This window comes from Pteropus medius, unplaced genomic scaffold (genome assembly GCF_902729225.1).
Source record: "Pteropus medius unplaced genomic scaffold, Ma_sr-lr_union100, whole genome shotgun sequence".
In the NCBI taxonomy this organism is placed as follows: Eukaryota; Metazoa; Chordata; class Mammalia; order Chiroptera; family Pteropodidae; genus Pteropus; species Pteropus medius.
In genome coordinates, this window is record NW_024349799.1 from 899,578 (window position 1) to 971,666 (window position 72,089).

Below are 72,089 nucleotides of genomic sequence, written 5' to 3' on the forward strand. Positions count from 1 at the left end.
GGCATTTAGATCCAACCTACCTGAAGTACCATGATCTTTTCTGTTTCACAGGCCAATAAAATCCTTTTTTTGTTGTTGTTTAAGCCAGTTTCGGTCCCTTGCAATAGGAAAACTGCTGACTTAGACATTTTAAAGATATTCTGCTAGATTGAATAGGGATTAAAAAATTTTAAAAAACACTGCTTGAAAACAATGTTGCAGGCCTCTTCTGCAATTCTGCAGCAGTACTTCTTTTGTCTCTGTCATGACATTCACTACACTCTGTGTTGTAGTCACTCTACGCTTCATTCCCCTTATATTAGACTAATCTCTCCTTAAGACCGATTTTTGGGTTTTATTTTCTATGTTCCAAAATCCAAAGATTCGAAGGTTGTTTTCTCTCCCTCCTTCCTTACCTCCCCCTTTTTTTGTCTTCCTTTCTCTGTTTCTGTGTCTGTCTCTCTTTATCTTCCCTCGCCTGTGATACCTGGCATGTGGTAAGCACTCAATACATATTTATGGAAAGAATGAGTAAATACTAGGCATTCAACAAATGCTTACTGAATGTATGCACATATAATAGAATTGCTGTTTTTGCTGTCAGTTCAGGAGCAGTAGCCTGCTTAAGGGGTAGGGGTGGAGGGGACACAGAGGAGCAGAGAGGATGGTGGAAGGAGGACAGAGGCAGGAGAACAATGCTTAATAGCGGCAGCCCAGAATGTAAGCAAAGCCAATCTTTTACTTTCCAGGCTTTGATTATTGGAAAATGTGTTCTATGCTTTCCTTAGGGTTTGAGGTGAAATTTTTTTTTTTATCTTTTATGTTGATCTACTTGAACTGTGGGGGTTAAATTGCTATTAAGGTCTTAAAATGTTATATAAGGTCTCAGAATGTTGTATATGGTTGAAACAAGAATAAAGATATGAAGAATAGAAGGAAAAGAAACAAAATATTAGTCTTTATTAAATATTTCCATGATTTATCCGTGAAAAAGAGCATAAGTTGTAGTCACCAGAGACTCAAGCAGTAAGATAAACTTGGAGGCTACAGTTTGGGCAATTCATTCTGTCCTATATCTATTACTAAGAATATTTTCATATACTATTTATGTGTTTTCCTTCACATATTCTTTCCTGTTTGCTATATAGTATCCCAGTTGTGTGTTTTGTTTTGTTTTTGTTTTTGTTTGCTGCAGCTTGACAACAAAAGACTTTTAAGTAGAACTGTATATTTTCTACAAAATTAATCTTGGTTGACTTTTCTATTACTTGTATTTTTTTAAATCCTCTTTTCCTTATTTGCTTATAAACATGGATGTTTTTAGTTTTTCCTCTGTAAAGAAAAATTCAAGATATTCTATTACATTGATGGAGTCACTAAAAAATCTGCAATAGCTGAAAAATATTAGTGAAATTCTGCATGAAACAAATTGAAATTGTTTTTAAAAACTTTCCCCTATAAAATAATTTCATTCAAAGGGCTCCTGCTTGTTTGCAGAATTGTTTTTCTCCTACATTCTTACCCGTAGCAATAGCCCTTTGCAAAATACGATTAAATGTTTCATTAGCATAGAAAAATTTTTTAATTTGGCAAAGAGAGCTGTTAGATTTTTGCCAAAATTATGGTTTTTTTTTTTAGAAAAAAAACAATACTCAATAGTAGCTTATGTGAACTTTTATTTAAGTTTACAAAAATTTATTCAATTCCCACATGCATGACTTGTAGGTTTGTATCTCAAAGTTACTAAGCTTGTTTTGAGGAAGTATTATGATATAGTGGGAAAATAAATGAATTATTTAAGAGATTTAGGTTCTAGTTCCTCTTAGCACCAGTTTTCTCTTTAGTAAAATCAGGATAAGGTCTGCCCCTCCGAGTTTTGTAAAATTCAGGAATTAATACAGTGTTTTCGGTCATGATCTTTAGAATTAGATAGATACGAATTAAACATTCAGTTTCAGGACTTACTAGCTCTGTGATCTCTGGCATATAGTTTAATCTCTCTGAGCCTCATTTTCCTCATATATAAACCACATTGGTACTTTCGATAATTTGATGAGAAATGCTGTTGAAAGTTGCTTCTATAATGACTAACACTTAATGTTTCAGTCCTTCACAGACTTTTAATAGAGCAATTTGAGTAATTGTTTAAAGACTTACTCCCGCACTAGACTGTAAACTCTTTGAGGATAGAGATCATATAGATTTTGTTTAAAGATATATTTCAGTCTTGCAATGTTCCCTTTACAAAATGCCCTCAATAAGTATTTTCTGAGTGGAAGAATGAATGTCAATTCCCTTCCCTTTCTCTTGCACAGGCACTCAATAAATCTTTGGTTACTTGTATGTTTTAGAATATAAAAAATGTAACATGTCATTAATAATAATTATATGGCTGGCATACCTGAAGAAAAAAGGAAACACTATAGCAAAACAAACTGGCATATATGTAATTTATAGCCTGCCCAGCTTGCTGACTGATTTTCTCTTCCAAATGACTTAAATACTGAAATTCTTTGAAAGTATAAGCTCTTCACACTAGAGACATACTTATTATGAAAAGAAAAACCCAGAAATTTTTCTTCAAAATAGTGCTTGTGAAAACTAGAATTCAAACTTATGTTTAAATCATGAACATCCCTAGAAAAGTAGGTCATCATTAAGCTCCCAAATGTAGACATGTTACATTACTATTTTTATAAGATCAGATTTTTTCAAATTTCAGAGATTTAAAAAAAATAATAGTAGATTAATTTTTTAATTTATTAATTAAATTTATTGGGGTGACATTGGTTAATAAAATTATATAGGTTTCAAGCATACGATTGCATAATTTATCATTCGTGTATCACATTGTGTGTTCACCACCCAAAGTCATGACCAGAACTCCCTCAGAGTGCTTCCTCTCAAGTCCTGAAATTGCAAATCTTCAAGGACATGAAATGTAGCTAATTTACCTGCCTTAATTGACCCAAAGTGGAGGTTTTATTTTATTTTTTAAATAATTTTTTAATTACAGTTGGTGTATGATATTATATTAGTTTCAGGTGTACATTATGGTGATCAGACATTTATATAACTTACTAAGTGATCACCCTGATAAAACTAGGCCCGTTTGATGCCATACATAGTTATTACAATATTATTGACTATATTCCTTATACATCTCCATAACTATTTTGTAACTACCAATTTGTACTTCATAATCCCTTCCCTTTTTTCATCCACCCTCCCCAATAGCCCTCCCATCTGGCAACCATCAAAATGTTCTGTATCTATGACTCTGTTTTTATTTTGTTTGTTTGTTTTGTTATTTAGATTCCACATGTAAGTGAAATCTTACGGCATTTGTCTTTGTCTGACTCACTCCACTCAGCACAGTACCTTCTAGGTCCGTTTGTCTTGTTGCAGATGGCAAAAGTTCGTTCTTTTTATAGCTGAGAAATGTTCCATTGTATATATGTACCACCTTTTCTATATCCATTCATCCATTGATGGACATCCAGGTAGACTCCTTATCTTGACTATTCTAAATAATGCTGCAGTGAACATATAGATTTTCATGTTCCTCTAAAGTAGTGTTTTGGGTTTCTTTGGATAAATACCCAGAAGTGGGGTAACTGGGTCCTTTTTTGCCTCTTGTTTGTTTGTTTATTATTTCTGCCTACAGCACCAAGTCTTTGTAGGTGGTCTCCCATCCAAGTACTAACCAGGCCCGACCCTGCTTAGCTTCCGAGATCAGACATCGGGCTTGTTCAGGGAGGCATGACTGTAGACCATAGACTGTGGCTCCACTGGGGCGCGGACCCAAGACCTTCTGCGTGTAAAGCAGCCGTGCTAACTGCTACACTATGGAACCATGTTCATCCTTTGTCTCTTGTTATAGCCTTTGTTTGAAAGTCTGTTGTGTCTAGTATAAGTATTGCTACACCACCCTTTTTTGTTTCCTTTTTCATGAAACATCTTTTTCCATCCCTCTACTTTCAGTCTGTGCGCCTTTCGATCTGAAGTGAGCCTCCTCTAGGTAGCATATGAAAGGGTCTTATTTTCTTATCCATTCAACCACCTTATCTTTTGATTGGAGAATTTAATCCTTTTATATTTAAAGTAATAGTTGCTAGATATGTAGTTATTGTTATTTTATTGTTCATCTTTTTAATCTTTTTTTCTTTTTTCTTCTTCTTAAAGAAGTCCCTCAAACATTTCCTATAATACTGACTTGGTGGTGATGAACTCTTCTAGCTTTTTCTTGTCTGAGAAGCTCTTTATCTGTCATTCAATTATAAATGATAGCTTTGCTGAGTAGAGTAGTCTTGGTTGTAGGTCCTTGCTTTTCATCACTATAAATATTTTATGCCAAGACCTTCTTGCCTGCCATGTTTCTGTTGAGAAATCAGCTGACAGTCTTAAGAGAGCTCTCTTGTAGGTAACTAACTGCTTTTCTCTTGCTGCTTTTAAGAGTCTCTCTTTGTCTTTAACCTTTGGCATTTTAATGATGATGTGTCTTGGTGTGGGTCTCTTTGGGTTCATCTTGTTTGAGACTCTCTATTCTTCCTGGGTTCATATGTCTATTTCCTTCACTTGGTTAGAGAAGTTTTCTGTCATTATTTGAAATAGATTTTCAATTCCTTGCTGTCTCTCTTCTCCTTCTGGTACCCCTATGATGTGAACATTGGTACACTTGACGTTGTCCCAGTGGCCCCTTAAACTATCCTCATTTTTTTGGATTCTTTTTTCTCGTTGTTTTTCTGATTGGTGTTTTCTGCTACCTTACCTTCTAAAACACTGTTTCAGTCCTCTGCTTCATCTAATCTACTGTTGATTCCTCCTAAGGTAGTCTTCATTTCAGTTATTGTAGTTTCCTTTCTTTGTTAAAGTTCTCACTGAACTCATCTACTCTTCCCTAAGTTCATTGAGCATCCTCATAACCAGTGTTTTTGAACCTTGCATCTGGTAGATTGCTTGTCTCTATTTTGTTTAGTTCTTTTTCTGGAACTTTGTTTTGATTTTTCATTCAGGACATGTTTCTTTATCTCCCCATTTTGGCTACCTCTCTGCATTTGTTTCTATATATTAGGTAAAGCTTCTATGTCTCCCAGTCTTAGTAGAGTGGCCTTATATAGTAGCTTTCCTGTGGGACCCAGTAGCACAGTCTCCCTGGTCACCTGATGCAGGTGCTTCAAGTGTGTCCATTGTGTGGGTTGTGTGTGCCCTCCTGTATGTGTAGTTGAGCCTTGGCTGCCGTTTGCTCATCAATGGGAGGGATTGACTCTTAGACCGATTAGTTGTGAGGACTGGCTGGTGACTACAGTGGAGGAGCTGCTGTGCAGAATTTGCTTTAGCAGAGCTATGGGGCCTGCCCAGTCTGCCCTTTGGGTGTGTTGTCCTCAAATGTGGCCCCAGGCTGGCCATGGGGCATGCCTCCACCTATGCCCTGCCTGTGGCCACCTGGCGTGATCACCAAGCAATCCACAGATGGCTGCTACCCATGCTGGCCTTGCAGGTGCCTCAAGAGGTCATCGCTAGTGCTGGGCTTGAGGTATGGGGCACACCGAAGCCAGAAACTGCTTGCTTAAGTTTTGTGAACCTTTGAGAGATTTTAGGACAGTCCACAGTGTACACCAAGACAGGCCATTTGCATTGAAAATCCACCTGAAGTGGCTTGAGTGAGCCTGCAACTTGGGTGGGGCAGGGTCTCAGGGCAGAGTGACCAGTGTTAGCCAGCTTAATGGATCCTCAGATATGGTGGCTGCTTGCATTTGCACATAGGGACTAGGGAGGGCTCAACAAAAGAACAATGCCCTCTGCCAGCTCTTCTGTCTAGGAGAAAGCTGCCCCTCCAGTCCTTGCTCTAAAGCCAGATAACTCAGTTCCTCCCTGTATGTCCCTGGCAACTTTTGAGCTACTACCTCCACACTGGAGCTCAGAATGAGTAAGTCCATCAGTAATCCTGCATGTGCAGGCCCCTTTACAGGAATGTCTGTGACTTTAGCGGCCCTCCGGCTCACTCAGCCATAATCTCTGCTGGTTTTACAGCCCGAAATTGTGGGGACTTCTCTTCCTGGCCCTGGAACCTTGAGTTGGGAAGCCCAGTGTGGGGCCAGGACCTCTTGCTCCTCGGGGCGGGGAGGGGAGGGGATGGGGAGGACCTCCACAGTCGAGATATCCCTCCTGATTCTCTACCACCACATGTTGGTATAGGACCTGCATCTCTGCCCCTTCTACCAGTCTCATAGTAGCCTCTTCTCTGTGTCCTCAGTTGTATAACTTCTGTTCTGTGAGACTTCAAGCAACTCCCAATTGTGGCTGTTCTGTAGTTGTAATTTTGACATGGTTGTGAGAGGAGGCAAGCACAGCGTTTACCTACTTCGCCATCTTGACTGGAAGCCAGATTAATTTTTTAATAGAATTTAGTTTTGTAGATCAGTTTTAGGTTCACAGGGAAATTGAGAGAAAGGTACAGAGATTTTTCTGTAACTCCCTGCCCCCACACACAGCCTTCTCCAGTATCAACACCCCGCAGCCAGAACTGATGAATGTACATTGACATATAATTGTGACCCAAAGACCATAGTTTATGTTGGAGTTCATTTTACGTGATATAAATTTTATGGATTTGGACAAATGTATAATATGTGTCCACTATTATAATACCATAGAGAATATTTTAATTGCCCTAAAAATCCTCTATGCTCTACCTATTCATCCCGCTGCCTAACAAATGGCAACCACTGATCTTTTTCACTGAATAGACTTATTTTTTAAAACAACTTTAAATTAACAGGACAATTGAGCCAATACTATGGAGAGTTCCCATAAGCCCAACTCCCACATAGTTTCCCCCTATTATTAACATCTTATGTTAGTTAGTATAATATATTTATTATAGTTAATGAACCAATAATGATCTTATTAACTAAACTCCATAGTTTATTCATATTTTCTTTAAAAAAAAAATCTATCCTTTTTCTGTTCCATGATCTTATCCAGGATATCTTATTACATTTAATTATCATTTTTCCTTAGGCTCTTCTTGGCCATGATAATTTCTCATATTTTCTTTGGTTTCAATGGCCTTGAGAGTTCTGAGGAGAATTGGCCAGGTTTATTGAAGGATATCCCTCTATTGAAATTTGTATGATGTTTTTCTCATCATTAGACTAAGGTAGGTTTGAGGGAGAAGATCACAAAGGTAAAGTGTCATTGATGTTGACCTTGATCACCTGACTGAAGTATTGCTTGTGAAGTTTCTCCAAAGTAAAGCTTTTTGGGTTAGTCAGTTGGTTGGTTGGTTGGGGTGTTTTGTTTGTTTGTTTGTTTGTTTTGCCTTTTTCATACTGTACTGTTTGGACAGAAATCACTATATGCAGCCATTATTGCTTAGTTGCCTGAATTTTATTATATAAGCTTGTACATTTACTTCTATTACATTAGACATTGTATCTTAGTTTCATTCCTTGTGAATGGGAAGGTTGAAATTCCAACTGTGTTGCAATGGTAAGAGCAGAATGCTTACCAAGTGAATCCTAATGAAATATAAATAGCAAAGACCTGAAGTTAGCAGTTAGAAAATTAAGAACTTCTTTTAGTGATCAAGAGATAAATCAGTAATTCTCAAAGCTTTGGGTCTCAGGATTAAAATTATTGAGGGCTCCCAAAGAGTTTTTGATAACCTATTATGTTATTAAAAATTAAAGCTGAAGAAACTATAAAATTCTGATGAAAGAAATCAAAGCTATAAATAAATTGACAGATATTTTGTGTTCATGTAATGGAGCATTCAAAATTTTTTTTTAAGATGTCAAATCTTCCCATCTTGGTCTATAGACTCAACACAATGCCAAACAAAATCCCAGTAAGCTATTTTGTAGATATCAACACAGTGATTCTAAAGTTTATATGGAAAGGCAAAAGATCCAGAGGAGCCGACACACACTGAAGAAGAACAAAGTTGCTACAACCTGATTTCAGCTTTTACTGTACAACTATATTAATCAAGACAGCATGGTATTAGTGAAAAAATAGACACAACAATCAATGGAACAGAAGAGAGAGCCCAGAGTTAGACCTACACAAATAACAGTCAATTGGTGTTTGACAAAGGAAAAACGGCAGTTCAGTGGAGAAAGGATAACCTTTTCAACAAATGATGCTGAACAAGTGGACATCCACATGCAAAAAAAATAACCTAGACACAGACCTTACACTTTTCACAAAAGTTAACTCAAACTGGAGCATATAGAAAGGTAAAATGCAAAACTATAAAACTTTAAAAGAAAAATTAGGAGAAAATCTAGGTGAGCTTTCATTTAGTGATGAGTTTTTAGTTATAGTACCAAAAGCTGAATCCATGAAAGAAAAAATTGCTGAGTTGGATTTTATTAAAATTTCTGTTCCGTGAAAGATACTGTCAAGAACATCACAATACAAGCCATAAAACTGGGAGGAAAATCTTTACAAACACATGTCTGAAAAAGGATTTGTTTAAAATAGACAAAGACTTTTAAGACTAAACAATGAGAAAACAAGTGTCCTAGTTAAAAATGGGCAAAAGACTGAACAGACACCTTACCAAAGAAGATATACAGGGAGACCAGGTGTAGATGATAGAAGCTTCATTCATCCCCTCCTGCGACCACATCAAAGTTGTGATGGAAACATGGGGCAAAGAGTAAGCAGAGTTACCTGGGGTCCAGATAAATAGAAGCCCTACAACTAGGGAGATAAATAAGAAATCATCCTGCAACGGGTTGGAGGTAGGAGGGGGCGAGGATGCAAGGCTGCCTGGTCCCAAGTGGCTGAGTGGGACAGAAGTTATGACAACTTCAGCCAGCAGCTACAGACTTTTTTTTTAAAGGGGCTGTATCTGTAACCAGACTTTCGTGGTGATGGACTTGGTTGCTCTGAGCACCAGTGCTGGGTCGGCTGCTCAGGGGGCACCAGGGACTTACAGGGAGACTCTGAGTTGTTAGAGTGAGAGCCGGAGGTGAGGCTTTCTCCTGGACAGAAGTGCTGGAGGCATCTATTGTTTTTCTGTTGAGCCCTCTCCACTCCCATTGTGCTGACACAATGCTTCCATAGCTGAGACATCATCTGGATAACAGAAGTCACTCAGCCCCGGGCTAAACTTGGCCTGCAGCTGAACCCCTCTCAGGACTGTGCCACTGGACACCTACTACACAAAGCCACGCTAAAAGACCGGGAGACTTAGGAGCTTTGCTTAGCAGATAGAAACAGACACAGAAAGACAGCCCAAATGGGAAGACAAAGAAGTAGAAACCATATGAGAGAACAGAACAGAGATCCAGGAAAAATGGAATCAAGCAATCTAACAGATGCAGAGTTCGAAACACTGGTTATAAAGATGCTCAGTGAACTTAGGGGAAGTATAGAAGAACTCAGTGAGAACTTTAACAAAGAGATAAAAAACATAAAAATGGAACTTAGAAAAGGGAACCAGTCTGAAATGAAGAACACATTATCTGAGATGAAGAGTATATTAGAGGGAATCAACAGAGTGGATAAAGAAGAGGATCGAACCACCAATATAGAGGATGGAGAAGCCAAGGACACCCAATCAGAAAGACAAGAAAAAAGAAACAAAGGATATAATAATAATTTAAAGAGTCTATGGAACAAAATTAAAGGTAACAGCAATCTGTGTCATAGGGGTACCTGAGGAAAAGAGAGAACAAGAAGTTGAAAATCTATTTGAAGAAATAATGATGGAAAACTTCCCTAACCTCATGAAGGAAACAGACATACAAACCCAAGAAAACTCAGAGAGTCCCAAGAAAGATGAACCCAAAGAGGCCCACACCAAGACACATCATAATTAAAATGCCATAGGTTAAATACAAAGAGAGAATCTTAAAAGCAGCAAGAGAAAAGCAGGTAGTTACTTACAAGGCAGTACCCATAAGATTGGCAGCTGAATTCTCAAAAGAAGCTATGCAGGACAGAAGGGTTTGGCACAAAATATTCAAAGTGATGAAAACCTAGGATCTGCAAAGCTATCATTAAGAGTCGAAGGACAGATAAAGAGCTGCCCAGACCAAAAAAAAAAAAAAGCTAAAGGAATTTATCACCACCAAGCTAATATTACAGGAAATGTTGGAGGGACTTTTTAAGAAGGAAAAATATGTATAAAAAATATGAATAAAGACTGATAATACTACATATCTATCAACAAGTACCTCAAATAGAAAAGAATTAAGTTCTCCAACTAAAAGATAACGTGGCTGAATGGATAAAAAAAACAAGACCCCTTTATATGCAGCCTACAAGAGATTCACTTCTATTGAAAGACACACACAGACTAAAAGGAAAGGGATGGAAAAAGGTATTGCCTTGATGGACGTTGAGGGTGTTGTGCTTAATAAAGTCAGATAGAGAAAGACAAATACCACATGATTTCATGTACATGTGGAATCTAAAGAAAAAATTAATAACAACAACAACAACGGATACAAACATAGATACAGGGAATATTTTGAGGGCTACTAGACAGGAGGTGTTGGAGGGGGACAGTGAAAACGGGCAAAGGGTTTAGGAGTACAAATGGATAGTTACAAAATCATCATGGAGATATAAAGTGTAGCATAAGGAAAATAGTCAACAATGTTGTAAAAAAATGTAAGGGGGGTGACTACTTTGTGAGTTTATAGATATCTAATCACTATGCTGTACAACTGAAACTAAGATAGTATTAGATGCCAACTATAATTGAAAAAACACCTTGAATTGTACAATGTAAATATGAAAAAAGAAGATATACAGATGGCAAATAAGCATATGAAAAGATCCTTAATATCATTTGTTGTTAGAGAATCACAAATTAAAACAACAGTGAGCTACTACAGCGTGCGTATTAGAATGACTGGAATTCAAAACACTGGCAACACCAAATGCTAGAGGGAATGCAGAGCACAGGAACTTTTATTCATTGCTGATGGGAATGTAAAACAGTACAGCCCATTTTGGAAGACAGTTTGGTAATTTCTTACAAGGTTCAACATGGTGTTACCATATGATCCAGCAATTGCACTTCAAGATATTTACCCAATTGGTTTGAAAATATGTCCTCACCAAAATCTGCATACAAATATTTACAGTATATTTATTCATAACTCCAAAAACTGGAAGAACCAAGATGTCCTTCAATGGGTGAATGAATAAACAAACTATGGTACATTAATACAATGTAATATTATTCATCAATGAAGAGAATTCATGCCACAGAAACACAAGGATGAATCTTAAATTCTTATTACTAAATGAAAGAAGCTCGTCTGAAGAAAGGTACATAGTCTATGATTCTAATTATATGACATTCTGGAAAAGGCAATATTATAGCAACGGTAGAAATCAGTGGTTGCCAGCGCCTTGGTGGGAAGAAGAGAGGTTGAAAAAGTGAAGCATAGGATATTTTTTAGGGTGGTGAAATTATACTATATAATATTGTAATTGTGGGTACTTAACTCTAAGCATTTATCAGTACTAGTAGAACTATATAGCACAAAGAGTGAAACTTAATATAAGCAAATTAAAAGAACTCATGTAGGAGGTCATAGGATCCTAGGTTGGAACACAGAATATGACAAAATAATCTAGCTGTATTACAAAGTATAAAACAACTTCACTGAAGAAGGTTGGGGGAAAGGTACTCATTTGGAAATGAGTGACATCTACAATACTAAAGGCTAAAAAAATTGTACATAAACATTGTACTCTATTTGTTAAAGTTGTTTCCTACAGGATTATGGGTTAACAATTGATACTGCTATACATGTATACTGGAATTAAATAATTAAGTAAATGGAAGGCAGATGAGGGGACCCAAGTTTCTCATTGTTAGAGTGGAAGTTTTTCAGATAAGCACAGGGAGGAGGGTAGAATGATCCATCTGGTAGTGGGTTTGAGTTGGACACATCAGTATGAACTCATGTTTAGCTTAGTATAGATACAGATAGTTACACATAGAAATATTTATGGATATGTGTATATAAATGGATTAGTAAACAAGAATATATTTCCTTGCTCTGTCAGCTGAGAGGGCTTAGAAGTAATGATAACCTAGTAGCAGCAAGCACACCTAGCACCCAGATTTGCCAATAAAAAGAACCAAGGTTCTTTAGAATAATGATTGGTTCAAGGACTGTGGTATTTTGTAGTGCAAGATATTGGGAAGTGCTACACACACACACACACACACACACACACACACACACACAAGTATGTCAACTGAAAGAGCACCCAATGCTCAAAGCCGGAACAATGTGAATATCACAATAAATAAAGCGGTTATTATATTATAACCCAAAATATAACAAAAATATCCATGAGTCCGTAGTGATAAATGAGAGAAGAGACAAATCTCCCATGCAAAAAAATTCTACCCAAGAAGATGGAGAATACTTCCCTACTTCTTAGGTGTGGTCTGTGCATAACAAGTTCCTTCCAAAGAGTACAGTATGGGAGAGGCAGGAGGAATAACTTTAGAGTGGAGAAATAATAAACATTACCTCAGCCAGGTGATCAAGGTTAATGTCAACAGTAAGAAGTCGTGTTGATAGTGCATACCCTCGATATAATGTAATACAAATGTCACTTCACCTCTGTGGTCTTCTTCCCCCAAACCTATAACTTCAGTCTAATCATGAGAAAAATATTAGACAAATCCCAATTGACCAGTACTCCTCAAAATTTTCCATATTTATTTTTTAAAAACAAAAAATGTTTAGTGAGAAAAGTATCATTGTTTTATATTTTTTGCAAACCTCTTTAACGTTCGGCTTAATAGAAGACAGCTGAATTCTTGTGATGCACTATGTTCTTTTGATTGAAGCATGTAAAAAAATCTGGCCTCATATAGATATGTAATTGGAAAAAGAGAATATGTTAATAGTTTTTCAGATAATTGTATACACTTTACTAAAACTAAACTAAACTGAAACTCAACAAGTGGTAGCTTCTTAAAGATTGGTTGCAATGTGTTATATGAAAGAATGGCATTTTGTATTATATTAAAATCTTGCACTTTAAGTGGTCCTTTTACCTATGCATAATTTTATAACCTGGATTTGCCATTTGAGTTATACAGATATTCCAAATGTTAACACATTTTATTAAACAATATAAGTATTTTTTAAGTCACATACATCAGAAAATCTTTTAAATGTTAGAAAGTTGTCATGCTCACCATTGTAGATAGATGTTTTCCAAATTCCTAATTTTCAACTTGAAGCTTAAATTTTATCCTTGACAAATACTGTCGATTGTTTTAAAAAGTGATAGGCTCATTTTGTTCATTTAATTTTTTGTAAAAATATTTTCCAAATATCCAAGTCTGAATAACTATAGTTTTTCAGTTCTTTCAGGTAAAAATGCTATTCCTTGACTCAAGTTGCTAAGTCAGCTCACGACTCAATTGCACAAGTGTTTTGCCTTAAGATCACCATTGTATTTCAGTATACAGCATTAGTATGCCACTTCCAATTTTGCCCAGAAAATATTAAAAAGATGTGTACTCAATGCTTGGGATTTCATAAAGAATAATTGTTACTAATTCATCAGGGACATTCACAAATGAAGCTGGCAGTGAAGACTATAATGAGGTTAACACAGTTTGGTGCCACTGCCTTCATGCTAATGTACCAACTATTTTAGCTATCATTGCTTTTGTACCATCGGTTCCAATGACAATACATTTTGTAATTTCTTTCTACTGTAATTTCATAGATTATGATTTAACTTTTAGAGAAAACAGGTAACATTAATCCACAAGTCAAGAAGCATTAGAAGAAATATTAGATAGGTTAAGGACAGAGAGAGCTGAAAATCATATACAATGAGTACAGAACTTCTTAAGTAAAGTATGTTTTTAAGGAGATTTGTCGAAGCAAAGGCTGCTGACATTAGCATAAGGAAATGAATCAAATTCAAAGAGAAGCTAGATAAGAAAACTATATCCTATATCCTCCCTGTCATGCTCCAAATTTAATCCATTACTGAGTTTTGTCAATTTTGTTGATTTTGCCTCCCAATTACTGCAAATTTGTCCATTTCTTTTAACCACATAGCCTCCACCCTGTCCAAGCCATTATCTTACCTCGTCATCTCATTTTTTCCCTTCCCTTGTTTTTATCCTAATCCATTTTCTACTAAGCAACTAGTGATCTTTTTAAAAGATCTGATCTTAATGTAACAGTATCTTTAACCTAATTCTATCATCTCTTCCAACAAAATTTCCAATGGCAACCCATGAATTTAGGATTTAAAAAAAAATCAAATTTCATTACCATAATGTACTAGGCCCTGTGAGATGTAGCCTTTGCCTATCTCACAAACCGCACCTTGTGCCATTTTCACTCTTGAATACTAATGACCATTGATAGAGGTCTCTTAATTCCTCAAACATGAACATACTCACTCTCAGTTTATAACATTGCACCTTCCCAAACATGAACATACTCACTCTCAGTTTATAACATTGCACCTTCCCGTCTGAACTAGGCAACTCCTACCCATCTCTCAAGTCTTAGCTGAAATATTATTTCTTTAGAAAGGCCTTAACCCGACATCTCCTCTCTAGCTTAATCAGGTCTGTGTGTCATACTCTCATAACGCCAGCAGAAAGCATACCTCAATTTGTATAATTATTTAATATTTATCTCTCTACTTTGCTGTAAGCTCTGTACAAAAATAGACTGTGTCTGTTTTGTTCACCAATTAATCTCTTAAAACCAGGATAGTACCTGACATATAATATGCATTCAATAAATAGTATATGAATGAATATAAAAGGAGATTTTAAGGAATTATGATGGGAGAGTTTAGAATATTCATTGTTTCCATTTGAAAAACACATGCATTTTATTTTATTTTTTATTAAGTTTATTGGTGTAACATTGGTTGATACAATTATATAATTTTCAGGTTACATTATAATTTGACATCTATATATTCTATTGTGTGTTTACCACCCAAAGTCCAGTTTCCTTCAGCTACCATATATTCGATCCCCTTTACCCACTTCACCCTCCCTATGCCACCTATATTTGACCCCCTTTACCCCATCTACCTTCTCCCTCCTCCCCCATCCCCTACCCTCTGGTAACCACTAGTCCATTGTCCATGTCCATGAATCTCTGTTTGTTCGTCCTGTTCACTTGTTGCTTTTAGGTTTATATCCCACATATAAGTGATATCATGTGATTTTCAACTTTTTCTGTCTGGCTTATTTCGCTTAGCATGATTATCTTGAGGTCTATCCATGTTTGTCACAAATGCCAGTATTTCATCTCTTCTTATGGCTGAATAATATTCCATTGTATATATGTAACACAGCTTCTTTAGCCAATCATTTATTGTAGGACACTTCAGTTGCTTCCATGTCCTGGCCACTGTGAATAATGCTGCTATGAACATCAGTGTGCAAATATCTTTTTGGATATGAGTTTTCAAGTCTTTGGAGTAAATACCCAATAGAGGGATAGCTGGATCATATGGTAGATCAATTCTTAATTTTTTGAGGAACCTCCATACTGTTTTCCATAGCGGCTGTACCAATTCACAGTCCCACCAGCAGTGTATGAGGGTTCCTTTTCCTCTACATCATCTCCAACATTTCTTATTACTTGTCCTGTTGATTATAGCTACTCTAACACAAATGGAAATGGTATCTCATTGTGGTTTTGATTTGCATTTTCCTAATAGCTAGTGATGTTGAGCATCTTTTCATCTATTTCTTGGCCATTTGTATGTCCTCTGGGGAGAAATGTCTGTTTAGGTCCTCTGCCCATTTTTTGATTGGGTCATTTGGTTTTTTTTGTTGTTATTGAGTCATATGACTTCTTTGTATATTTTAGATATTAGGCCCTTATCGGAGGTGTTGCTTGCAAATATATTTTCCCATTCGAATGGTTGTCTCTTTACCTTGTCGATGATTTCTTTTGCTGAGCAGAAGCTTTAGTTTGATGTAGTCCCATTCATTTATTTTTGCTTTTACTTCTCTTGCCTTTGAGGTCAAATTCATAAAATCCTCTTTAAGTCCAAGATCCTTGAGTTTAGTTCCTATGTTTTCTTCTATGCATTTTATTGATTCCAGTCTTATATTCGGGTCCTTAATCCATTTTGAGTTAATTTTGGTGTGTAGTGATAGACAACAGTCTAGTTTCATTCTTTTGCAGGTGGCTTTCCAATTTTCTCTGCACCATTTATTGAAGATCCTTTCTTTTCTCCACTATATGTTTTAGGCTTTTTTTGTTGAAAATTATTTGCACATATAAATATGGGTTTATTCTGGACTCTCGATTCTGTTCCACTGGTCCGTGTGTCTGTTTTGCTGCCAATACCATGCCGTTTTAATTACTTTCGCTTTGTAGTATAATTTGAAGTTGGGCAGAATGATGCCTCCAGCCTCATTCTTTTTTCTCAGGATGGCTTTGGCAATTCAGGTCTTTTGTGCTTCCATACAAATCCGATGATTTTTTGTTCTATTTCTTTAAAAAATGCCAATGGGATTTTGATGGGGATTGCATTAAATCTGTATAATGCTTTAGGTGATATGGTCATTTCAGTTATGCTGATTCTTCCAATCCAAGAACACAGAATACCTTTTCATTTCTTTGTATCTTTTTCAATTTCTTTTAATAGGGTCTTGTAGTTTTCATTATATAGGTCCTTCACATGTTTTCTTAGATTTATTCTTAGATATTTTATTCTTTTTGGTGCAACTGCAAAAGAATTATTTTTTCTACTTCTTTTTCTGACACTTCATTAGTAGAGTATACGAATGCTATGGATTTTTGAATGTTGATTTTTTATTCAGAAACTTTTTTGTATTTGCTTATTGTTTCTAATACTGTTCTTGTGGAGTCATTAGGGTTTTCTATATAGAGAATCACGTCATCCGCAAATAGTGACAGTTTGACTTCTTCGTTTCCTCTTTGGATGCCTTTTATATCTTTCTCTTGTCCGATTGCACTTGCTAGGACCTCCAATGTTATATTGAATAAGAGTGGCGATTATTGACAGCCTTGCCTTGTTCCTGATCTTGGAAGGTTTTTAGTTTTTCACCATTAAGTATAATGTTGGCAGAGGGTTTGTCTTATATGGCCTTTATTATGTTAAGATACTTTCCTTCTATACTGATTTTGTGAAGTGTTTTGATTATAAATGGGTGCTGTATCTTGTCAAAGGCTTTTTCTGCATCTATTGATATGCTCATATGATTCTTATTTTTTAATTTATTTAATAATAATGTAATATATATTACATTAATCAATTTGCGTATGTTGAACCATCCCTGTGTCCCTGGGATGAAGCCCACTTGATCGTGGTGTATAATCTTTTTAATATGTTGCTGTATTCTATTCACTAGTATCTTATTTAGGATTTTTCCATTTGTGTTCATGAGAGATATTGGTCTGTAGTTTTCTTTTTTTGTGTAATCTTTACCAGATTTTGGTATCAGAGTAATGTTAGCCTCCTAAACTGAGTTGGGAAGTATTGTCTCCTCTTTGATTTCTTTGAAAGAGTTTGAAGAGAATAGGTATTAAATCTTCTTTGAATGTTTGGTAGAATTCACTGGTGAAGCCATCTGGTCCCGGACTTTTACTTTTCAATTTCCATAATGCTGATCGGTCTATTTAGATTTTGTAGTTTTTCTTGATTCAGTCTAGAATTTTGTATTTTTCTAAGTACTAGTTTATTTCTTCTAGGTTATTAAATTTGGTGTTATAGACTTTTTCATAGTATTCTTGTATGATACTTTGTATTTCTGCAGTGTCAGTCATAATTTCCCCTCTTTCTTCCCTGATTTTGTTTATTTGTCTCCTTTCTCTTTTTTCTTTAGTGAGTCTAGTCAGGGGTTTGTCAATTTTATTAACCTCAGAGAACCAGCTCTTTGTTGCATTTATTTTTTCTATCGTTTTTTTTGTTTGTTTGTTTCAATTTCATTTATTTCTGCTCTAATTTTGATGATTTCTTTCCTTCTGCTGACGTTAGGCCTCATTTATTCTTCCTTTTCTAGTTTTCTAAGATGAAGCATTAGGTTATTTATTTGGGCTCGTTCTTGTTTTTGGAGATAGGCCTGTAATGATATGAAATTTTCTCTTATGATCGCTTTTGCTGTGTCCCAGAAGTTTTGATATGTTGTACTATCATTATCATTCATTTCTCTATATCTCTTGATCTCTCTCTTTATTTCTTTCCTGACCCAGTTGTTCTTCAGTAGCACATTGTTTAATCTCCATGTATTTGTGGTTCTTCCTGCTTTCTTTTTGTGGTTGATCTCTAGTTTCAAAGCATTATGATTAGAGAATATGGTTGGTGTGATTTCAACCCTTTTATATTTGTTGAGGCTATTTCTGTGTCCCAGTATGTGGTCGATTCTTGAGAATATTCCATGTGCTCTAGAGAAGAATGTATAAGCTCTTGTTTTGGGTTAGAAGGCTTTGTAAATGTTAATTATGTCCAGTTGGTCTCATGTGTCATTTAAGGATGTTATTTTTTATTGATTTTCTGTTTGGATGATCTATCTGTTCATATCCAACAATGGGGTATTTAGGTCCCCTACTGCAATAGTGTTTGGTCTGTTTCTCCCTTTAGTTCTGTTAGTAATTGCTTTACATATTTCAGGGCTCCCTGATTGGGAGCATAGATATTAATAAGTGTTATGTCTTCTTGTTGCATGATTCCCTTTATCATTATGAAGTATCCCTCAATAGCTTTCTTTACTTTTTTGATTTTGAAATCTATTTCATCTGATATTAGTACTGCTACTCCTGCCATTTGCTTGAAATATCATTTTCCACCCTTTCACTTTAAGTCTATATTTGTTTTTGGAGCTGAGATGTGTCTCCTGGAGGTAGTATATGGTTGGGTTTTGTGTTTTGATGCATTCTGCAACTCTGTACCTTTTTATTGGTGAGTTCAGTCCATTTACATTTAGGGTGATTATTGAAATATGAGGTCTTCTTATAGCCATTTTATCTTTTGCTTTCTGGTAGCTCGATGTTTCCATTGCTTCCTTGTCCTTGTGTTTCTGTTTTCTTTATTTTGTTTGGCTTTTGTGGGTTTTCCCTCTGGTCCTTGTTTATGTTATATACTTTGGTTCTAAATCTTTGGTGTGTGGTTACCATTACGAATATGTAAAGGATAGTTATACATATAGTCATCCCTTTTCTTCTGCGCATGCCTTATCTCCATTCCCCTTTGCGAATTTGGATCTTTGAATCCTCCCCTTTTCGATCATTGTTATCTCAATTTGTCCCTATGTATGCTGAATGTTCATTACTATCTCGCTATAATGTCCTTTTATTAGTAAGGGTTGCACTCCTCTGCTTCTATGTGCCTGATAGTCACCTTACTCCTAATTACATTTTTTTTTTGAGTCATTTTATTTTAGGTGAGCTGTCTCCTTTCAGTATTTCTTGTAGTGCAGATCTCATAATGAAGAATTCCGTCAATTTTTGTAGTCTGGAAAAGTCTTAATTTCTGTTTCATATCTAAAGGAGAGCTTAGCTGGATACATTATTCTAGGCTGGAAGTTCCTTTCACTTAATAGTTTCAATATTTGATTCCATTTCTTTCTGGCTTGTAAGGTTTGCGCTGAGAAGGATGATCTCATGGGTTTTCCTTTATAAGTTACAGTTTTCTTCTCCCTGGCTGCCCTGAGAATTCTGTCTTTGTCGTTGATTTTTGATAATTTTAATACAATGTTTCTTGGTGAAGGCTTTTTTAGGTTGAGGTAATTGAGTGTTCTGTTGACTTCTTGAATTCCAAGCTCCAGCTCATTCCTTAGATTTGGGAAATTCTCATCAACTATTTGTCTGAAAATGCTTTCTAGTCCCTGCTCCTTTTCCTTGCCTTCAATAATGCCCATTATTCTTACGTTTCTTTCCTGATAGTCTTGAATTTCTCTTTCATTATTTTTCATTCTTCAGTTCCTCTCTTCTTCCTTCTGATTTATTTCTAGATTTCTGTCTTCGATATCACTGATCCTTTCCTTCATTTTGGTGACTCTATTTCCCAATCTTGCTAATTCATTTTTCAACTCTTGCAGTGTGTTTTTTACTTCCAGAAGTTCTATTTGGTTCTTTTTGAAGGTTTCAGTCTCCTTGCTCTTCTCATCTAGGTGTTTTTTCAATTCCTGAAAAACTCGTTTTGGAACTCACTGAGTTTTTTCAGACGTACCATCCTGAATTCTCTGTCATTTAAGTTGCATATTTCTATGTCTGTAAGCTTATTTTCTGAAGATTTTTCTCTTTCTTTCTGAGATGCCTTGTTGCCTTGGTTGTTCATGGTGTTTAATGGACTATTTCTCTGCCTGGGCATTAATGGAAGTATATTCTGCTGTTTTTCCAGAAAGAAGATTTATTATATAAAGGTCTCTCTTTAGCCTGCTGCAAAGAAGGTGCTTTTCTTTTGGTTTCCAGTATATGGCATCTAAGCCTCTTAGATCCCTGCCTTAGATAAATCCTTAATAATGCCTTTATAGAATGCCTTTATTTTCTTGTAGATATTTAATCACGCTTGCTACCCTCAATTTTCAGTTCTTGTGAGTGTTAGTGACAGTTTGGTAGCGTTTGCTCAGATTCCCCTGGGGCTCCTTGGTGATCGGTCTTGGAGGTTATGGGGGGAGGGGCCCTCTTGGTATTTGGAGCCTGCGGCTCAGCCTTGGTTTTGCAACTATGGCCAGTAAAAATTAACTGTTGTTTTTTTGCCATCCCCCTTCTCTGCCTTCTGCCCTGATAACTAGGCCCTGCCACTGGCCGGCTGCGTGGAAGCAGTTTCAGTCAGGGCTGTTCAGGGAACTTGCTGCTTCTTTACCCCTCCCCTTTCTCTTGCAGGGAGTTCTGGAGGCTGCTAGAGGCAGCTTCTTTATTTCTCCCTGTCCACCACCCAACACCCAGAGTTCTGAGCTGTGGTAGTTCTTATGTGCAAATCCCACTCTCAGACACACTGGTGTGCAGTTTGGGTGTTTTTTGTTCAATTTTAGTGTTCAGCTTATTGTTATTTCAAGGGAAGAGATCTGAGGATGTCTCCCATTTCGCCGTGTTTCCGAAAAACACATGCATTTTAAAGAAAAAAATCATTGCCTGCTTTTGTCAGAACTCTTTCAGCTGAAGGTAACAAACACCCAATCAAAACAGCTTCAATATAAGAAGAATTTATTAGTTCATGTAACTGAAAGTCTAAAGATTATCACTAAACTTGTATGGAGCCAGGTGCTTAAATAATGTCATCAGGATTCTTTCTAGTTCAGCTTTGCTTTTCCTTTGTATTGGTTCCCATCTCTACTTACCCCTTTCCCTCAGTCTCGTGTAGAAGGAGAAATGGCCCTAGCAAACCTAGGCTCCCAGGCTTAATAGAACTTTTAATTTCAAAAGATGAGAATGCCTTCCTGATAGTGCCAAGAAAAGTTCTGGCAGTGCCCATTGTGGCCTAGGTTGGTCCATATGTGAAGCTGTCTGTGAAGCTGGATAATATAATATTACATTAGTCGCTTGAACCATATTGCCTGGATGGAGCAGAGGAGGATCTCCAAAGGAAAGTCAGGGAGCTGTCACCTCAAAAAGGGGATGGATACTGGGGAGGCCAAAACAAGATATCCACTATATTAAATATACAGAAACATTATCTGAAGAAGAACCCTACAGATTAAAAATAAAATTGCATGTAAAATATTTACCCTTGAGAAGGATTTTAGAGAAAAGGATATTTCTCCACTTAAAAAAAATTAGATATTGACTGCAGAACAGCACATAATTTGAGCCATGAGATAGTGAAATAACAATAACATAAATATACTAGCAGAACTGTTATCCAATTCATAGTTGAACTACTCCCATAACTAATTTCTGAAAGTAGAGAATTAATACAAAGATGGGTCCTGTACCAGTCAACAGGCTATTTCAAGCAGCTTTAGGTTAATTCTTAAATAATTGAAATCATGGTCTCATATAATTGGAATAATTCTTAATATGGTCTCATCTAGTTGTCATGTAGGTCACTAAAGGCCCTTTAGTTTGAATGATTAAAATGTTTACCCTGATTGTGAGAACTACTTATTAGTCACAGCCACTGGTATCCTGCCTTTGTTTTTCCAGCTACCAGCATTACTGGGTCAATCAGTAAAGACAAGATTTGTTGATTTTACAGTTAATGTCTCAGCTCCACCTTGTGGTGTCAGATGGAATTAAGTTTGCTTGCCTTGGGAGGCAAGATCTGCTGAGTTAACAATTGAGCACAACAAAATAATGATCAAAATGAGAGTAAAAATAGACTTCTAGCTGCCTTCCTATATGTACTTTGTTCCAAACAAAGATTGAAATAAAAATTATATAAGCGGAAGTTTCAATATTTTCTTCCTGCTCCCCGGGATATACTCCATGGATTACATATGTCCCACTTTGGAGATTATTGACCTAGAGAAATCTTGCTACAAGTGCCCCCAAAGATACATACAATAATACTAATTGAGGCAACTATTTTTAATAATGAAAAATTTGGAAGCAAACAATTTCCATTAGCAGAAAAATGGGTAAAAAATTAATATTTATTCAGTGGAATACATATATTCAATGGGATATCTTATAGTGGGTTAAAACAACTAGATTAGAGGTACTTGTATCACAATGGATAAATCTGAAAGACATCGTTGAGGAAAATGGAGGTTGTAGCATGATCTGTGTATATGAGGCCACTTTAAAATATGATCACTTTAAAGCATGTTAAATAATACTATATATTATTTATGGATATATACATATACAAAATAGAATATACACGTGCATGGCAATCAAAAACACCAAAGTCAGAACAATGGTTACTCTGGAAAGGGAAGGAGAGAATTGGGATTGAGGGGGATCTGGAGCCAATGTGGTAAAATGCTAAGCTTTGACGAAACTTAGAGGCAGGTACTGTGTTGGATATATAATATTTGGAATACCTTTCTGTATGTTTAAATTATTATGTAATATTAAAATAGTCAATAAAACAGATTAGAAAAAAGTTATCCCAAAGAAGATATGGGAGGAAATCTAAAAAGAAAAAGCCAAAATTATTTCATATCTACTTTATAGCAGAGCAAACCCAACAGGAAATCATCTACATGAATATTAAAATGACCAAGAATTATGATTGGCATACTATTGGAGAGAATGATCTAAGATCTAAAATCTTCAAAAAATAAGGGAGAGTGACCTTGGGGGAATGTAGATGACAATGGAGATACTGTGTGGTATATCCTGACAACAAGCTGAGGGATTTTAGGAAGGAGAGAGGGACGATTGTCTGGAAGAAACAAGGAGGACAATGAGCATACCTACTCCATGACAAGGCTCAGTGGGAGGAGAGATGCAAAGGAATCAGGGCCTTAGGGGAGAGTCATTTTTTCTTTAGGACAAGAAAGTTAAGGGACCACTCAGAGAAGATGAAGATGTAGTGGATTTTGCTGATGACTGACCATGAGTTTTAGAGGACTCTCAATAAATGAGTATGAATGGATTAATGAAAAGTGAGGATTAAAATATATCTAATGATTATATGCTCTATGTAAAATGTAAGGTGCTACATAAATGTAAGGCTACCTCTTTAATTGCCTTGGGGAAGCTTCAGACTGTTTTCATGGTTTTCTTTACACTTACTTGTATTTTTTAAATTGACGATATTATTTTCTAGCTTTATTTTTTCCTTTATGGTTCCTCTTACATTCCCTACACATCTTTTCTAAAATCTGGGGAGAGGGGAGAGAAACTTTTCTTTCAAGCAAAACACTGTCATGCAACTCTAATTGTATAATCTGTTCTTCTGGCTTACTTAAACACAAAAATAATGATTAGTGCTGAAAGAGCACTTAAAGATAACATAATGCATCCTATTTTACAACTGACCAGAGATTATGTGGTTTGCCAAATTTAATTGGCTGGTTACTAGCAGAACCAGGGTTAGCATCCATTCAACTTCCTTCTGTTTTTCTTTGAACAGCAGAAACATAGAAAGTACCTCCTAAAGGGGCACTGTATGCTGCGGTTGAGTGCAGGCTCTGATGTCGGATTACCTAAATTCAAACCTAACTCTGCCACTTATTAGCTGTGTGACCTTGGCCAAGTAATCTGACTACTCTGTGACTAAGTTTCCTCATCTACAAAATGGAAGGCATAATCGTATTTACTTCATAGAGTTGTTATAAGGATTAAATGAATTAATGTACTTAAAGCATATAAAAAGAGTGACCGGAAATCTAAGCTGTTGTTACTGTTTAGCGCATGCTTTGCTAGCTGTTGATGTAACAGAGATTAACAGAGGTTGGGATTTTACCCACAGCTGTTTATTTTGGCATGGAATTTAAGAAACCAAACCAAGCCAAACCAAACCAAAACCACACTTGAGATAATGTACACAAATCTGGTTATTTTACATAGAGATCTAAATTTTCAGTTTTTCTTGAAAATTGAAAGGTCGGACATCTCGGCCAGAATTCTGATTTAGTAACAACTGGCTGGAGCTAAAAGCAGCAGCTGCCCGCTTTGGTTCACATCACTCAACTCATGTATGTTTATGTACTCACACCCTTCCAGTTTCCATCTTTTAACTTTGCCTGACTACTGCATGCCTTTGAAATTGCATCCCAGACTAAGATGATGCCTGCTCTCAAGGAAATGACAATCCAGTAGGTGAGATGTGTCTGCTAAATAATTCACAATACAGTGTAATAGAAATAAGTTGGGATGTACAAAGTACTGCAGTAGACTGAAAGAACACGAGTATGTACTGAATAATGGAAGTGCTGCTGGTGATGTATGTTTTTAAGAAAGTGCCTTGAAAAAGAAAAGGAGTAGAAGAGGGTTGAAGAGAGAATAGGATGTGCAAAGACATTGAGATGGGAAAATTTGTGTGCTTAGCAACTGAGGAGTTGTTTTGAAGAATATAGAAAGCAGGGGAGAATAGGCTGATACTAGATAATAAAGGCCCCTTAGTTTGGATTTTACCCTGTAGGAAGTGGATAGCCCTTGAAATGTTTTCTGTCACTAAATTCTAAGTCTAACTTTAATTCAGTTGTGCCTGGATACCCTTACCACCTTCCATCAAATGTCTTTGGACCTCGTGTTTGGGAAGGAAATGCTGTACAGTCTACAATATTCAATGAAATATCTTTCAATAGCAAATTGCCACCTCGAGATGAAGCCCTATCTTTTTAATGGATAAAATAGTTTTTAGATTTGTCTTCATTGAAGTTTTGTCATCTGTATGATTTTTATATTTCTTACGTCTTCCTTGTGTATCATCCCTCTCACTGAGAAACATAACATTTCATTGTTAATATGTATTTTTCATTTAAATGTTATACTGGTGGCATCTACCGGCGGCACCTTCTGGTGGCACTTGGCATATATGCAAAAAATACTAGGTGAAATGCCAAGATAAAACTTCCTTTTATATTATCGATTGCAAAAATTTCAAGAACAATGTAGAGATTTTTGTGTAACATAGAAAGTGCAAGTTGTCGTCTCTAGCTACTAATTCAACAAATAGTTTATTTGTGGTAATAAAGGTGCCTAGGTAATAGAGACGTTTCTCCACTTCCCGCAGGCTCAAAGAGGAAAAACAGGCAAAAGACTTTTTCATATCTGACAGTAACATCTTGGATAGCCAGGGAGCTCAATCACTTGGCGGGAAAAGAATAAATACAGACTAAATTCGCACAATCTTTTTCTGTTTAGTTTATAAACTGTGGTCGAGTCTGTCAGCCTTCGTGCTTTGTGGGACTTGAAGTCCAGAGGCAAGAAGTGATGCGCACTGTTGAAGCTTGGAAGCCGGCAGCCCCTGCAGGTCTGAGCGGTAAAGACTACAACTCCCGACAGACACCACAAGGCCCCGCGGTGATTACGGGCAACCAACCATATCAGAGCTGGGCAAGCCCCGCCCCCTGGCTGGGAGGGCTACTTCCACCAATGGCAGAGCTCCCAGTGCAGAGCCTGCGGGTTAGGTTGTGAGGCTCCGGCCAGAGGCGGGGAGGAGCGGAGGGGTTCAGAACGAGCTCGGCCGCAGGGTGGGTCTGGGCGTCCCGCGCGCCCTTCGTTGAAGCGGCGGTGGCCGGGCTGGGCGCCGGCAGTGGAAAGCGACGGCGCGGCTGGAAAATGCCAGTCCATTCCCGAGGGGATAAGAAGGAGACAAACCATCACGATGAGATGGAGGTGGACTACGCCGAAAACGAGGGGAGCAGCTCCGAGGACGAGGACACAGAGAGCTCTTCCGTCTCCGAGGATGGAGATAGCTCAGGTGCGCAATCCAGCGGGGCTCGGACCCTGAGTCCTAGCGCTGGGCTCGCGACAGGCCGCTCTCCGCACGCCGGGCAGCTGCGTCCTGCTGGGAAAGCGGGGCGGGGAGAGAGAGAAGGGGCGGAGACTGGCTCCCGGCCCTCGGCTGCACCCGGACGGTCGCGGGGCGCTGCTTGGCCCCAGGCAGGTCCGGATTGGCGGGGCGGGACGGACGCGGGCCTGGGCTTGCCCAGCTCCGGGACGCTGCGCAGTCCTGCCAGTGGTCGGACCCGCCTTTGGGACCTCTGGGCGGTGCCCGGGGCTATCTACCAGAGTGGAGATTGCCCCCCAGCTTGTCCGGGAAGACCCTGGAAATAGCTTATCTCCCCACAGACCTCTTTCCTTGTTTTTCACCTTTGCAACCCTTGCTTCTCAACAGGGGTAGGGTGTCTGGGCAGAGTTTAGATTTGTACCGCATTTTTCCTGGCTTAGAATTTATTAACCTCAGCTTCCAAGTCGGCCCTGTTAATCAGCGCTTTGCCTCAGTCAATGCTCTTGCCGGGGCTGACTTGAGAACTGTCCTGTTTACAGCATCTGTGAAGTTTTTGAGAAGAATCTAAGATCAGAGGTGATTTTGGATCTTCATATGCTAATACATTGGCTGAGTTTTGGCAGCTTTGAAATTCTCCAGATCTTTTCTTCCCGCAGTCTTTTCTAACTTTGGGCTGTACAAGTGGTGGGTTTTGTTGTTGTTGTTTATTTTTACGCCTGAGGGAGGCCTGGGGTTGGGGAGGGGAAGCAGATTAATACTACAAATCAATTTTGCAAACTTTTAGGAATGATTTTTTAAAAAAAGAAATGGAATTTGCGACTACCTGGATTATTTTCTTTCTGTCCTTATGATGAGGATGAGACTTTTTCTTGGCTTGATTTTGGCCGTGTAAAGCAAGGATTGATACCAGTTTGATGACAGTCTGTTATCACCCTGACTCCCTCCCTCTTTTTAGGTTTCCCTTTGAATGCAAATCTGTATAGAAGTATGTAATTTCAATCAATAAATTAGCCATCCAAAAATAAGTATTTTTGAGTGACTTCCTTGTGCAACACTGGGCACTAATTGTGTGAGGTATATATAAATAGTTATGATCTGATTGCAATTAAAGAGCTATCATAAGTCATCACTTGATTAAATTGCCAAAGGACTGCTTAACTATAAACAATGCTGTAGGAATTCAAAGGCAGAGGTAATCTTTTCAAAATAGGATGGTCAGCAAAGGCTAGTTGAAGATGGGATTACTTTCATTATTTTGAAGAATAGGTAGAATTTGAATTGGAGTGGTAATGGTTAGGTGTTTCTATAAGGGGAGGAATGTAAGAAAAAGTGCAAAGGCCAGAGCTTAAGCTTATTCAAAAGAATGAGAAAACTAATTTGGTTGGGAGAAGGATTTGAGCTAGAAAATGAAAAGGAAGGTATAGATGTGAAATATTTTTTTAAAAAGCACAAAACAGGATTGACGAATGCAAGTGTAGGAGTGAAGGTAAGAGGAAAAACCCAAATACAAGGAAACTGGTGGTAGGATGAACAAAAATAGAAAAAGATTTGAGATAAAGATGGAAAATACAGTGTTTCAGACATGTTTTTGAGGTGGTTGGTGGTGGTATATTTGAGTTAGAGTGCCTAAGTGACAGGTGGGAACATGGCATTGGAACCTGCCTTGGTTGAGAGGCATAATTTGGAAGTCTGGCAAGCCACGAAAGGCGAGATTTCAAAAGTGAGGTATACGGAGGAAGAACATTTAGACTCTATGTGAATACATTTTCTAGCTCTGGAAAATATCTTCAGCGTGGTTTTTTTTTTTTTTTTTGATGGGAGCTAGAATATCACAAAATGACATCTATTTGTTAAAATTCTGTCTGATTTTCCTGTTTACTCTTGTGACTTTTCACTGGTTTTTATTTTATCCTTGAAAATCATGAACAACTTAATTTGTGAAGAATTTAATAATTGAACTATAAGTTAAATTTTTAAGTGCAAAGAAATTTTAAAAATAAAATTTACAGTTCTACTTCTTGTAAAAGCGTCTTGGCACTGACATTTGATAAAAGTGCTCCAACCTTGGTACTGAGCAGGTTCTAAGGCTACCGGAAAAAACTCTTCCATCCAGAGATGTTGGAGAGTGAATCATCCTGAGGGACCAAGTTTTAAATGGCCAAGGAGTAAGCTATTAAGAGCCAGATATAATTTAAATCCGTTTTAGAAAAGTTAAAAAAAAAAGAATCACTTCCTTATGAAAATAATGGAACTTTATTTAACTCTTTCTTGTAGTTTGACCTTTATTTGATGGGCATCAAGATGCAGATCATTTTATTCTTCAGCTATTTTGATGTAAAAATAGAAGATATGGAATATAGGGCAGACCTGGTTATTAACAGTTGCTTTCATAAAATTTACTTGTTTTTCTCTTCATTTTCCTCTTTCTCCCTGACTGACAGTAATTTGGGGAGAGGGAACAATGGGAGTATAAGAGTAGGAGATAAGATATCTTGTAGTAAACATAGGAGATTAGTTTTCTTTTTTATATGACTGGCAAATCAGCCATGTGAGCAGTTCTGAAAAAAGAATTCCAAAAGTGTTTTTGAGCAATATTAGCCTTTAAAGGACATAATCATTTTGGTGCTTAAATTCTGGTGAGTTAGAAAAGAAACTAAAATATTAATTACAGTCATAGCTTAATGTCAGCCCTTTAAAATGACTTAAATATGAATAAAAGTAAGAATGTCTAGAGACTGCTATAGTTTTTTCTTAAAATTATTTAAATTAGTTTCAAGAATACAATACATTGGTTAGACATCTATATAGTTCATAAAACAATCCCCCCAATTGCTCCCCCCCTCCTCTGGCCCTCCACCTAGCCATCATATTAATGCTAACTGCATTCCCTCTGCTGTGCTCCCCATCCCCAGCTATCAACTACTAATTTGTACTTTTTAACCATTCACTTCCCATTTTCCCAGCCCCTCAACACCCCCCTCTGTTTATCACCAAATTGTCCAGTATATTTGTGAGTCTGTTTTGATTAGTCTGTTCTTTTTGTTCCTTAGATTCCACATATAAGTGAAATCATGTGGTATTTATCTTTCTCTGTCCGACTTATTTCATTGAGCATAATAACCTTTAGGTCCATCCATGTCGTTGCAAATGGTGGAATTTCATTTTTTTTAATGTCTGAGTAATATTACATTGTAGATATGAACCATAATTTCTTTATCCAATCATCTGTTGATGGGCATTTAGGTTGCTTCCATATCTTGGCTATTGTAAATTGTGCTGCCATGAATATTGGAGTGCATAGATCTTTACGAATTATTGTTTCGTTTTTCTTTGGATAAAGATCCAGAAGTGTAATTGCTGGGTCAAAAGGTATATCCATTTTTAATTTTTTGAGAAACCGCATACTGTTTTTCATAGTGGCTATACCAATTTGCAATCCCACCAACAGTGTATGAGGGTTCCCTTTTCTCTACATCCTTGCCAACACTTGTTTTTTGATTTATTGATGATAGCCATTCTGACAGGTATGAGGTGATATCTCATTGTGCTTTCTATTTGCATTTCTCTGATGGTTATCGACCTTGAGCATCTTTTCATATGTCTATGAGCCATCTGTATTTCCTCTTTTGAGAAGTATCTGTTCGGGTCTTCTGCCCATTTTTTAATTGGATTGTTTGTATTTTTGTTGAGTTGTGTAAGTTCCTTATATATTTTGGATATTAACCCCTTATCAGGTGTGTCATTAGTGAATATCTTCTCCCAAACAGTCAATTGTGTTTTTGTCTTGTTGATGGTTTCCTTTGCTGTACAAAAACTTTTTAGTTTGATGTAGTCTCATTTGTTTATTTTTTCTTTTGTTTCCTTTGCCCAAGGAGATGTATCTAGTAAGAAATTCCTGTTAGTAATATCAGAGAGTTTATTACCTATGTTTTCTCTAGAAGTTTTATGGTTTTGGGTCTTACGTGTAAGTCTCTAATCCATTTTGAGTCTGTTCTTGTACGTAGTGTAAGAAGGTGATCCAGATTCTTTTTTTTTTTTTGCATGTATCTGTCAAATTTTTCCAACACCATTTATTGAAGAGACTGTCTTTACCCCATTGTATATTCTTATCTCTTTTGTCATATATTAAGTGAGTGTATATTTATTTTAAGTGAGCATAAGTGAGCATAGATTTATTCTTGTGTGCTTTATTCTATTCCATTGATCAATATATCTGTTTTTATGCCAGTACCATGCTGTTTTGATTACTGTAGCCTTGTAGTATAGTTTGATATCAGATAGTGTGATACCTCCAACTTTGTTCTTCTTTCTCAGGATTGCCGTGGCTATTTGGGTTTTTTTATGGCTCCATATACATTTTAGGATTATTTGTTCTAGCTCTCTGAAAAATGCCATTGGTATTTTATAGGGATTGCATTGAATCTATAGATTGCTTTGGGTAGTATGGCCATTTTAACAATGTTGATTCTTCCTACCCATGAACAGGGTATATGCTTCCATTTATTTGTATCTTCTTCAATGTCTTTTTTCAATGACATAATTTTCTGAAAACAGGTCTTTTACCTTCTTGGTTAATTTGATTCCTAGGTATTTTATAGTTTTTGACTCAATTGTAAATGGGATTGTTTTCTTAATTTCTCTTTCTGAAAGTTCACCATTGGTATATAAAAATGCCACTGACTTCTGAATATTTATTTTGTAACCTGCTACTTTACTGGATTCATTGATCAGTTCTAACAGGTTTTTGGTGGACTCTTTAGGGTTCTCTATATATAATATCATGTCATCGGCAAATAATGAGAGTTTTACTTCTTACTTTCCAATTCAGATGCCTTTTATTTCTCTTTCTTGTCTTATTGCTGTGGCTAAGATTTCCAATACAGTGTTGAAGAGGAGTGCTGAAAGTGGGCATCCTTGTCTTGTTCTTGATCATAAGGAAAATGCTTTTAGCCTTTCTCCATTGAGTATGATGTTAGCTGTAGGCTTGTCATATATGGCTTTTATTATGTTGGGATGTGTTCCCTCTATTCCCACTTTGCTGAGAGTTTTTGTCATAAATGGACGCTGGATTTTGTCGAATGCTTTTTCTGCACCTATTGATATGCTCATATGGTTTTTATCTTTTGATTTGTTAATGTGGTGTATCACATTAATTGATTTGCGGATATTGTACCAACCTTGCGTCCCAGGAATAAATCCAACTTGATCATGTTGTATGATATTTTTAATGTAGTGCTGAATTTGGTTTGCTAATATTTTGTTGAGGATTTTTGCATGAATGTTCATAAGAGATATCAGCCTATAGTTTTCTTTTTTTGTAATGTCTTTGTGTGGTTTTGGAATCAAGGAAATGGTGGCCTCATAAAAGGAGTAAGCCTTTCTTCTTGAATTTTTTGGAATAGCTTGAGAAGAATAGGTGATGAGACTGCTATAGTTTTAACTCTCATCTGTATTTTAGGTTAAAATCTAGAATGAAAATTATTTTGGATAAATGTTAATTTCTTTAAGGCTCAATATAGGCCTCGCATATCTAACTTCATATTACAAGTTTTTCCTTCTTTTTTTTTTTACTGTTTGAATTAACATTCAGATATATTGGAACATAAAACTAATTTTGTCTTTGTTATTTGTCTTTTTATTAACAGAAATGGATGATGAAGACTGTGAAAGAAGAAGAATGGAATGTTTAGATGAAATGTCCAATCTTGAAAAACAGTTTACCGATCTCAAGGATCAGTAAGTAGTGACTTTAGAAGGTCATTGTCACTGAATCTCAATGATGTCACATGTATACTAGCACAAGAGAAATTATATTTACTCCGAACTGTTTTTTTTTCCTTTCGGAGTGTGTTTCATGAGACCGACGTACCTGAAAGAGATTTCAACTTTTTGCCTGCTGAAGACTTCATTAACTAAACTGAGGGTTTTGAGGCAGGTTTTTTGGGGAGAGTATAATAAGATTTCTATGTGGATGTTGTTAATTAAAATATTTTCCCTGGAATATTGCACCCTCGAGTCTTATCTGTTTCATTCATTCCTTTGCTAAATAATTGGATAAAGATAGCATTTTTAAAATTTGAGAATAAGAGAAAATATGTTAGTTTTTCTTCTTGCAGCAACTCTGTAAGGTTGGAAGATAGTCTGATTTCCATTTTACCTGTGAAAAAATTGATGTTCAGAGAAGTTAAGTAATTTGCCCATAGTTCATCAGAAAGTGATAAATTAAACAAGGCTTTCTGCCACCAAGTGCTGTCATGTTCCTTCCACAGAGACACATTACTTTGGAGGAAAGATAGGATTGAATAGGCAATATGTAAAATTCTTAGCCATTTGCTTGGCACCTAGTTGGTCCTTGTTAGATAGTTTTCTCCCTTCTTTATAATGCCAGAACTCTTCTGTAAAGTTCGTAACACGAGAATGGGCCACACTTATTTATGAGAACAGAATAGATTCAGATTAAAAACACCTTAAAGGTGAACTTTCTCTTTGAAACTTGCTGGCAAGGTCATGGGGCATAGCTGTATATCAGGAATTGTAAATGAAAAAAACTTGTGAAAATACAGATACCTTATTTTTTTCAGAAGCTGGCTCTTTAGTTTGTGATTTCTTCACAGTTTTGCTGCTTATTCTTTTTCTCCTACTTCTTCCCTAGAGAGGCCCAAAGAAGATATGAAAACCCATTTAACATCTGGAATTGGCAGACTAAAATGGGACAAATTTGTTTACTGTATGAATTGTGCTGTTTATGCCGTTTTTGGTCTTAACTTTCATTTGTCTTGGAGATGAATATATAGACAATGTTCCATGCTAGTGCAACAAAATAAAATAAGCAATCCAAAATAATCCAAAGTTTACAATTTTGGCTATAAAAACATGGTATCTTTTTTTATTCTAAAGATTTTCATTATTAATTTTAAATTAAAGTGGGTTTGGATCCCTCAAAGAATTCATTATTTAGGAAACATGAAGAGTTCATTCAGAATCGTTATGGAAAAGAGGAAGCAAAATTGTATTTTTGTATTTTAGCACAAGTAATTCATGAATGAATAAATAATTATACAATTAATTAAGATATACCTGTTGGCTTTTAAACTTTATTTTATGGTTATCCAAGAAATGAAAATTACTGTAAAGCTCTACTATAATATATTACATGGGAAAACTTTGCAACCATTCAAGTCGTTAAGCCTAATCTTACTCATCTTGGGGCTGGCAGTTGCCTTGATTTTTGCTTTCTCATGGCTCAATATGACCATCAGCCAATTACCCCACCAGCTTCATTCATCTCTGAAAGTATTAAAATTAGGCCTTTTACTAGAATTGGTATCTAGAAATATGTTATAAAAAAAATTAATCTTTGCATCTGGTTTATAATTATCTTATTTTTTGTCTTGCCCTAATTCTCATGTTTGTTATTTTTATCCTGTTATACTGTATATCTCTGTAAGAGATCTTAAATCCTCTTTAGAAGAGGTGGGAAATATACTAATATAAAAATAATAATGACAGTAATAATATAATATAATTATCTTGCTTCTCCTGTTCTATCACCACAAGGCTTAGTAACTCCTTTCATAAGGCAGAAAATTTACCATTTGCAGTTTGTATAGGGGTGGAAGGTGAGTTCTTCTACTTCCTTAAAAAGAGAAGTAGAAATTATATCATCCAAGTTTCCATTTATTTCACTATTCAATATACAACAAACATTAACTGAGCACCTACTCTGTGAATAGTATTATGGATACTGCTGAGAGACTCATGATCTTTACCTTTAATGAGTTTATATTTGAATTCCAAGGTTGTAGGAATTATACCAGTTTTGGGGAATCTATTCTTTTAAAAGGGTAGTTAATTGACTATTGTTAATTCGCATATCCTCTTCATTCAAGATGCTGTTCACCTATTCGGGATACCTTATCGATGTTTTGTGTAAGTTTGATGTTTTCAGGTGCAGTCATCCTTTTATCACATTTTTAGCATTTTACCTAAAGTTATACAGTAAGTTCTCACTTAACAGTGTTAATAGGTGCTTCAACTTTAAGTGAAACAACGTATAATGAAACCAATTTTACCATAGGCTAATTGACATAAACAAGAGTTAACTTCCTATGGCATCTCATCGACATTGTAATAAAATGACATTGAACGAAACTGTCATTTGAGGACCTGCTGTATTTGTAATTTCAAAAAACTATATCATGTACTTTTCTGACTTTACACATTTCTTTATCATTGTATTTTGAGTTTTATAAAAATTTAACCCAGACATGATAATGTACTGTTTTGGCAGTTAACTCAGATAATTTTTTCCCTTTCTGTTTTTTTTTTTTTAAAGAATATTTATTTTATTAACATAAAAACTTGCTTTATTCCTTCAGAATCATCATATAGATCTTTGTGCTAATTATAACGGTCAGTTGTAGACAACATTGATTGTCTTCATTGTATTGCTTTATATTTTCAAGAGGAAAAAGCAGAAATTTGTATGAAAGCCAGGTACTAATTAAGCCAACTGCTAATTAACTAACCTACAAGCTTAATCATTGGTTTCTGTTGTAAGTTACTACATGCCATTCATGTGACATATTATGACATATTCTTCATCTATGATAAAAGCAGTAAATGGCAAAAAAAAAGAATTTACAAAATGATCTTAAATTGTTAATCGCTTTGAAAATTTTAGGATATCCTTAAAATCCTGCAAAATCAGAATTAGAAGTACCTTTCATAAAGACTGACGATATAAACATTTTACTATTAAAAAGAATTCTATCCTGCAGAATTATTGCCAAAAGTAAATATTGAGTTGTCTCACGTACCCTTTCTTTGATAATCAAGCTACATATTGGTATGATAGCTGGCAAATTAGGGTATTTGTTTGTGGACTCAGAAATATGGCAACAGGGATCCCTTATCCCATTTTTCATTCCCCATCCATCCAACAACTCATTTTGTTATAGCATTTTCAGTTGTAGTCCAGGTGAACCGCATATGCCAGATCACAAGTGATACAGTTTTTCTATTTTCTATAGTAGTTCTATTGGTTTTATCTCCATGACTCTACTTCTTCTTTGTTCTTTTTAAAAATCAACTAGGCTAAATATTGTAGTACTCACTTGTTTTCAGGAATGGTGGAGAGAAGCCAGGGAATTATTTATTTTGACGACTAGTATTTGTTCAAAATGATTTTTTGTTTCTTTTAAATTCAGTGCTTAAATGACCTTTTCTTTTAGAATCAGTCTATTGTTCTGCAGTTAAAATAAAAAATCTAGAGTACCAAAAAGTAGTTACTTCAGTTTTGTTTTTGTATTGTGAGTTAACTATTAATATGTGATATATCTAAAAAAAGATAGAAAAATATTTATTTTGTAATTATGTACGTGAAGTCAGATAATGTAATTTTAAACTTGAGATCCAAGCAAAAATACATTTGGTAGGTTTTAGAATATGAATGATTTTAGGAAGAGAATGTATGGAAATGGTAAATTGTTAGCCTTGGTTGGGCTTTTAAAATTAATATCTTAATTTTTGCTTTGTTAAGACTTTATAAAGAACGATTAAGTCAGGTGGATGCAAAACTACAAGAAGTCATAGCTGGAAAAGCACCAGAATATTTGGAACCACTGGCAACTTTACAAGAAAATATGCAAATTCGTACAAAGGTAGCAGGTAGGAAAGTGAAACATCTTTTTTATATAGTAGAATATGAACTCTTCAATAGGTTTCAAAGGTGTTTGTCAAGTGAGTTGTTAATGGAATTACACACATATTTAGACTGACCAGAGTGTTTCACTTTCAGTCGGCCCACAGTTATTTATTAAATGCCTCTTGCTTTTCTTTGCTGCTGTGGGATCAAAAAAAAAGTCCTCAAATTACTCACAGTGTTGTTGAGAGGTTACTTCCACAAGTGAAATGATTAGAAACCATGATATTTCCATTAAGAGATAGTGTTACTATCAATTTAATTTCCTATTAGGTAAATTAAGGTTCAATTTAAGTATCCTAAGTATTTTTCATCTGTAAGAGTGATAAGGATTTTATTTATTTATAAAAATATTTAAAAGTGTTTGATCAAGATATATAGAACAGGGAATTAGCCTTCAACCAGATAATTTAATGATAATTTTTAATTTTGATAAGATCGTTTACTCATTTGTGGCTATGAATAAATGTACTTACATTCGTATGGTTAAATTTCAGTCTTCTGTTCGTAACTGGAATCTAGCTTCAGACTTGGATCTTAGCATTCGTAACAAGGGATATGTTTATTTAAAGATCACTTAACAGTTTTTCATAGTCAAACTAAAAACTGAATTTTAATTACTGGAGATGCTGATTGTTTTCGGGGTGGGGCAGGGAAGCACTAATAGATCCTCATGTGCTTGTTGATAGGCATTGTTGATAAATAGTTTCTTTTGTAATAAACCCACCTTAATCCAAATTTTATTCTTGAGTGCTTAATAGTAAGTGTATATGATGTGATACTTAACCTGCTATTTTTGCATATTGGTTTAACACACCCTTAAAAGTAAACATGTCCATAATTTTCTTTGACATTCTGAAAGAACTAAGTGAGACTTACTGGATGTTTAGGAAATATTACATGAATCAGTTGCTCATTTTTCTACTCTGTGGCCTTTCTTTAGTTTTTGATTATATAAAAAGTAGTATGTGTGCATGTGTTGCTAATGGCGTTGTTCCAGATATCTGTCCCTTGCCTTTAACATATGAGAAAGAATTACATTTCTAGGGCCAACTGTGACACAGAGTTTAGTATATACGTCTAGAGCTCTTTGCCATTTTTTTGGTGGCATATTTGCATGGCCTGTTGCCTTAATACTTCTAAGTTAAACTCTCTTGAGCATCCATCCTCTAGGTAAAGCCCTGTCAGGAGCACTCAGACATAGATTTTGTTATATACATTTGTTTCTCTTGGAAGCTTTGGACTTCGAAAATAAATAACAGTTTAAAAATAGTGGTTTTTCGATGGCTATGGTATCCATTTGTTACTTCGAGTGTATATAATTAATGAAACCAGAGTTTATTGACTCTTTCCATTGTGAGTCCTCAAATTATTTTTCTTAGGAAAAGAGTTATTTTTATTTCAATTGTTATCTATGAAACATTTAGGATTATTCTTTTGAAAAATGGGATAAGCACTAAAATTTACAGTATAGTTTCTTTCTAGCTCTTAAAGTCAGTTTTCTAATCTTCTTTGATACATACTTTATTTTTAGATTTTAAAGATAAATTTAGAATCACTTGTCAATTTCTTCTTGATTCATCTTATAAAACACAGGACAATTCCTGTAGGGAAGTGATGATGAAACTCCTTATTGCTAACATAATCAGAATAATTGTGTTTGGTTGCAGGAATCTATAGAGAGCTCTGCTTAGAATCTGTAAAGAACAAATATGAATGTGAAATTCAAGCTTCTCGTCAGCATTGTGAGGTACTGTTATTTCGCTTAACTTTTAAGCTAATTTCATCTCTTTAGGACTTTTGAGTGCAGAAGTTAAAAAAGTAAATAAAATAAGTAAAATGAAAATTAAATAAATAGTACTTTAGTTCATTACTTGTATGATTTTTTAAAAAATACAGTTGCACTGGAAGCTATATTGGAAATAGGACACAAAGAAAGGACCATAGAACTGAGATAATTTTAGAAGTTTTGCAGCTGTTCCCTTAAAAAGACTTTGTAATGATTGTCATCTGGCATCAATGAAAATATTAGTATAATTGGTATAATATGCAAATTAAGACTCAAATATGCATATCTGTAGTATAGTTAGAATGTTGGACTATATTATGAATTTCTGACTCTCTACATCTATTTCCAAATCTTGGGGTAGAATTCCCTATTTACATGAAAAAATAGATTTACTTTTCTATATGTTCTTTTTATTTTGAATAGGATTTAAAAAACATATTGTTAATTTTCCAGATAACTTCATAAAACTTAGACAATACTAGTGGAAATAAGAGGGCAAGTTCTATAATGATTCTTATACCGTATCTTAAAAATCATGAAAATACTAAGAGTAAATAGGTATAAAAATGGTAGAGCTTCTTGTTTCATTTTTTTAATTACACCTGAAATGAAACAGTTTTTTGATGTTTACTGGCTGCTTAGATTTTCTTTCCTAAGAAGTATCTATTTATCTTTTCCTTTTATATTGGGTTGTTAGTCTTTCCCTCATTGATTGTGGAGATTCTTCATATATTCTGGATATTAATGCCTCGCTGGTTATATGTTATGGAGATATTTTTACCCAAACAGTCTTTTTATCAAGTCATCACGTCTTGTTTACTCTTTGAAGATTTGATGAACAGAAGTTTTACATTCTAATGTAGTTGACTTTATCACCTTTCCTTTATGATTTGTGCTTTTTGTATCTTCGCAACTCTGAGACAAAAGGATGTATTTTCCTTTAAAAGTTGGAATTTAATATACCTTAATGATATTAAAAATTTATAGATGGAAAAAAAGTCAAAATTTTGCTTTTTGACATTTAGATTGCTAAACTACCTTTAATTACTTTTTGTGTGTAATATAAAGTTTTTTGCATATAGATAGGTAATTTCAACACTCTTACATACTCCATTGTTTTCTCACTAATTAGCAATTGTAACTCTTTTTTTTAATCAGATTTCCATATATATGTTGGCTGGTTTCTAGCTTTTTTCTTTTGTTCTTTTGGTCTGTTTGGCTATTTCTGCACTGGTATCACAATATCTCTTTTACAGCTTTTAGTCTAGGAAGCCTTGATAACTCAATAACATGATAATTTTATCTTGTTCTTTTTTTTCTCACAGTTTTGTTATTGTTAAAATTTTTTTTGTTTGGTAATATCTTTTTAAAAATTACTTTTTATGTTGTCATATAGAAAAATAATCTTGTGTATTGATGTTATATACAACCTTATTTACCTCTCTTCTTAATTCTAATAATTTGATTACAGGTCCTTAGATTTTCCATGTAGATAAATGTTGTTTGTGAATAATGGCAGTTTGTTTCTTCCACTCTGATCTTCCTTTTATTTGTTTTACTTGTCCTGCTGGCACTAATAGGACCTTCAGTATAGCATGAGATGGAAGCAGTGAAAGCAGATTGTCATGATGTTCTTGATTTTAAGGGAATGCTTCTAACAGTTTTCCAATAAGTATGATATCTAGTGTTGGGTTTTAGTAAATATTCTTTTTATTAAGTTAAGGAAATTTACTTTTATTTCTTGTTTTCTAAGAATTTTTACCATGAATAGTTGTTAGATTTTATTAAATGCCTTGTCTGTATCTATTGAATTAGTCATGGCTTTTTGATTTTAATACATTGACATGGTGACTTACATTATTAATAGATTTTCTAATGTTAAACCATCCTTGGATTCGTGGAATGATTTTTTTGTGTGTGTATTACCAGATTCAGTTTTCTCACGTTCTGCGTCAGAGCTTCATTCTTATGTTTATAAGTGAGTTTTACCTTTTATTTCTCATTTCAAGATTTATAAAGTGAGTTAGGAATAGTCCATATTTTTCTCTTGCATAGAAGTATATATTTAAAATTGCAATCATCAGTTCCATCAGTGCTTTAATAGATCTTGATTTTATAATATATATTTTTTAACAGTCTCATACTCATAGAAAAAATTGCAAGAAAGCACAAAGAACTTTTTCGGTGAACATGAAAATGAGTTGACAACATGATGCCTCATCACTCCTGAATACTGTAATGTATACTTCAGTCAAATGAGGGACATTTTCTTAAATAACTACACTACAATCATCAAAATCAGGAAATGTACATTGATATATTACTATCTTCTAATCGTCAGACTCCATTTAAATTATGCAGTTGTCCCAGTAGCACCCTTCATAGCAAAGAGCCATGATTAGTTATTTTGTAGAAATGTTCCTCAGTTTTGAACTGGTCTGCCATTTTTTCATGGTTAGAGTCAGATTTTGCATCTTTGATAGGAATATCAGTGATATGGTAAATTCTATCAGGCAGCTCACAATTTTGAATGTACCATTATTGGTGATGTGCATTTTGATCACTTGTTTTAGTGGTGTCTTCTAGGTTTCTCTGAACTTACTTTTTTTCTCGTGCTTTCTGAACCTAGGAGTTTGTTTTCTATTAATTCTGGAAATTTCTCAGCTATTTCCAGTATTGCCTCTCACTCATTTTCTTTACTTCCTTCTTCTGGAACTCTAATTAGTTGTATGTAAGTCTCATTCTATCTTCCATATCACTTAATACTTAATTCATATTTTTTATTCAGTACATCGTTTTCTGAAGTTCTTCAGAGTCTAATTATGCTGTGTTTTTATTTTTTTCCAAACTTCACAGCTTATTTTCTTATTTCATGATACTGGACTGTAGCCCAGGCTTGTAATGAAAAATAGTCGTCCCCTCTCCAACGTCTAAATTCTGCATCCTAGTGACAATTATCTAACTCTTAGCTACTGCTTCTGGAATTTAACCTTATATTTCTAAATGACATCAGTTTTAGACATTATCTATTGGTTTTTTTTATTATGGAAGCTGAAGCTTCTATAATAGTTTCCCACATCCCATTCTTCTAATATTGTTGTGCTACAATTTTTGTTTTCATTGTAACTGTAAATGTTGCTCACTGAGCCAAGAGTTATACTATGCTTACACTTCTCTTTGAATTAATTATTGTTTATTAGTTCTCTCTGTATTTATAAATTTAGTGTTTATTAATTCTCTGTGTATTTATCAGTTCTTTCCAGAGATTCGAGTAGATCTGGGAATGTCCCTACTGCTGTTCTCCATGTGATTGAATGTGTTGGGTAATCCACAAGTTCTGTTTCTTCGGGTCTCCTTTCTGGGAGCAACTACTCCACTCCTGGATCCCCTTTCCTCCCACTTCATTCTGCTCCATCCTTCAGATGTTTTCTAGGCCAACTGCATCTCTTTAGTCATGGTGTATCTCTTCACTATCACCCTGAAAATTCCCTTTAACTCTTTCCTGCTAGACCTTGTTTTCTTTTTTAAATTCGATAGAGTGGATTCCTGAGAAAAGGTGAGTAGAAGTCAGGTTTTTGAGACTTCTTGTATTGGTTGTCTATTACTCTGTAATAAATTACTCCAAAACTTTTATTATTTTGTAGTCTTTGTGGCTAAGAATTTGGGAGCTACTTAGCTAGGTGGTTCTGGCTTAGAGAATCACATGAAGTTGCAGTGAAGAGGTCAGCCAAAGAAGCAGTTATCTGAAAGCTTGACTGGGGCCTGAGGGATCTGCTTCCAAGGCGATTCACTCACCTGGCTGGTAAATTGTTGCTGGTTGTTGATTGGAAGCCTTAGTCCCATGGGCCTCTCTACAGGCTGATTGAGGGCCTCCATTACCTGGTGACTGGCTTTTCCCAGAGTGAGTGGTCCAAGAGAGTAAGACAGAAGTGACAGTGTTTTTCTGTGACCTAGATTTCCGCTACATTCTATTCATTGGAAGTGAGTCATTAAGTCTTTCCTCTCCTCTCATGAGGCGAGGAACTAGGCTCTGCCTTTTGAAGGTAGGAGCATCACAGATTTATTGGACTTGTTTTAAAACCTCCACATCCTTCATGTCCAAAAACAACTGTACTCTCAAACTTGAGTGTAGACTTCTAGATGGTAATTGTGTTTCTCAGAATTTTGAAGGCATTGTTCCATTGTTTTTAGCTTCCAGTATTGCTTATGAGAAGCCTCTTATCATTTTGATTCCTGATACTTTGTATGTTTTCTTCCTGAATATCTTTAAGAACTTTATCCTTGATGCTATGGAATAGCAAGATGCTGTGCCTTGGTTGGTCTCTTTTCATTCATTGTGATGGATACACAGAGGTACCTTTTAACCAGGAAGTTCATTTCTTCAGTTCTGAGAATTTTCTTAAATTGTTTCTTTGATATCTTCTTCTCCATCATTTTCTGTTTTTGGAACTCTTATTGGTTGGATGCTGGACCTCTAAGATTGATCTTTGAATATGGTTATATTTTCGTTTCTATTGTCCCTTTCTCCCTCCCTCCTTACTTACTTTGTTCGAGTGTATTCAACTTTCTGTTCCAATTCTATTACTGATTACTTTATTTCTATTATATATTTAATTTCCAAGAGCTTTTATGTCCTATGATTACTCATTTTTTTATAACAACTTGCTCTTTTTTCATGAGTGTAATCTCTTTTCTGTATGGGTATTAAATATAGTTACTTTGAAATTTTTTTCTGTGTCTTGTCTTTATACTTATCTGCTTGTTTTTTTCTCTGCCTTTCATTTTGAAGGCTTTTCGCAAATAACTAGTCATTTTTAGCCATCATTCATGTTTGAGAGGGGGTCAGTAAAAATCTGCCTGTGTGCAAACTTGTCAGCTGCTGAGTTCTAGAAGTTTTTACTTTAAGAATGTTTTCAACTTTTACTTGTGAGCGTAATGTGGTAAAAAGGGCTTTTTGCTCTCCAGGCCTTTCGTGTATTTTCCCTTGGACTGCCTATCCAGATTCTCCTTCATTTCTTTTTAGATTTGGAAGTAGTACTCAGACTTTTCAGAATATTGCCCCTTTCACTCACATTTTTATTTACAAAGAGCACACTTGTATATATTATGCATGGTACAGATCTTGGGTTCTATCTCAGTTTCATTACCATATTCAGAGATTATGGCATGAAATTTGTCCCTCTTTTTGTTTGATAACTGCACGTGTTTGCTGATTTATTTTGTACATATTTTTTGTACATTTCATGAGGTCTTGGGGAAGAGAATTTGTGATCTAGGTTTATTTGCAGTCTTATCCTAGAAGTCTCTCCTTACATTTCACATTCTGAATTTTTAGTGTCTGTAGAGCAGTAATATGGATGTCTAATAATTTAGGTAGCCAATACTCATTGATTAGATTTTACTTTGTTCCTAATTTTATGTATTGCAAGTACTGCTATTATGAGCATCCTTTTACATATAACTTTGATTGAGTTTATTTCCTTAGAATAGAATCTCAAAGTGTAATTATTTACATCAAAGGATACAATCATTAAGATCGTTAATACTTGCTTGCTTCTAAATTGCTTTCCAAGGTATTAGGTCAGTTTATATACTCAATATCAGTCAACATAGTGGATTATAATTGAAAAAAAAAAACTAAGTTTGCTAAGTGAAAAATAATATCACATAATGCACATTTTAATTTGCATTTGTGTTTTCTTTCCCTCCCTCCCCCTCTCTCCCTCTCTCCTTCTCTCCCTCCCTCCCTCCCTCCGTTTCTCTGTCTCTCTCATTTTGGCCTGTTTTAGTATTGTGTGATAGGCAACATTTAGATTTTCTTACTGAGTTATCTGTGATTGTTTAATGCCATCTTTTATGGTTTTTGAACTTTTATCATGTTATAGGCTTTTTGTATTGCCTTCCTTTTTACTTTTGTTTGCTTTTTAATGTGATTTGAATTTTTAGGTGATTAAATATATTAGTCTTTTACTTAATGGTTTTTCCTAAGTTTTTATACTTTAAAAGGCTTCCTTTATTCCATCTTTCATTTAGTTCTTTTAGATTCCATTTTGTAAATTTAACTCTTTAGTCCATTTATTTATATGTATAATGTGAGGCAAAGAATCTTGAGCTTTTTCTCTATGTAGTTAAACTCATTTTTCCGTTATTTATTATCATCAGATTTCCAGATGATTTGACAAGTCACCTTTATCCTGTACTGAAATTTCCCACAACCAGAGTTTCTGAGCTTTTAAGTTATTTTCTGCTTATCTTTTTATTCTAGTGCAGTTCACTTTTAAAAAATGATGATAACCTGATAATAACATTTCACTTTCTGGTAATGCTAGTCCTTCAGAATCTCTCAGGACTCCATTCCTGAAGGGAGTTGAGAACTGCGAGGTGCCTTATGTCAGGAAACTGCCAAAGGGAACTTGGTTCTGAACACAGGTCAGGGTGAGACCAGTACAAAAATGGAACCTTGGAGCCACTATCCTGGGTTCCTTGAAGCTGACCTGATGAGAAACTGCAAAGGTGTCAGCCTGGGAAAGGGCTCAGTGAGGAGGTTCACTCAGTCTAGGCATAGAGATTGGAGGGATGTGGGGTCTTAGTGCCAAATGTATAATTATATAATACTTTTAAAGGTTAAATTACCTGTTGAACATAGAAGCCTCCACATTGGTCCCTAACCTTTTTGGCACCAGGGGACTGGTGTTATTATGAGAATCTAATGCCTGATGATCTGAGGTGGAGCTGAGGCTGTGATGCTAGCGCTGGGGAGCAACAAGCCACTGACCTGTATGAGTCCGCGGCCCAGGGATTGGGAGTCCCTGCACAGGCATTAAAGCAAGGGAGTTTGGATGCCCCTTTCTTTTTCAGGTGTCCTCTGGCTGCTCTATTATTACATTTTTTTTTTTTCTCTTAAGGAAACCTTTTGAGGGTCTTCTGGGTTGGGGATAAGGGAGAGAAGAACAAAGAAATAAAAATGAAATTAGATTCAAGTCAATTCTGTCTGTATACTTTAAAGCACATCTATAGTATCTTTAGAGATGCCTTCAAAGCTTCCGACATTTCAGTTCCATTGTGGCTTTTTTTTATTATAAAGAATGATTAGTGGATTTATTTTAGAATTTCTCCTTGCCTGAGGGCAAATTTATCAATAGAAAGGAGAGAACACACCAGTTAAACTATCACAAGTCTTAAGCAAAAGTCTTACCACTCTAGTTCTATATTCAGTCGTCTTTGGTTGGAGACTCTGGATCTATTTATAGCTGTCACCCTGTCTTGACAGTGGTGAGGGCCTGCTCTCCCATTTTCTCTGACACTTAACATTTCCCAATTCTTGTAGCACAAAGTAGATAAGGCTGGAATATTTCATAGGACTTTACCAAAGGCAGGGAACAAATTAAAGGAAGTAGGTATAGAGAGTAGCCTGCTATGAGGTCATTTTGCATGTGAAATCTAGTTTTAGTCTTGTTTAGCTTTGCTTTATCTCTAGCTCATGGCTTGCTGCAAATTGACAAAAGTCACCTTCTTTTCCCTGCCACTCGAGAACCTTGAAGTGTATGTAGACTAAATTTCAAACCCAAAAGAGAGAACTTTATGATCAACACTGGGAATGCTGCCTACATGAGTGTGGCCTATGCCTTATACAAAAAAAATCATGTCTAACTATTCCAATAGCCTCTACAAGACAGTCTTATCTAGCCGTATCCCTATAGCTTATTGTCCTTACTAGTGATAAGTATATGGTGGATGGGTTGGGAATCTGTCATAATGAATTTTATATAATGAACATATATATTATATTTATGTATATTTTATGGTTTTTTAAATAAGGGGTGCAGTGTTATATAAAAGAACAGTGGACCAGAACTAGTAGTAGACTTGGGTTCTGGTCTGATTTGCCAGTAAATACCCTTGTCTCTTTTAGCAAGTCACTCAATCTTCCTATAGTTTTGTTGAGAGATTTGGATATAATTAGTCTATAATTTTGTCATTTTGGCTATAATCGATTTTTTAAAATGATTATAATCTTTTTCTTTGTGATATATTAAGGCTACTTTAATATGATGCTGAGATATGAGTGAGGAATAAAGGTCTAATTATTGTTCCAGTGAGAAAATATGATACATTTTATAATGGCATACTTTATTGGACAAGTTCTTCATTATGGTGACAAGTGGTCATATTTATTTAAAAGGGACCATGGGAGCTTAGTACGAATTTTTTATAAAGTAAATATTTACCTCTTTATCACATATAAATTTGGATGTTCTTAAACAGTTTAATTGCATATAGTTAAACCTATATTTATATTCTACATGTTCCAGTTTTATTTCTTTCATAAATATGACCTTTCATCTTTATAATTTTTAGGTTGAAGTTAAAAAACAAAAACATCGTATATTAAAATACTTTAAGAGTAAGTTATTTAGTACTCTCAGTTTTTTTTCTTTCTACTTATGTGTAATCTATTTTTTTTTTCAGAGTGAAAAACTGTTGTTATATGATACAGTCCAGAGTGAACTGGAAGAGAAGATAAGAAGGCTTGAAGAAGACAGGCACAGCATTGATATCACCTCAGGTAATGGGAATGATGTGATTGTGATGTTTGATTCAAGTGATAATGAACCTTTGGTTTACTGTAGTGTCTTGTAATATCTTAGACTCCTAATATAAATATGATGTAATGAAGTGTTCTAGTGAGAGGGAAACTGGAGACTTCTAAAGAATTTGATAAGATTGTGATTGTAGCTTTGATTTGAACTCAGACTTCAGAAAGAAGAAAATGGAGCACATGAAAAAAGACAAAATAGAAGTGTGACGGGAACAATAAAAATAAGAATAATATAAAAATAGTAAGAATATTATTACAACATGAGAATAGTAGTGGAAGACAATAGGAATTGTCTTTGAAGACAGCTATCATATATTCTTCCAAGTCTTGAAAAATTGTCATGTGGAAGAAGGAATAAAACTCTTCTCTTTGACTAGGACAAATGAATAGAAGTTACTAGGAGACAGATTTGTGTCTCAGAAAAAGGAAAAACTTGTTAATAATAATAATGTGAAATTGGCTTTTTCAGGTTTCCTCCACTGGGTGGAATATTTACTGGATTATCCTACAGTTCTTGCATATGTATTGTTTTCTTTGTTATAAATTCTTTTTCTCTTGTACAGAGTAGGCATAGTAGAGTCCGACAAGCTGAGCTCTAATGCCACTACTTCGTTACCTACTAGTTTGGTAACCATGGGTGATAGTCACTTTAGTGTTTCTAACTTGGTCTCCTCGTCTGTGAAATTGAAGCAATGAGAATACCTACCTCAGAGGTAGTTTGAGGATTAGTTGAGACAATTCATGTAATATGTATTTAACAAAGTTAATGTGTATTTGATGTATATTTATTAAGTGCCAAATTGATTTTTACTTTAATAAAGGCAGAGAAAAATTCATAAATACATAGCTGCTCATAAAATTATATATAGTCATATATATATATACATAGCCACCAATGAAATTTTGCTACCTGAAATTATAGTGTTTTTTTCCTCTTTTGATCTCCAGAAATCAGCTAATGCTTAATTTTTATTTACTTGCCAGAGCTGTGGAATGATGAGCTTCAGTCAAGAAAAAAGAGGAAGGATCCTTTCAGTCCTGACAAAAAGAAGCCAGTTGTTGTTTCAGATATCCTTTTTCAAATTTAGGGTGTTTTTTTTTTTTTTGCCTTGATGTACATTTTTGCACTGTGCATACCTTTCTAACTTTTATTAGTATACTTTATCTTTATTTGCAAGATCCTGTAATAAGCAAGAGATGATTTATGAAACTGATTAAAGGCAGATAGATTAAGGATTAAAGGCAGTTCAGCTTAAGAGGGTTAGGGGAAGAGTAAAAATTTAGTTACAATCTCAACTTCAAAAATTAATATGGCTTTATAGTTCCCAAGGGCTTTGATATGAAACATCTATTTAGTATATAGAATGATTGCTTAATTCTTGTGTACTTTTTAACACAAGAAGTTTTTAAGGTTTTTGAAGAATAATTTGAAGTCAGAAATTCAGCGTGCCAAGGGATTATGTCCAGAAATCATTGTTCCATTCTCTGAAAAACAGAACTTTGGAAGTATAATTTAAAGTGTGAAATTCTTCAGGTAAATTGACCTTGACTTTTCAACGCCCATATATCGTTTATATGCTACAAGATCTTGATATTCTTGAAGACTGGACAACAATTAGGAAGGTATGGTTAAAAAGGAGTGGAATACAAGTATATTTTTATAGTCTACTTTTAAAGATTCATGGTTTTTCACTAATACATCAAAATATGATTATTGTAAATATGCTTTACTTTGCAACAGTCTCTAGGGCAATTAATACTAATACAGAAAACTGGATTACAGGAGTATTTTAAGAGAGACATGTCAGCAGTTTGACCGTTTTTTCTTATAATAATATAGTTAATAATTTGTGCAAAAGTACAGAAAAGCATTTATTTAGGTTGCCCCCAAATAATAAATAACCAATTTGTGCCTAGCTCTTAACCTGGTTCTAGCTCACAGAAGGCACTCAATAAATATTGTTGGATAAACGAAAGTGAAAATTTGAACCTTTATTATTTTTCTTGCATTCTTCATTAAAGATTCAAGAATTCTAGGGTTTTCTATGCTTATTTGAAAGTGGAGACTCTTGTTTTCCTTAATAATATTTTCATTTTTAGAAACTTTTTAGTTGAGAATTATTTCAGGTATTGATAACAACTCCTGGAGAAATTGTTATTTATATATATATATATTCCTTATGGTCTTAGACATTAACAACTTACTAGAACAGCTAAAGATTTTATTTTACTGTGTTTGTCACTGAGTTTATCAGTAGTCACTATATACATTAAATAGATGCTAAAATACACTTTGTCTGTAAACTCAGACAATGTCTTCTTTTTTTTTTTTTGATTAAGGCGATGGCTACCCTGGGTCCACATAGAGTGAAAACAGAACGTAAGTCATTTAGTCTGAGTTAAATTTTCTTTATAGAAACTTGTCGAATCAGGGTTGTTGAATCAGGGTTGAAACCACTAAAGAGGTCCCCCATCAGTGGTTTCATTCAATCAGTGAACTCTATACCTGGAATTACAAGGAATTCTAGAGTGTTTGCCCTTGTAAAAGTTTGAAGATTTCTGAATGAAATGTGTTTCTTTCAGTGTTTCAGCTACATTACTATTGCTAATAATGGATGAGTAATTTAAAAATATTTATTGGGTTTCTTATGGATCCAGTAATTCTCTAGGGGAGATATTTGGAGGCTGCGGATTGCCTTCAGGGAGCCTGTGACTCCTCTGGAATTGTGAACAAAATTTCTTCTGTGCTAGCATTTTCTCTGAGAAAGATTAGAGCGCTGGCAGTGGAGTCCATAAAAAAATTTATACACCACTAAGAATTACTCATTCTGGTGTACCTTAGTAAAATTCATTTCAAATTTTATTTTCTTGACTTTTTTTGGAAGTCTAAAATCACTTCCAGAGTAGTAGTGGACAGTGTTGTCTGGGTAACTCTGTGTCTGCCTTCTTTCGCTGTGCCTGAAATTTCCCAAGCCTCCTAAGAGCAATGAAGCTAGATTTTTTAAAAAAACATGTTTTAAATACTTAGAAGAGTCACAGTCTACAGATAAAATAATCTGTAAGAGAGTAAATCATATTTTATATTTAACCTAAGGATTTCTTTAAACTTTATATCATGCCCTGAAATTGTAGCAATATTTGTACTAAACTACTTCCCTTAGGAATTAACTAGAAGGGTAACTACCTAAATCTTGAAGTTAACATTTTGAGTTATGGATTCTTTTGAGAATCTCACTATACTATTGAATGGGTCTCCTCTCCCACTCCTGTTATCTTTAGCATTGTGTCCTACTTGTTTTCTTCATGGCACTTACCACAATTTGTAATTTTTAATTTATTGGTTACATGTTTATCTGTCTCCTGACAGGACTTTAAGATCCACAAAGGTCAGAACCATATTTCTTTTAGTCACAGTGCTCAGAAAACATTTGATGAATGAATGAATGAAAGCTTATTGAGCACCTTCTACATACCAGATACTATTTGAGGCTCTAGGAATACCACGATGCAAGAGATGGACCTCTTGGAACTTGCTTGGGGAGGCAGAATAATATATATGAAAATAAATAATTAACCAGATAATGACAAATTGTAATAATTGCTGTGAAGGAAATATGAAGTTGTGATGAAGATTAACCGAGGAGTGGGTAAGGTGGTTGGAGAAGACTTTTCTTAGGTGGTGACATTTGAACGATGAAGAGGGGCTTACTTCTTGGTATACTTTTGGCAATGTGCTTTCATAAAGAACATTTTTTTCTCTGCATTAATTTATCTGATTAATGCCAAACTATTTCTAGGATTTAAAAAGGGAAGTTCTACTTAGGACATTTCCTGTTTAGAATCAAAGGCCTGGGGAACTCTTGGAATATATATTAAACTCTGCTTCTTTGGAAGTGTCAGAAAGGGAGGAAAATAGGAAAAATATTTTCAATGGAAACATGGCAATTGATATTTTAAATCCTACTTAAAATTGGCACTAGTAATTGATTTCCTGCTTCCCCTTCTGGCACTTGTCTATTTAATTGATGATTTAGTATATATTATTTAGCTCTGTTTAGTAGTTATAGTAACAATTTAGTGAATTATATTTAAAAAGTAAATTCTCTTCTATTAGATTTAGGTTTGTTATTTAAGAAATATTTTTAGTGTTTTTTTTTTCACACATATGCATAGATTGGTGTTCTTAATATTCTGTACTTTTGTTCTGACAATGTCTTAGTAATATAACGGTTTTTGAACTGATCCCTTTAGCACCTGTGAAACTGGAAAAACATCTGCACAGTGCTAGATCTGAAGAGGGAAGATTATATTATGATGGTGAATGGTATATACGTGGACAAACAATATGTATTGACAAAAAGGATGAATGTCCTACAAGGTAAAAAGTCTTTATCATTTTAGTGTTTCTCAATATTGGAGTCGACAACATTGTTGATAAATATTTGGTGCCTCCATCGTGTGTTCATAATGCATCACTAGTTGCTTGTGGATCCTTTTCTCTTGACATGTGATTTGATTATCATATATGTGTGTGTGTGTGTGTGTGTGTGTGTGTGTGTGTGTGTATCAGTGTTAAAATTTATATACCAGAGGTACATGTTAATCATGAGCACAAATATTAACACTAGTGGAAATTTTGGAACTACTTAGCCGGGGAAGAGATCCTGTTTGTTAATTCTTATAGAAAATGACTTTTATGATACTAATATTATGATCTTTAAACCACAGTGTTATGAATTTGACAGTGTGCCTCCATGATGTATAGACCTGTTAATCCTTCACTTTTTTGGTATGTGACAGGATTTTGGATAAAAAGAATTTGGATTAATTAGAGTAGGAAAGGAATGGAAAATTAATGAAAACTTTTAAGAGTCACAGTAATTAAAGTAGAACTTGAAAACTGAAAATTTCCTTTTAAAAAAGTTAATCTGTCTAGGCTTAAAGTTTATATAATTAAAATAATTTTAAAATTTATATATTTATATAGCCTAAGTGTTATCTCATTGTGGCCTTTGAAAAATATTAATGTTAATCACTGCTTAATTCCTTCAATAGTTTAGGATATAATTCTCAAGAGTAGTAACTTTCTACATTAAGAAAATATCTTTCTGGGTATCAGTGGTAAGTAAAGTGTTTGCGTTTAGTATAGAATGAATACTCATTTTCCAAATACAGTGGTTTTAATTGGATTGTAATTCCATCTTCAAATTTTTAGGATACCAGGAGCATTGCATATAGTAACTTCTCATAGAAGCTCACTGAACTAATTCCTAAATTATATATCATACCCTTGAATTCTTGGCTTTATTGTACTGCTTTTGAAGCATTTTACTACTAGTTAGCATAAATGTCAAAAAGATGAAATAGCATAGAAGAGGACTAGATACAAATCTGTTTTTAAAGAGATTTCTACATGAAGATTAATAGTGTCCAAAAATATCTGTACAAATACCATAGATGCTTGACACTGAGAGTTAGGGATTGGTATTTGAAAGATTTTCTACAGCCGAGACTGATATGAATTGGAGATATAATACCATATAAGTAGTGGTTTTAGCTCCACTCTGTGTTTTTTGGGGATGTGGGTTGGGGATGGAGTAGGAATGTTGTGCATTTAGTAGTTCTAATAGTAAATTTTACCAATTCTAATAACAAAAGAAAGACAATTATTAAGTGTTGCTGAATGATATTTTTGACCAACATACCCAGCTGATAGCATTCTGTTAAAAGGCAATTACATAGCTGAATCTACTCTCATAGTCCAGCTATTTTGGTTTTATAGCTAGTACTCTGAAATGAGTAGAGGAGTCATATTGTAATTCATTCATTCCTTTTTCTTCTTCTTTTTTTTTTTAAATTCTTTTTAGTGCCATAATTACAACAATTAACCATGATGAAGTTTGGTTTAAGAGGCCTGATGGAAGCAAATCTAAGCTTTACATTTCACAGCTACAGAAAGGAAAATATTCAATTAAACATTCGTAATCATCATTTAAGTGTTATCTAAATCTACCTTATTAGTGTTACGAAGTGTGACGTGCCATGGGAGTAAAAAATGTATTCAATAACTTAATATTCTCATTGAATCATGAGAGACTGTATTTGTAGGTAGTACTCTAAGTAGACTTCATACTGATATGTTATTAAAAGAGACAGTAAAAAAGTGTAATCATGTTCGTTACATTTGTTTGCCTTTTAGGTCCGTTGACCAATAGGTGTATGGTAGGGGTTTCTTACTAAACTTTTTTCTTGGTTTTAATGCAGATCTCTGTTTAGTGAACTATGTTGCTAAATGGCTACTTTTATCTGCATTTTATTTTTCCATATCTGTGTCATTCATCAGGTGTTTGTAAATAAGCCTCATAAAATGTTTCCTATAAATGGTTTGTACTAGTACATTAGTGTTTAATCAGAATTGAAATTTAAACATATATGTGAGTATGTATATATGGCATCATCAGCTTATTTAGAACTGATGGCCTTACTTTACAATCTTGTTTTACCCAAAATTATGCTATTGGGTTTGAAAGCTAAAAGGAGCACTTTTGTAGACTAGCAGCTTCCTTTCTCCTCTTCCTTGATTGTATGGTGGTGACCTATTTTTACAAATTATACTTAATGTTAATTAGTAAAATTAGTGTCAAGTAATAACATGCTTCTACCTGTATTTCTTGTGAATCTTTAGAGGGCAGGTATTTATGCCTGGTATTTATGATACAGTATATATAAGTGGTGAACAGTAACTGACAGTATTGTGGTGCTTGCTGTACATGTCTGATCTTTTGAAACAGATTTTTAGTAAGCATTTTCCAGAGGTAAAACTAGGTTCTTATCCTAATTTTATTGCTAAGACAAAATAGACAGGGATAATTTCCTTGAATCTGTTCTCAAATGAATAATTTTATCTTTGGTGTTTCTACACTTTAAAGCCACTCAGTGCAATTTAGAAAATACTGGCCTCTTTTCCTCAGCCACATTCAAAATTAAATTCTAAAACCTCAGGAATAGTACAAAGAATCGAAACCCTCAATATGGCAGCACAGTGGCTGTAGTATATATTAGGGTACAACCAAATCAAGTACTCCTGGTGGTCTTGTGCACTTTAACTTCTGTTAGAATGAGACTCAAGAGGACGAAGAAGAGATCTACTTATGAATAACACTTAGGGCAGGAATATGTGCATCATTCCGTTTCTTACTATTTTACCTCTGCAAACATCTTCCTGTGCAGATCACTACTTCACAGTTGCCAAATGTTAAAAAATTTGACTTCTGAAATTCATTATCAGCAAATTTATGTACTTTGTTCTGTTTCTAATTCACGGTTAGCAAATGTATATAATGTCATAATCTAATAGTATTTGGCAGTTCTTATGTATACAATGTTTCATAAGCATTTTTAATAAGATTTGTATTTTTAAATTTAGTATATAATAAAAAGATGTGTTTGAGTGTCATTTGTAATGTCTTGAATTACTTGTGCATAAGTTCTTTTATTATTTATAACCTATTTCTAAGGAGGATTTGAGCCAATTTACATTAATAGATATGGAGGGTCAAACAAATGTTTCTGTTCTCCTAAACTACGGTTCAGCCTCTATTGAGGATATATTTAGAAATTTAAGACAGCTAAGTTATACTTAATTTAAAAATGTACATAAATGTTATACTTTAATAAAAATGTAGCGTGTAAGTGCTGAAATCCTAAATAGAAAGTTTTTAATTTAAAAACTATGATTTAGCACATTTACTTTCAAAACTATTATATATAACTGTTTCATAATACCGATATTGATTCACATAAGCACATGCTCATCTATGATTAAAGTACTGTAAAATATATTTTGTTATTGGCAGTTTGCCATTAGACTTCTGGTCAAAAGGTTTAGTTTAGGGGCATTGTTAGAATATGTGAAGTATGATGCAGTAGCTGCTGCTACTGCTAATGCTATTATGTTTATTGATCAGCCTATGTCTTAGGGTCAATTTAAGGGCCTTTCCTGTCCCAGTATTTCCCAGTCAGTCCACCCCCTTCCTGCTATGTCCCATTAAAAAAAAAAAAAAGTAAAGAATTCTATCATCACTAATCCAATTTATTACTAACAAGCATTATTGGTACACTCCTCACTCTGTCTCTGTCCTCACTGTTTGTTTTGGTCTGCCGGTCACCAGGTATTTTTCATTGCACCCTTCATGTAAAAGTTATTCTTAGATACCGTTACTCAGAACTCAAATAGCACTGACTGAACCATGTACACCTCATTGATAATTATTAAAAAAAAGGGACACTGGCTATTATTTCTAATATTTTGTTTTTGGATCCAATAAGTCCTGCACACTAAAACTGAACTAAAGTGAAATTATAAGGAAAATGGATGTAGGATGAATAAATAGACTAATTAGAATTTATGTAGTCTCTTGTGAAATTGGAATGTAAACTATTTTAATTGCTAAAGATAAGGAAATCTAAAATACTTTTAAAAGAACATGAAAGCTTAGAATGGGGTTAGAGAAAATACGTGTTCCTTTTATTGTCTTCATGGATGAACTACAGGAATTGTGGCTTGTATATCAGGTAGTATTAACTGAGGCAGTTTCCTGCTTTGGTTGCTGTGGCCCAGAGTCTTTCCCTTTACTTCATAGGCCCAGAAACTTGAATTTTATATGTTCTGTTATAGGCTGAATTGTGTCTCCCCCAAATTCATACATTGAAGCCATCACCCTTGGTACCTTAGAATGTGACTATATTTGCAGATAGTGCCTTGAAAGAGGTGATTAAGTTAAAATGAGACTGTTAGATTGGGCCCTAATCTAATCTGATGTCCTTACAAAGAAGAGAAATTTGGACACCAGATATGTATGCACACAGAGGAAAGACCATGTGAGGACACAGCAGAAAGTCAAGGAAAGAGACCTCAGAAGAAACCAAATCTGCTGACACCTTGATCCTGCGCTTCTAACCTCCAGAACTGTGAGAAAATAAGTTTCTGTTGGTTAAGCCACCCAGTCAGTGATATTATGTTATGGCAGCCCTAGCAAACTAATACATACCCCAAGGTGACAGCTCTGGGGAAATTAGACTGACCAACTCTCAGAGGATTGAAATGATAGCCGAGTGTCAATAATTTACATTGAGATGTATAACTGAGGAGAGCTGAATGCTCAACTTAACTAGTTGGCACATTCCATCCTTCTAGGGAAATCTATGTGAAAGCAAACTTGTCATCAGAAGATTCCTTTGTTTTGGTGAAACTTCAGTCCTCTGGTGAGGATACCTCCTTCCTGGTATTGTGCTGGACACATTGCTATAATCTTACTCATCACTGTGTTTCTTGGTGCCTTGCTGACCAAGGTCTCTTTTCTGTCAATGTGCTATACAGGCCTTGCCCACAGCTCCCTCTTAAGTTCTTCCTAAACCACGTGCTTTGCCATTTTGGCCAGTTTATTGAACCAGTGTGTCCCCTGACTCATGGGCAGCCAGTGATAATAATACTTAAAACTTGAGAGCTTGCCATGTGCTAGGAACTATTTTAACGTATAAATGAAAAGTCACTATCTCATATTTTTCATGGTCAAAACAATGAACATAAATGTAAGCATTTTGATATGTTTATATACATTAGGGCTTTCTGGTCATAATGTTTTTCTCAAGATATGAAAGGCAAAATACTATGGCAGTACTTATATTTTGAGTGTTTTAAAGGTGAGTTGATTATATCTCAAGTTGCTAATCTTTCTGAAAATTGTGTATTATATCTATCTATCATCTGTCTGTCTATCTACCTATTTACCTATTTATCATCTATCAATCAACCTGCCTACCTACCTACCTATCTATCATCCATCTGTCTATTTATCAGCTATCTAAAAAAGCAACTGTATGTCTAAAATTTCTCTGCTTCTAAACTGGAAGCTAATGTATTTTCTTTCAAAGATGCATTTTGTTATTAAAGGAAGGTCAAAGGAAGAAGATAGTAACAGTCTTTAAAGTTCATTTTTCTTGTATCTAGCATAGGTTTAAGGTGGACCTTAAACCTATGACCTTGGTAGGAGACTTGCATTCTCCTGAAGAGAGAAATGCCATAATTCTAGTACAGAAGTAGGCCCCATTTCATCTCTGCTAGTAAAGAATATAATTTCTGTTAAACTGCTTGGAAAACCAGGTATTTAAGCAGAAGCTAAATGACATCTGCTATTAGAAGGATGTTGAAAGAAATATATTTCATTTATTATTGAAAGAATTTGAAAATGTAATTGTTAATGGCAAAGGTAGTAAAGTGCTTTTACTTATGATAAATTTATAATTTCAGTATATTTAAGTACATTGATGGATAATTTATTAAGGAAAACTGATTTAAAAAAATAAAAGCCTTCAGACGCTTTAAATTATTGACTACAGCAAGTTCTAGCTGGAGTAATCAGGCAAGAGAAAGGAATAAAAGGTATCCAAATAGGGAATGAAGAAGCCAAATTGTTACTTTTTGCAGATGACATGATTCTCTATATAGAAAATTCTAAAGACTTCACTGAAAAACTGTTAGAAATAATAAATACAGTAAAGTTTCAGGATATAAAATCATTGTACTAAAATTCATAGCATTCCTATACTCTAACTGAATTGTCAGAAAAATGAAAAAAACATTTTCTTTTGCAATTGCAATATAAAGAATAAACTACCTAGGAGTAAATCTAATGAAGCATGTGAAGGACCTATACACTGAAAAATCTAAGACATTATTAAAAGCAATTGAAGAAGATACAAAGAAATGGAATCATATTTCGTGTTCATGGATTGGAAGAATCAACATAGTTAAATTGACCTTATTGCATAAAGCATTATACAGATTTAATGCGATCTCCATCAAAATTCCAACAGCATTCTTTAAAGAAATAAAACAAAAAATCAGACTTGCATGGAAACACAAAATACCCTAATAGCCAAAGCCATCCTGAGAAAGAACAAGACAGGAGGTATCATTCTGCTTGACTTCAAATTATACTACAAAGCGTCAATAATCAAAACAGCATGGTATTGACAGAAAAACACACACGGATCAATGGAATAGAATTGAGAGTCTAGAAATAAACCCCTGTATATATGGGCAAATAATTTTTGACAAAGGAGCCAAAAACATAATGGAGAAAGGAAAGCCTCTTTAATAAATGGTGCTGGGAAAATTGGAAAGCCACGTGCAAAAGAATGAAACTACATGGTTTCATTCATCTATGCTATCTACTATCTGTCACCACACACCAAAATTAGCTGAAAATGGATCAAAGACCTAAATGTAAAACCTGAAACAATAAATTGCACAGAAGAAAATGTAGGTACTAAAATAGACGGTCTTAAAGAGGATTTTATGAATTTGACCTCAAAGGCAAGGTAAGTAAAAGCAAAAATGAACGGGACTATATCAAACCAAAAAGCTTCTGCACAGCCAAAGAAATCATCAATAAGACAAAGAGGCAACCATCCGAATGGGAGAAGATATTTGCAAACAACACCTCCAATAAGGGCCTAACATCCAAAATATATAAAGAACTTATACAACTCAATAATGCAAAAATGGGCAGAGGACCTAAACAGACACTTCTCCCAAGAAAACATACAAACGGCCAACAGACGTGAAAACATGCTCAACTTCACCAGCTATTAGGGAAATGCAAATCAAAACCACAATGAGATACCACTTCACATCTGTTAGAATGGCTATCAGCAACAGGAAAGGAATAACAAGTGTTGAGGAGGTTGTGGTGAAAGGAACCCTTATACACTGCTGGTGGGAATGCAAATTGGTACGGCCACTGTGGAAAACAGTGTGGAGGTTCCTCAAAAAACTAAGAATAGAATTACCATATTTACCCCCCAAAACTTGAAAACATTTATCTGCATAGTTATATGCACCCCGATATTTATAGGAGCATTATTCATGGTGGCCAAGATATGGAAACAACCAAAGTGCTCTTCGATAGATGATTGGATAAAGAAGATGTGGTGCATATATACAGTGGAATATTAGTCATAAGAAAAGGTGAAATACTTCCATTTGTGACAACATAAATGGATCTAGAGATTATCGTAGGTGAAATTAGTTGGACAGAAAAAGTTGAGAACCATATAATTTCACTCATGTGGGATATAAAACTGAAAGCAACAAACAGGACAAACAGAATCATGGACTGGGACAGTGGATTAATGGTTACCAGAGGGAAGTGGGGAGGGAAGAGGTGGGGTATAGGGGGTTATATATTTGGTGACAGAAGGAAATTTAATGTTGGGTGGTGAACACAATGCAATTAACATGACATATGATTGAATGGTACACTTGAAATGTATTTGATTTTATTAACCAATGTCACCGATAGTTTTCATTAAAAGAAAATCTTTGTCTAAATTATTGACAACAGCAGTTTTTGATTTGAAGCTTATACACTGTGGTGTTAACTTATATTTTATCAATGTACTTATATATGTATATATAATAATAGTATCCACAACTCAAGGGCCAACTTGGTCTGGGCCTCTCCTACCCATACTTGAGCTGCACCCTCATGCCCAAGGGTTTCGTTGGGGGTCTCGGGCTCAGAAGAAGTAGAGCCCAAGGTTTGTGTCCACTTAACTACCCTCCCCCCCGCCCAGCCCTTTAGAGCTCTCCTCTCTTTCCTCCTGCTGCGGCTGCTCAAGGGAGGTCTCAGTGTCGATTGTGGCCTAAGCCCACTCTGCAAGGCTGCCAAGGAGGAGACCCAAGAAGGCGAGGCTGCTGCTTGGCTGTTGCCTGCAAGATGCCCCTGTGTCTTCTCCTGGTTCTCTAGACTTCTTTTTCTACTTCCATTTTGAGCTTTAAAAAATTCTGTAAGATTCTGTTCCCTATATTGGTTGTTTTCCTGCTTGGTTAACAGAATAGGGCATAGTAACATCTATTATTTATGCTAAAGGAATATTATATGTATTCTGCACTCTTTCTTTTTTTTCTTAACATATCTTATGACCTTTCCCTTTCAGTCCACACAAATCTAAGTCATTCTTAATGACTGCATAGTATTCATTTTTATGGACTAGCCACATGGGGTTGTATTATGGACTACCAACACAATATTGATATTTGGGTTCTTTTCTTCTTTTGTCCTTCTCTTTCTTCCTTCTTATCAAATGAGACTGAAGTGAACACTCTTGCATATACACCTTTGACTATTGGAAAGAGCATGTTTATAGCATAAATTTCAAGTAGACTTGCTTGGTCAAATGGTGGGGGAATTTTATATTTTATTAGATATTGCCAAATTTCCCTGCAAATAAATTGTACCAGTTTACACTCTCACTAACAGCGTATGAGGATGCCTATTTTCCCTTATCATCAGAAGCACTGATTTCTAGTGATTAATTTTCAGGATCATTCTTCTACCTTTTCTTTAATTGTTTCCTTCAGGCCGCATGCTACGCCCTCATCAAAGTCCTTTGAGGAATTTTCACTCACCTCATTGATTCCAGCTACCACCTATGTCCTGAAAATCGCAAATCTAACCTCTGCCTTCACCCTAGTTAAATATTTCAAGTTGTCTGCTGGGAATATCCATTGGTTTCTCACACTTCAAAAACACTATATACAAAACCAAATATTATCTCCTCATTACATCCCTCTCCCAACCGCACGTGTACTTCTCTTTTGTTTTCACTCTTGATTCATTGCTACCACCCATCCAAATACAGACCTTGGGGAGGCTGGGGCAGGTGGTTAAACTCATGGGCCTCATGGAGTTTGGAGCAAGACTAACTGGGTGTGAACTCTGCCACTTACCAGCTGTATGACCTTGGACAATTTCTTAACCTTCGTGTACCTTACTACCCCCATCGGAAAGTGGAAAGAATAATTTAATACTTTATAAGGTTGTGGTGAGGATTTAATGAATTAATATATGTCATGTTCATAGAATAGTGCCTGTTGATAAATCCTATGTAAGAGCTATTTATATATTTTGACTCCTTACATCTATTTAATTATTAAGTCCTATAGATTTTAACTCTGAAACATTTCCTGAAATTGCCCCTTTTTTTCCTAGTCCCCCTGATTCTGCCCTAGTTCAAGCCTCTAGTATATTTTACCAGGATGATTGTAATGGCCTAACTAGTCTCCTTGCTTCTTGCCTTTTCCCTCTATAGCAGGTCTCATATTTCTAAAACCCAGAACTGATTGATTGATTGATTGATTGATTTTTTTACTCCCTGGTGGACTTCAATTCTCTTGCCTACCTAGCACTCCAGTTCCACTTTTTCCAGGACATGCTTTCCCCACAACCATGTGATTCTAATGGGAGCATCCATTTCTCTAATGCTCTGCCAGTCTTGGTCATAGTTGTTTAGATTAGGTGGGCATGTAACTCAGGCTGTCTCAGTATCCTTCCCTGGGATCATTCAAACTATAATTGTGAAGGGAAGGTTTCCCTCTCATGTTGAAACTGGGAAGACAAAAAAGTTTGAGAATTATAAGCAATAAAGTTCTCTGCCCTGGAGAGAATGGTGACACTGAGAGCTGAAGAGGTGAGAGATAGACAGGTAATTTCCTGCTTCCAGTTCAATTCCACTCCAATCTTCCTCATGTCACATGGGCTTCCTAATAAATTTCCCTTTTACTATTTTTTTTTTTGAGTCATGCAACATTTATCACGAACGCTAAGGGCTCCATATTCTGTTGATTTCCATTTTAAAAATCATAATAAATTTTTATAATTTCACTACAAATTCAAGGAATGAAAAAATAAGGTATTGGTAGAATTGCAGATGTGCATGTGAGAAAGAAAAAAGCAGTCTCCAACAACTAGGAACTGCCTGGTACACACTGCTGGTCCTCGGTGTTCATAAAGCACCAACATCGAACAAGGCCACTCTGTGACTGTTTTGAAATTAGATTAAAAAAAAAAGGACACCCCCCACCCCCACCGCCACACACATAATCTTGTCTGAATGTAGATAAAACAAGGTCAAGACAAAGCACAAAAATGCTAAACCTGTCTCTATTTTGGCTAATACGAATGACCACTGCTTCTTTATCAATTACAGTTTTCTTTTTACTTCATTCCGTCTGCCTTATAAATAAGATCTATTGAGATAGCTAATCATAGCATTGCCCCCGCTTCCCAACAGTAGCCTGTCCAGAGCAAAGCCCCACTTCTTGAACCCAACCCAAATCTCCCACTATAAACCCAAATCCTGTAAGTCCTTTCTAAACACCTTCCTTCTCAGATCCCCACAGGTCCCCATGGTGTGCCTTCGACCTCAGTGAGATGAACAAGAAACCCAACTAATTCAACTACAGGTGTACTCCTAGTGGTCTTTGGCTGGAAGGCATTGACACAAGACATTTAAAACAATTTTGTTTGAAGAGTTTTTCATTAGATTTAGTCTAAAGATAGGTGATATTCTGGACAGTTTTCTAGCGCTCCCAGTATATAATTATGGTTGTAATGATGGATAAAACACAAAGTAAGCTTTGATTTTCAATTACATGTTATAGAAAAATTATAAAAGATAAAGTGAAAGGGCATATCATGAAAAACGTTTGCACTGAAATCTAAGTTAAATAGAACTTTGCTTCCAAAACCAGAAAATAATGTTAATATTTCTACTCCATTAACCAAGGACTATTTCCTGAAAATGTAAAAGCTGTAGTATCTGCATTTCGATTAAAACCTGAAGGTGGCAGTAAATTCCTATAAGACTTAGGTGCTTAGTTTAGAATTTGTATTTTTTTCTCCTAATTATTCAAAATCGTATAGTGAGAGTACAGTTGCATTTAATTTTACTGCATACTAATTAAGGGATATTCAAGAAGAAGATAAAGTTCTAAACAAGGATTATATTGTTATTACTGTTTACTGACTGAAAAGAATTCACCATGTAAAAGGCTTATGAACATTGCAACAGATTATATGCTTCAGGGTTACTATAGAAACAAAGTATGTAATTAAACAAAAAAGAACATTAGAACTTTTATTACAGATGAAAGTGCTCTGAAGAGATGTGGCAGTAAATAGACTTTTTATATTTGTTTATTAAATTGATAATCCTTTTGCTCTAGAAGTTCCCCAATTTTATCCTCATCATTCTTAAAATAGAATTTTGTATAGTTGTGTTTTACTCAGTGATCTCCTTACAATCAATAGAATCTCTACACTATTATTAATCAAGAATGGCCTACTGATAATTTAATATAGAAAACTTACAAATAGCACATCAATAAATATTCACATTGGAAAATGAATTACTTCATTGATCTTTTATATAAAGATCTAAAACTAGATTATGTCATAGTTCCTTCTCATAAGAGATAAACATTGTCATTGGTGCACTGAATTATAACAAAAATTATAGCGAGGTATAGTGATCTCAGTATATTGGTACAAGATTATTATTAGAGCTTTGAAAATTAGGAAGCATGTAATTTCTATAATCTTCCTAGATAAAAGATAAACAGATACCGTATAAATATACTGAGTTAGTTAATTTTGTTGAGTAAGATAAACGATGCTGGTATTTTAAACATCTTCCTATGACCATGCTGTCACAAGAATAATTATCAGTTTAGAAATTATTAATATGGATGAAATATTCAAGGTGTTATTTTACCCCTTCATTTAATTTAACTATTTTTAAGATCATACTATAGTAATAAACTATTAACCACAATAAATGCAAATTTAATTTTCATAATTCCATAGAATTTATTTTTTTATTGTTCTTTATGGTTATCTTTCTTAGGCAGTTAGAAATTTTAAATAAAGACTGAAAGAAAGAGGATAGTCATGGTTTGTTCATTTTTAACCAGGTAATAATGTAAAGATAGAAACAGAGACAACGGACATATTTATTACAGAAATATTGATACCTGTTCATAATTTTTAAACTCCAAAAAAGTTATTTTTAATATAAAAATTATTCTCAATAATTGAAAATGATTAGTCTATTTCATTTGCAAATGGCGTTTAGATTTGTTTGAAAACTTATTTTTAAAAGTCTCATAACTGTAGGTTCTGTATAAATTAGAGATATTTTAACTTACAGTGCTCTAATTCCACTTTTTTATAATAGTAAATATAAATATAACTCCCTATGTGTGATCGCCAGCGTAAAACGTAACATATACTTATAAAGTTGGCCTTATTTTATAGTTATTGACTAGTGGTGGTGAATACTGGCTACCAGCAGAGGGCACTTTGAGGTTTATCTGTTAGAATTCAAAGACGGTGGCCAAGAGTCTAGACTTGTTTGTCTTCAAACTGTTTTCCTAAGAGTAAAGTCATTTCTAACATTTCTTTATTCCTCATGATTTCCCGTCTCCTTTTACAAACTCCCAAACTGCCTGGCAAATGATAAGAAGGCCATTTTAAAAATCGATAGCAGTTCCCAGCTGACAGCACAAACAGATGTGTAAGAGATGGTCCCTGTGGAGAAATCTGAGGAGGGCAGGAAACTCCCTGGATTTTTTTCTCCCAGCGCCTTTCACACTCCATCGCCACTGTCAGCAGATCTCCTCTAGGGATCTGTATGGGACCCAGAAATAAAAACATGGAGTTTATCGGGGATGTAAAGTACAGCATAGGGAATATAGTCAATAATTTTGTAATAATTATGTATGGTATGAGATGGGTACTATCAAGATGGTCAGTTTGTAAGTTATATAAATGTTAAATTACTATATTGTACACCTGAAACTAATATACTGTATGGCAACTGTAATTGAAAAATGAAAAAAAATTTAAAGCATGGAGTTTAAAAACAGTCTAATTTAGTCAATAAGGAAGTAAACACCAAATAGAAAAGAGGAAGCCCAAAGGGGAACTAGTACCAAGGTAGCCTCTGGATGCCCAAGCGCAGTGATTTTCATAGTTTTTGACAAGGACACGTCCTAATGCATACATATGTATGCACACACATGTACCGCACACACATATATAGCACACATGCATCTAAAATGAAGTGTCTTGAAACAATATTTATCCTTATAATGCATGAAAGAGGAATATATAATTTTTAAATATGTAAATGAAATATAGAAAATATATTCTAACAGGATTTCTCAAGGAACCTGACAAACTTGATTTGCAAATGTATATGGAAGAACAAAAGGCCAAAATAGCCAAAATACTTCTAAAGAAGAATAAGGTAAGGAGATATCTCCTTACCAGATGCTAGAATTTTAATAAAGATTTAGTTATTAAAACAGCAAGGTATTGGTACAGGAATATATGAGATCAATGGAACAGAATAGAAACCTCAGATGCACACTTGTGTATCTAGTATCTAGAGATGCTTGATACATGACAGAGGGAAGATCGTGGAGCACTAAGGAGAAAGTTAACTTTTCAATAGTGTTTTTGGAAAAATAGTTACCCATATGGGAAAATATGGAAATTAGACTTATCCCTTTATATGAATAGCAATTTCAGTTGGGGAATTCCAGAGAGATGATGACAAGAAAAAGCAGAAGGTGCTTTTCAAATGATGTATAATTCTCTACTGTTGTTCCAGAACATTGGAGCTCTGCAGTCCAGTAATCCTAATGGAGACTTGCCAGAGACTGCGGAGCATCCTTATCTACCACAGATACTCTAGCACCACAGGATTTCCTGAACTGTAACCATGTGGCAGGGCTGCTCATAGCACAGCCTAAATCTGCTGCAGACCCTTCACTTGCTCTGGATGACTGTCAAAACTGACAGTATTTGGGATTATCTGACCAATGAGTTGGATTCCCAAATGTGCACATTGTCTCCAAAATCTGAAGAGGGCTACTATTCATGTGTTTTTTTCTTAGTGGTAAGAGGTAAATTGGTGCCATAAATTGTTCTTTACCTTGGATGGTATATCTCAGCATGACCTAGGCCACCCAGTCTTACTCATTTTGATAACTTCACTAATGGGGCAGATCCTCGAACCATTGCAGGGTCTTCTTCCACTTTTTGACTCACATGTTTCTTATTAGAACATTTAGAGTACTTACCCCTGCTCCTTCATCTCCAAATCCCCCAGGTTGATTAACAAGATGCCATCAATATAACTGACATGCATAATGTTCTGTGGAATGTTCAGACAATCAAAGCCTCTTTGGACTATATTATAACAGAGAACAGGCGAATTAAGAAAGCCCTGGGACAAGACCATGAATGTGTATTGATGTTGCAAATGAATGTGAACTGCTTCTGATGTTTTTTCCTGGTAAGGATTTAAAAGACAGCATTTGCCAGAATAATAGCTGCATACCATATGCCAGAATTTGTCAATCTGTTCCATTACACATAGCACATTAAAATCATAGCACAGCAGCTGTGATTGGGGCTATCACTTGGTTAAGTCTATAGCAGTCCACTGTTCTGCCATGATTTGTATTTTTGCTAGGAAAGGACCTGTGTATTAAAAAAAGCTATGATGACAGCCACAACCCTACATCCTTTACATTTTTAAGACTGTCACTATCCTCTGACATTTTCCCCCAGGATATATTACTACTTCTAATTTACTGATAAAATTATTCTGAATTTTAATTTTCAATTTATGTATATGCTCTATTGATGTTATTATGAAAAAAAATTATACCAGACTTTAACCATAATAAGCTTCTAAATTTTCTGCAATACTACCAAATTTAATAAGATTTTGTAAAACTATGTGTATTTAGATTTATTGGTTGATTTACTATAAGTAATTGAATACACCGTCTTCCACAAATTCTAGAATAATTTTTTTTGGCACTGAGAGTCATTTTCTCTTTTGCCACATATTTTGATGTGACTGTGGATTACCCAGGGTTCTCTAGAGAAACAGAATCATTTGGATTTAAATAGGAAGAGATTTATCATGAGGAATCAGCTCATGCAATTATGAAAGCTGAGAAGTCACACAATCTGCCATTTGCAAACAAAAGACCCAGGAAAGGCCAGTGGTGTAATTCTAGTCCAAGTCCAAACACCTGAGAACTGGGGAACAGATGGTGTAAATCCCAGTCCAAGGGCGGGAGAAAACTGATGCTGCAGCTCAAACATGTAGGCAAGAAGTAAAAAGAAATGAATTCCTTCTTTCTCTGTCTTTTTGTTCTAGTAAGGCCCTCAAAGGAGTGGATGATGCCCTCCCACACTGGGGAGGGCAGTCTGCTTTTCTGAGTCCACCAATTCCAATGTTGATCTCACCTGGGAAAAAAAGCCTCACAGATACACCCCAAAACAATGTTAATCTGGGCACCCCTTGGCTCAGTCAAGTCGACACAGAAACTTAATCATAGGCAGATAACTGTGCTTTTTTTTCTTTCTTTCTCTGACAATATTTGTATTGTTTCCAAGTGACTTTTTAAATTTGGAAGTTTTTAAGCTTTCATTTGTAAGTGTATTTTTAGAAATCGAGATCTGTTAGTTTATTTAGGTTTTGAACATTTGTTGAAATTATATTTTAAAAAATCTTTATTACTAGGTCTTATACATAATTTTTTCTTTTTAAAATCAAGTAGTTTAAATAAAGCCTAAGATTACTTATTATTGTAGTGAATGCTATTCTTAATATTATTACTATTCACATCTCCAGATCCAGCACTTGAACTTGGACACAACTCTATAATATTTTTACTTTATTATTTTTCTCTTCTAATAATAAAACCATCTATTTTAAGAAAAATTTGTATCAGTTCTGTCATAGTGTTACAATTATCCCACTAATATGTCACATTTTCTAATAGCTCTTTCAGTGTAAAAAGCACGCTGAAAGTTTGTAATGAAACTTACTTGAAAGTTGTGAAAATCCTAACACTTTCGCTAACAGTGGGAAAATATTCTCATAGTTCTCTTCATAACTATGAATTATATTAATATAAAATAAAGCTATAAAACATTCAACATTAATTCTCTCATTAAAGTGAAAAGATTGATCATTACATTCCAAATGATCAAAAGGATGCCAGTGAACAGAAGATCAGATGACTCTGGATAGATAATGTGTGCATTTATCACATTTGCTCCACTATTTCTCCCAGATCATGTAGGAGATGTTGCAATACGCACGTTTCTTGGGAAGGATTCTTGTTTTACACTCTGATATTTTCTACTGTGGTAGCCAGCTTCCAAACTGGCCCTCAATTGTTCTCACCTCCTGGTATTCACATCCTTGTGCAGTACTCTCTCACATTGAATATGAATGATCTGTGTAGCCAATAGGATACTACTTAAATGATGAAATATGACTTCTGAGGCTGGGTCATAAAAAATGTAGCTTGTACCTTGCTATCTCTTAGATCCTTCACTCTGAGAGAAGCTGGCTGCTATGTCATGAGGAAAATCAAGCAGTCCCTGTGGAGAGGTCCACATGGAGAGCTTCTGCTAATAAATCAGGTTGCCAAATTTGTGAGTGAGCTATCATTTCAAAAATATTATTTACGTGAAATCATACAGTATGTAATTTTGGGGGATTGGCTTTTTTTCACTCAGCGTAATTCTTTAGTTTCGCCCATAAATTTTTCTGTGGTGTTTGGCTAGAGTAGAGTGGTTATTGTCAAAAGTTTTCTGTCTTGCTGGACTGACTCTTCTGTCTAGAGAGAGCAGGATTTTGTTGGGGCTTTTTTGGTCTGTACCCATTGACAATTATGGGTTGCCAGCTTCTTTAGCTCCAAGTCAGATATATGAGACAAAAGGAAAATCCAAGAAATAAATCAACATGTTGTTCCTCAGATCCCAATTCCTCTGGCCACTCTGCCTGCTTTTCCCACTTTACAGTCTTTTTACGTTTGTTTTGTATATAGTGTCAGGGTTTTCAGTTGTGGTTAGTGGGAGGAATAGGGAAAATTACAACTACTCCATCTTCCTGGAAGTGGAAGTCCCCATGGTTCCTCTTAACTATGAAAGAAAAATAATTTTTTAATGATGTAGCTTTATACTTTTTTGTCCATAAGGTTTGAATATTTTAGTTTCAGTAAAGAACATATTGCTTTTCATTCATTTGTTCAACTCTTACAATTCAGTTAAAACAAATAAAAATAAACACAATTCAGATGAAACAAATAGAAATAAACTAGATTTTGACAGTCCTTGTTACTTCTGATTGTTTTTATACTTATTTTGATGGGTTGAGAGAAGATAAGGGAGTCTGAGGGGTCATGAGCAGTCTTGCACTGGCTCCTAAGGTATTTTTAGGAACCTCACACTTAGCTAAAAGTCTCTTGCACCACTGAATTATATCCCCAAGTTCTTATGACATTTTTTTTTTCCTAATTGAAAAGCTTAGCATGGGTGCTATTATTTCCGTAAATACCCAATGAATAACAGACAGTTCTTATAGATTCCTTGGCCTTGAGTTGTGCCTCCCCTTATGAATGACTGGTGGGTTCGTGGGAATCCAGTGATGCAGTACAGACAGCTTTTCTTAATTTCAGGTAAACCTTCAATTTTATTATGTGTGGTGTACAGAAAGAAAAGGTGTTTGAATTAGCACAGAACCAAAATTGAACCAATATTCATGCTTCACACAGGATGTCAGGAAACATTACCCCAACTGTACAATGAATTATTGTAAGATCAGAATTGCCTATTTTTAATTTAAAAATACATCCAGGCTGAAATAACTTCTTAGATCTTCAATGTCTGTATTTTAACCTGACTTTCTCTTTGGACTCTCCAAAAGAAAACAACATCTGTATTAAACTGGATTGTGGGCTTTTTGCCCATGGTCTTTAGAACTTCAGTGTCTCCTCCCTGATTTATCTTTATTTTTCAGAATTTGCATGATCTTTTCATTGTAATTCTCTTTGATTTTGTATTGCTTTCTATTTATTTTTTCCCTAAGAATACCTCAATATATCTAGTTTCCTTCCTACCCTTATCCTAGCCTCTGGATAAGGACACTGGAGGACTGGGGCACAGGGGTGGCAGGGTGATTACTTTGGCAGAATTTGAACTTTTTATCTTGGCCTACTGATTAAATAAGTGAACCAATACATCATTACAAATTACATTTCAAAGTGGAAATTCAATTTTTAGAGATGAGCTAAGTAGAAAAAAATCTTGTTAATTAGGCAGCAGGTGAGAAGAGTATAGTCAACAGTCTCGAATACTATCTAGGGGACAAACAGGTGAAGAACTGAAAAGTATTGATTGGAATGAACAACATGGAGGTGGGCGATGAATTTGACGAGAAGAGTTTTATTAGAACTAATAACCATAATGTGGTGGGTTGGGAAATGAAAGGGAGATGAGGAAATTAAAGGGAGCAGAAAGGAGGGAGTTCATAGGAGGGGAAATGTTGGAAGACTACAAGGAAGGAGCCTGTAGAGAGATGCAGTTTGATAATATAGGACAGAGTAAGGTACTTGATAAGTCATAAGTATTGGCCACTTATTCTTCTGAAACAGAAAGGACAAAAAGAAGATTCATGCATAGATAAATTTGTGTTATTGTTCTAGTGGCTGGAATTCAAGGAAGTCCTTCTGATGGCTTTTGTTTTTCATGAAAACAGAAGTCTGATTACCTGTTGAGTGAATACGACAGGGCTTGGGTGGGTGTGTGTGTGTGTGTGTGTGTGCGTGTGTGTGTGTCAGAATTCAAAATTTTGAGAAGAATAGATAAGATTTTATCTATGTTACAGAGATATGGAGGATAGGAAAGCAACAACTTGAAAAACATAATTCTGTTAATTCTTGTCAATGCTAAGAGCTCATTTGAGGTTGATGACCATAAAACTATAGTAGATTAATTTACTTGACTGTGATTTTTCTCCAGCAAAACTGAGAGGACACTTGGAGGAGATACAGAGTTGGTCTTACCAGGGTTGGAAGGACAGGATGCCTTCTTTGACAACATTTTCCATTTCTTTCATGGATATAGATATGATTAAGTAATACTTGTCATTTTTATTTTCTTAGAAAATTCTATATTTCATATATATTTAAAAAATTTTAGCTTTTGTAAAGAGAAAACCTTCCATATCTATGGTTATAACCTCCTTTTATTTCTTCCTAGTATTTTTGTTCTTTTTTCTTGATCAGCTAGAAGTTTGTTTGTTTTCATTTTCCCTGCTCAGAGAATCTGTTCTTAGAATTATTTTTAATTTCCACTGTTTTTAGACCACCTTTAGGGTATTTCCTATTTTTTTCTGTTTCCTGCATTAGACAGTAAGGCATCTCCCCAATAACACTTAACTCTGATGTTTTCCAAAACCATGGGATTCATTTTCATAAGATTGACTTAAGTCTTTATTTTAAATTGAGATATAATCGACATATAACATTATTTTAGTTTCAGGTATACAACGTAACGATTTGATATATGTATGTAATGTGATCACCACAGTAAGCCCAGTTAACATCCATCACTACACTAGTTGCAATATTTTTCCTGTAATGAGAACTTTTAAGATCTACTCTCTTAGCAACTTTCAAATATGTATGCAATATGGTATTGTTAACTATAGTCACCATCCTGTACATCACATCCCCAGGACTTATTTATTTCATAACTAGAAATTTGTTCCTTTGAACATCTTCACCATTTTACTCATCCACATCCCCTCACCTCTGGCAACCACCAATCTGTTCTCTATATCTATGAACTCTTTTTTTTTTTTTTTAAGATTCCACATATAAGTGAGGTCATACAGTATTTGTCTTTCTCTGACTTATTTCACTTAGCATAATATCATCAAGATTCATAATATCATCCATGTCACACATGGCAGGATTTCCTTCTTTTTATGGCTAAATAGTATTCCATTGTGTATATGTATCACATTTTCTTATCCATTCATCAATTGATGGATACTTAGGTTGTTTCCATGTTTTAGCTATTGTAAATAATGCTGCAGTAGACATGGGAGTGCAGATATATGTTTTTGAAGTAGTGATTTCATTTCTTTGGGATAAATAATCAGAAGTAGTCTTCCTGGATCATATGGTAGTTTTATTTTTAATTTTTGATGAACCTCCATACTGTTTTCCATTATGGCTGCACCAATTTACATGCTCACCAACAGTCACAAGGGTCTCCTTTTCTCCACAGCCTTGCTAACACTTGTTATTCTTGTCTTTTTGATAATAGCCATCTTAATAAGTGTGAAGTCATATTTCATTATGGTTTTGGTTTCCATTTCCCTGTTGATTAGTGATGTGGAGCCCCTTTTCATGTACCTGTTGGCTTTCTGTATGTCTTCTTTGGAAAAATGCCTATTCAGATCCTCTGTCTATTTTAAAATCAGATTGTTCATTTTTGGTTTTTTTTTTTGCTATTGAATTGTATGCATTCATTATATATTTTGGATATTAATCCCTTATAAAATATATAATTTACAAATATTTTCTCTCATTCTGTAGATTGCCTTTTCATTTTGTTGATTTTTTTTTGCTGTGCAGAAACTTTTGAGTTTGATGTCCTACTTGTTTATTTTCTTCTAGGGATTTTGAGTTGATTTTTGTGTATGATATAAATAGGGGCCCAGTTTCATTCTTTGGCATGTCGCTGTCTGGTTTTCTCAACACTCTTTATTGAAGAGACTGTACTTTCCTCATCGTGTATTCTTGGTTCCTTTGTCATAAATTAATTGACCAAATATGCATGGGTTTATTTGGGGGCTCTTTTCTGTTCAATTGATCTATGTGATATTGACTTAATTCTTAATGTGTGATAATTTTCCTTTATACTCTGTAAAGGAAACTAGGGATTTTATTAAATTTACCCTAGTTTCTT

General features: G+C 35.0%; 1 protein-coding gene and 1 pseudogene across 3 annotated transcripts; one reads left to right on the top strand and one right to left on the bottom strand.

Moving 5' to 3' along the window:
• Positions 1-3,637: 3,637 nt before the first annotated feature.
• LOC120621293 (uncharacterized) lies at positions 3,638-3,753 on the bottom strand (annotated as a pseudogene).
• A 22,194-nt stretch (positions 3,754-25,947) lies between these two features.
• Positions 25,948-53,842, top strand: BRMS1L (BRMS1 like transcriptional repressor). Of its 3 annotated transcripts, none has more exons than XM_039885677.1 (11): positions 25,958-26,265; positions 31,941-32,031; positions 35,837-35,964; positions 37,669-37,748; positions 46,257-46,353; positions 47,371-47,454; positions 47,945-48,009; positions 48,727-48,766; positions 50,638-50,764; positions 51,115-51,175; positions 52,254-52,377. In XM_039885677.1, exons 1-10 carry the CDS (start codon positions 26,124-26,126, stop codon positions 51,149-51,151), a joined length of 891 nt encoding a protein of 296 aa, XP_039741611.1. In that variant the 5' UTR covers positions 25,958-26,123; the 3' UTR covers positions 51,152-51,175; positions 52,254-52,377. The 3 variants fall into 3 exon arrangements, with proteins under 3 accessions (XP_039741610.1, XP_039741611.1, XP_039741612.1); XM_039885678.1 differs by lacking the exon at positions 51,115-51,175 and adding an exon at positions 34,185-34,224 and having other exon boundaries at positions 25,959-26,265; positions 52,254-53,842; XM_039885676.1 differs by lacking the exon at positions 51,115-51,175 and having other exon boundaries at positions 25,948-26,265; positions 52,254-53,842.
• Positions 53,843-72,089: the final 18,247 nt, after the last annotated feature.

Bases quoted from the DNA above. Each gene is read 5' to 3' on its own strand.
- BRMS1L (XM_039885676.1), top strand. From the start codon at position 26,124: ATGCCAGTCCATTCCCGAGGGGATAAGAAGGAGACAAACCATCACGAT. The intron at 48,010-48,726 runs GTATGGTTAAAA...TTTTTGATTAAG, and splicing joins ACTGGACAACAATTAGGAAG to GCGATGGCTACCCTGGGTCC. The intron at 50,765-52,253 runs GTAAAAAGTCTT...AATTCTTTTTAG, and splicing joins AAGGATGAATGTCCTACAAG to TGCCATAATTACAACAATTA.